At 40.4% G+C, this 72,089-nt stretch overlaps 1 protein-coding gene across 1 annotated transcript; it reads left to right on the top strand.

The window, feature by feature from the left end:
• Nucleotides 1-23,579: 23,579 nt before the first annotated feature.
• On the top strand, nucleotides 23,580-71,569 carry ccdc172 (coiled-coil domain containing 172). Its single transcript, XM_087999258.1, has 3 exons — nucleotides 23,580-23,696; nucleotides 55,318-55,483; nucleotides 71,463-71,569. Exons 1-3 carry the CDS (start codon nucleotides 23,580-23,582, stop codon nucleotides 71,567-71,569), a joined length of 390 nt encoding a protein of 129 aa, XP_087855384.1.
• Nucleotides 71,570-72,089: the final 520 nt, after the last annotated feature.

Genomic DNA, 72,089 nt, shown 5'->3' with positions numbered 1-72,089 from the left:
TCTGTCTTGAGCCAAAATATTGACTTCATCTCTTCATCATTTGTAGATTTGGTTGACTTGTAGACATGGTTGATTGGAGGCTACTCAGTAATGAGACCAAACTTCATCTCTTGCTATCCAACATCTGTCAAACAGCATATGGCATACAGGAGGGCGTATGAATTCAGGACATGGCTTTTATACTGCTCTCTCCTTGTGTTGTGTGGCACAGTACCTGAAAATTTCTACCAGCACTACCACCTTCTGTACTAGCTGTCTGTATGCAAGGAATGGATCAAAATTGTTGAGCTTCTTCATTGTTGATGGATGATCATTCATTATTCTGCAACTTTTGGATCCTTGTATACCGATCAACTCCCCATGAATATAAATGTGCATTATTACTCCATTTTAGTTGATGTTCAGATTTTAGGACTTATTTAGGACTACAGCTATTTTCTTCCGAAGGACATATTGGAACATTGTTGAGGCTTATCCATAGTGTTAATAAGCCTATGAGTAGATTGCAAATGCTGTCTAGTCTATATGTCGAATTCTTATACTTGGCATGTGACTGCCTTCTGATTCCAAAATAGTCATCTTCTGTAATCAACTGAAATGTCAAGCATCAAAGTGATACTGCCATTGCATAGGATATCTATATAGTGGAGAAAATGGCATCAGTAAATGAGAAAAAATTGCAGGGTTGGCCTCAGATCCATTGTCTATTGTTGCCAAGATCCATGGATTAATTGTGTGTGGTCTTCAGTATTCTGTACTGAAAAGTAGGATTCTGTTAGTTGCTTTTTTGAGAAGATGGTCATTTTACCTGGGTGGAATTATTTTAAAAGGCACATGTGTCAGTATTGCCCAAAATTGTGACTGTGCACATATTACCGTGGTGAGGAGATTAGTTGTTCCATGACATATGGAAAATGGATTCTATAATGATCAGGAGCAGGAATTATTAATAAGCATTACACTTAAGGCAGATTGTATTCAATCTGATGCAAATTTGTTCAGCTCGCAGCAATCCGTACAACTCCATAAAACTTTTGTGTGTACATCAGTGTTGGCATAACCAGAGACAACTTGCCAGATCTTGAATTTCTAATTTGGCCCCCTAGAATTTTAATCAACTTCAAAACAATTATCAGTTTAGTTGGTTTCATTGATTTCTACCTAGCTGTCAAATGTCAAAGTTGTTGCCTTGAAGATGAGGATATATACATATACAAGGAGAAAGTGAGGAGAGCAGATGCCGAAGATCAGAGTTGAAAAGTGTAGAAGGGCTGATGCCTGAAACGTCGATTCTCCTGCTGCTTGGATGCTGCCCAACCTGGTCTGCTTCTCCAGCACCACACATTTTGACTCTGTATATGTGTACAAGACGAAGAAAGGTCAATCTATTTTGCTTTTTTAGCATACTTAATATTAATTTCACTTGTGTGATTTTCATGTAATGTAAGGTTTATTTGTATAGCATGTCTTTTTTTTGGAGCGTTTGGAGTGCTACTTACTATGTATTACCAATTTCTAAGTGGATACTACATTGAGCATTTACCCCTAGGTGAATTGAGTATTTTAATTATTCGATACATTATATCATAATATACCATAAGCAACTCTATAAAATAATCCAGATTGACTCAAACAATAACAGTTATTTAGCAATCAGCAAAAGGTTGTCTCATGCTGCTTGTCTCAAAAGCCCACAAATAAATAGAAATGTGCATGAATTCTTAAGACACAGCCTGCAGCAGCTTAGAAAGTAATATTTAAATAAAGGTTACATGTTGTAAATATCACATCTTTTATTTTATTTTTGATTGTAGACTGAATTGGGAAAAGGACTGTCTCACAAAGGACTAAGGAAGAAATTGTTATACTTTTAAAAAATCAAGTTATTGAAACTCATTGTAAATTATGTTTACACATTGCAAACGGTGGAGCAAGGTACAAATGGACAGCATAGCTCCAGAGTGTGTGTACAAAATGAGATTCGTTCGGTCACAAGTAGCTGATTGGCATCTATGATTGGTCATGGTTGCTGATTTTTCATTATTTCTATTTTGTTCTTTTATTTTTGCAACTATGATCTGGGAATTCAAAAGATGACTTTTGAACTGTGGCTAATAGCTTGTGTAAAGGAAAGAAAGCCCAACAACTTTTATTGATTTATGAGGCCAAATCTGAATTACAGGTTAGGTCCTGACCAAGGTTTTGCAGATGCTTCATCACCGGGGATTTAAACACCTGGGATTAATAGCATAAATTGGCTATTAATGAGGTCAGAACCTGGAAATTAGTTCCAGCAAGTTTGTAAAAGATGTTATGCTCTGGGATGAATGGGCAGGGAACAGAGCCCATGTTCAGGCAGATGGGATTAGATGAGAATGGCATCATGGTTAGTGCAGACCTGGTGGGCTGAAAGGCTTGTTTCTCTGCTGCACTGTTCAATGTTCAAACAGCAGATGTTGAATGGTAGCTGGGACCTCACAGAAGAGATGCTGATTCTGTCAGTGATCAGATTTTGTATTGGGTTTTGGACTTTTTTTTCAGTGAGAAAGGAATCTGCCTGTTTATGCTAGAGCATGAAGATTTAAAAAGCTCCTGCCTAACCTCCCAGAGCAGCTTTTGAAAACTCAGAACAGAAAGCTAGAGTATGATATTACTCCCTTTCTCTGAGTGAACTGTAAAAGTGACCCTTGAAGTAACTTCACAGAGGCCAGTGTCCAGTCACCAAGTCACCTTTTGTTTTCACATGCATAGTACTTGACACTGGTCTGGGTTCCTCAGAACCAGTCCTCAGGGTGAACAGAACCTCTGGCACTACTGTTTTTTTTTTTATTTTTCCAGGGTGTTGGTCGACACCGCATGCTCCTTCTCCAAGGACACCCGGGCTCTAACGTAACCGCGGAAACTGTCCAGGTATTTTTTTTCAAAGGGCAGTGCTGTGAGATCGACACTCCTTTTTTTTTTAAACCCCCCACACTACCAAGTGCGGTAGTGCTTATTTTTTTCCCCAACACCCATGGTGTGTGTGTGTGCAGGCGTGAGACACAGTGAAAGACACAAGGTGCACAAATCTTTATTCAAGTTCCACCACCAGGAAGATAGGAAAACACCCAGGTGGCCAGTGACAAACACTGCCCTTCACATCAAAGGGCAGTGCTGTGTGATCAAAACAGTGAAGGGGAGGGTAGGGACTAAATCAAAATAGAGTTGGAGGGAGAAATGATGCACTCCACTCCCTGCGGCACCCACCTGTTCCTGAACAACTCCAGGCACTTCTGTTTATTTTTTTTTTCTTTTTTAAAATTCACACACGGAAAATTAATGTACTTGTAAAGTTTGGGGAGTGAAGAAACCGTACCAAGGCCACTATCCCGTCACCAAGTCACCCTTTATTTACTTATGCAAAGTACACTGGCTAAGGCCAGGCAGCTCAGAGTCAGTCCTTGGACTAAGGAGATTTTAAATCTCCTGTTTATGTATGTTTTCTTCACAGAGGCAACCCTCAGAGGCAGCTCTCAGAGTGAACAGAGCCTCTGACACTCCTGTTTATTTTTTTCTTTTTTTAAAAAAATTACCCCCACACTACCCCCTGCCTAACTGCGGTAGTGCTTAATTTTTCCCCAGCACCCATGGTGTGTGTGTGCAGGTGTGAGACACAGTGAGAGACACAAAGTGCATGAATCTTTATTCAATTTCCATCACCAGGAAGATAGGAGCACTTCTGTTTATATCTGTCTGCCAGGGTTCCCTGATTGGATCAGCTTAACAGCTCCAGTGAAGGAACTCATATGCTATGAAGTCCACCTGGCCAACCTTGTTACAGTCACTACATACCTCCCGCTCTAAGTCTAGGGACATTGGCCTGTTCCTTTGCTTGTTGCCACTCCTGGGGTGTTTTCACACTCGGTTTGCTACCTCCAACTCAGCCTCAGATACAGGTGGATTGTACGAGACTGTCACCCTCCTTTGCATCCACAGCATAGAGTCATAGAGATGTACAGCATGGAAATAGACCCTTTGGTCCAACCCGTCCATGCCGACCAGATATCCCAACCCAATCTAGTCCCACCTATCAGCACCCGGCTCATATCCCTCCAAACACTTCCTATTCATATACCCATCCAAATGCGTCTTAAATGTTGCAATTGTACCAGCCTCCACCACATCCTCTGGCAGCTCATTCCATACACTTACTCTGTATGAAACGTTGCCCCTTAGGTCTCTTTTATATCTTTCCCCTCTCACCCTAAACCTATGCCCTCTAGTTCTGGAGTCCCCGACCCCAGGGAAAGGACTTTGCCTATTTATCCTATCCATGCCCGTCATAATTTTGTAAACCTCTATAAGGTCACCCCTCAGCCTCCGACGCTCCAGGGAAAACAGCCCCAGCCTGTTCAGCCTCTCCCTGTAGCTCAGATCCTCCAACCCTGGCAACATCCTTGTAAATCTTTTCTGAGCCCTTTCAAATTTCACAATATCTTTCCGATAGGAAGGAGACCAGAATTGCAATATTCCAACAGTGACCTAACCAATGTCCTGTACAGCTGCAACATGACCTCCCAACTCCTATACTCAATACTCTGACCAATAAATCTCAGAAAGATTTATCCTGTTCTTCAGACGTTAAAAGAGTCGAGGCTGCGACATCCCTATGTCCATCTCAGACTCTGAGGTTCCTTTGACATTAGACAGAAGAGCAGAACCCATGGGTTCCAACAGTTTTTATGGCTGTTCTGAGGGGCAGGAAATTTTCTCTCCTCCTCGTTTGCAAGTTTGCAGCTTTCATGTCATCCATGTGCTTGTTCAGGACCGCTTCACCTACCTGAACTTTGTATGTTACGAGACCTGACCTCACATCAACCATGCCCTTTGATCATGCAGGGCCATTTCCGTGGTTTCAGCACCAGACATGTGACCCCTGAAATAAACTGTCTGTCTCACTTAGCGGCGTCTTGTATCTGACTTTGGCGTTCTTGATGCCATTTCGAAACTAGCCCCCGTGCCCCAATATCCAGGAAGATCAGATTTCACCTGTTGCAGAATCTTCTCCCCATTAGCAACTCTGCTGGAGCTATCCTTAGAGTTGCAGAAAGGGTGATCTGATTATCAAATAGGAACCAGGACAGTTTGATATTGAGTGAAGCGTAGCGTATTTCTTTAAGCTTGCCTTCAAAGTTTTGACTGCTCTTTTTACCAGTCTATTGGATGGAATGGAGCTGTTCTTATATGCCAAATACCATTTGACTTTAGGAATAAGTCAAATGCCCTACTGGTAAATGATGGCCCATTATCTGTGACTTAACATTTCCAAAGCCTGTGTATTGGAAAAGATGCTTGCAACCTTCCTACCATCATTTCTCTGTTTGACAAGTGAACTCTATGCATGTCAAACCACTTTGAATAGGTGTCCACAATGACTAAGAACGTTGAGCCCATGGTAGAGCCAACACAGTAGACATGTAACCGAGTCCAGAGTTTACCTGTGGGGAGCTCTTAGCAGTAACTTTTATCCTTGTTGACACACTCGGCACTGCCCCACCAATGCGGCTATGTCTGCATCCAATTCTGGCCACCATAAATAAATTCTCACCAACGTCTTCATTTTGGATACCCCTGGATGACCGTGCTGGAGTTCAGCCAATATCTGGCAGCAATATTTGCTTGGGGCAATCATTTTTGCTGCCCATAATAAAATACTGTGAGGTGGTCTCACTGGGTTCAGAAAGGTTTCAATTCCAATTGTGATGGCCCTTTACTTCCCCCATCACCACCAGCTGTTTTAGTTTTGACAAGACTGGATCATTTTGCGCCCACAGTCTGATATTGTCAAGAGTGACCAGAAGAGTGTCTGGAAATTTAAAGCCAGAATGGTCTGTTCCAGTGGTGGCACAACCAGTGGTGTATCTGTCAGCAGGAGGTGGCTCAAGGCTTCCACTTTTGCTACTTGGCCTCCCAGATGTATTCCAACTTGTAGTTATATGCACTGAGAATAAGACTCCACCATTGAGTTTGATCTGAAGCTATTGATGGCACAACTTTGTCCTCTTTAAGTCAACCAGCAGGGGTTTATGGTCTGCTAATATTACAAATTTACATCCGTAAAGATATTGATGGAATTTTCTCACACTAAAGGTGACCACTAAACCTTCCTTCTCTATCTGGGTGTATTTGAACTCTGTATCAGCTAAAGTCCAGGAAGCATACACTATTGAGCATTCCTCTCCATTGGGCCATCTGTGGGCCAACACTACCCCGATACCATAAGGGGAGATATTGCATGTCAATATCTGATCTCGCTTGGGATCATAGTGTGCCAACAACTTCGATGATGACAGCTGCTGTTTCATTTCCATAAATGCTAGGTTTTGGCTATGAGACCATTCCAAGTCTGATGCTTTTTCAATAGCAGATTTAAAGATAGCAGCATGGAGACCAGGTTACGTTTGAGCATTCTGTAATAATTCACCAGCCCAAGGTAAGAACTAAGCTCCGGTATAAACATGGGAGCCGGGGCACCTTGGATCACCCTCACTTTATCTTCCAACAGTGTAACCCGGCCTAGTTGACTCTGTAGCCCAAGTAGTCATTTGGGCTGCCTGGAACACACATTCTTTCCTTCGAAGATACAAACCAGTGTCTGGAATTTTTTATTCACAGTGTCTGGATTGGTTACTCAAAAGTCTGGTTACCAACCTTTGGTGTCAATATTGGGGGCCTTTGAAGGTTTTAATTTTGCTGTATTGCAAATATCAAGGAAGGAAGGCTGATTTGGTTTGGGTGTCTGTCTTCTGTTTTAACAGTTGCAGAAACCAAAGGTCATGATGAAAACTGAGTAACTGTACACCTTGTTAGTATGAATAATACAAAGAGAAGCCTTGTATCTCAGGAAGGGGGGATAGCATGTTTCTCTGTACTGCATTTTTCCTCTACCGTAAAACCAATGGGTTTATTTCCCTGTAACTTTCTGTGTGTTCACATAGGGTTTTAGAAGAGGATTAGAGTTTTAACCAGTAGAGGCATATGTTGACAGTTCATAGCTCTTTTTTTTCTCAGTTCCATCCATATAGGTTCATTAGACAATCCTTAGAAATATGTTGAGTACAGCTGTCATGTTGCCCTAATCAAAAATGCCACCCCCCTCTCTCTTTCCTCCTTTTCTATCCTTCCTTTAACACCTATACTCCAGAACATTAAGCTGCCAGTCCTGTCTCGTTCTCAGCCATGTTTCTGTAATAGCTATAAAATCCCTGTGCCAAGTTCCCATCCATGCTCTGAGTTAATCTGCCTTACCTAACAGGCCTCTTGCACTGAAATAAATGCAGTTTAATTCATCAGTCTTACCTCGATTTCCATCATACTGTTCTGTTTAACTTGCTTCCCTTAACTACTGTACCAGCATCAATCTTATATCTTTTCTCACTGGTATTTTGATTCCCCTCCTCATAGTACTAGTTTAAAGCCTCCCAAGTAGCACAAGCAAATCTCCCCACCAGGATATTGCTCCACTTCCAGTTCAGTTCCAACCCGATCCCTCTTATAAAGGTCACTTCTGCCCCAAAAGAGATTCCAATAATCCAAAAATTTGAATCACTGCCTCTGCACCAGCTCCTCAGCCATGCATTTATCTGCCCTGTCAGTTAGCACCAAAGACTTAACGCAAGGCTACTGAGGTAGGTATTGCTGAGCAACGTAAACGTAAGATGCTTTGTTCAAGAATTTTAATGCAATATATGCTAATTAGCTATTTTTCACCCAGCATACAGTTTGAATTGTAAAATGGTTCATACAAAATTATTAAATACCATAGAATGATTACTGACTAATATGTAAATACAACAGACTAAAGTAGTAAACAGGACACACCAGGACGTCCCGTCGAATCAGGCATTGGGACCCTGTGTGACCTTGTCTGGCTATTTCAAAGACATCTTGAAACCCATTGTACAGGGGACCCCCAGCATCTGTCGTGACACTACAGATTTCGTACAGAAACTCAGAACCCACAGACCACTTGAACCTGAAACATTCCTCGTCACAATGGACGTTTCAGCACTCTGCACCAGCATCCCCCACAATGACAGCATTGTGGCAACAGCCTCAGTACTCAACACCAAAAACTGCCAATCTCTGAGCACCTTCCTCAACCACAATATTTTCATCTTTGACAACCAGTTCTTCATCTAGTCACACAGAACAGCCATGGGGACCAAATTTGCACCCCAATATACCAACATTTTCATGCACAGGTTCGAACAAGACTTCTTCTCTATGCAGAACCTCCAACCAACACTATACACCAGGTATATTGACGACATTTTCTTCCTCTGGATCCATGGCGAGGAGTCACTGAAACCACTACACAGTGATAACAACGAGTCTCATCCCACCATCAAACTCACCATGGACAACTCTTTAGTATCTGTCTCATTCTTGGACATATGGATCTCCATCAAGGATGAGCACCTCAGTACTTCACTCTACACAAATCTACGATAACCTCACAATGCTACACTTCTCCAGCTTCCATCCGAAACACACTAAAACAGCCATCCCCTACAGACAAGCTCTATGCATACACAGGATCAGTTCAGTTGAGGAGGAATGTGACAGGCACTTGGAAATACTCAAGGATGCTTCATAAGAATGGGGTACGATGCTCAACTCATCGACTGCCAGTTCCGATGTGCAACAACGAAAAACCGTAATGACCTCCTCAGGAGACACACATGAGCTGCAACCAAAAGGGTACTCTTCGTTGTCCAGTATTTCCCAGGAGCCGAAAAACTATGCCATGTTCTTCACAGCCTGCAGCACATTATCAATGAGGATGAGCACTTCGCCAAGACCTTCCCCATGTTTCTACTTCTTGCCTTTAAACAACCACCAAACCTCAAACAGATCATTGTTTGCTGCAAACTGCCTGGCTTTCAGGACAACACCATACAATTTTGTCACTATTGACGCCGCAAGACATGTCAGAGTGTCAACACGGATATTACCATGACACATGGGGACACCTCCCACCATGTACGTGGCAGGTACTCATGTAACTCAGTCAATGTTTCTATCTCATACACTGCAGGCAAGGATGCCTTGAGGCATGGTACATTGGTGAGATCGAGCAGAGGCTATGGCAACAGATGAATGGGCCCCAATAAACTGACAGGAGTGTTCCCTCCCAGTCAGAGAACACTTCAGTGGTCCGGGACATTAGACCTCAGACCTTGGGTGACCATCCTCCAAGGCGGACTTCAGAACTGGCAACAGCGCAAAGTGGCCTGGCAGAGGCCGATAGCCAACTTCGATACCCATGGGGATGGCCTCAACTGGGTTCTTGGGTCCATGTCATACTACACGTGACCCCACTGCAGTACACAAAGACACACAGACACTCCTATACACACACACACACACATTCCTACAGACCTATACACTCACGCAGACCCTCTCTCATACAAAAGCTCTTTCGTACGCTCACACATACACTCCCACACTCTCATGCACCCTCTCACAGACTTATATCCCTTTACACACAAACACACACAACTTGGTAGCATGAATTTGTATTTGCATAATTACAGTTTATTTTCCTCAAAGACTGCATGAATCCATGTAATATTATGTAAATCCCTTTTTTAGATGGGAATTAGTCTGAGCATTGGGGCACAGATAGCCTCACACAGGGCACCTCACACCTTCAATGCATTATCTGGGCCAACATGGCACCACTTGAGAATGTAACTTTAAGAAAGTTTTGGGATTTACATATGAAAGAACTGAAACTAACATGCCCATTCTAAAAGATGAGAGACTTAACAAACAATCCAGGTCTTTTTCAATATATAATTTCAGTTACATCACACTGTAAACTTTTGCTATAAAGTCTGAGTCCTACAATCTTATACTTCACAACCACCTGATGGAGGAGCAGCACTCAGAAAGCTAGTGCTTCCAAATAAACTTGTTGGACTATAACCTGGTGTTGTGTGATTTTTAACTTTATACACCCCAGTTCAACACTGACATCTCCAAATCAAAAGTAGAAATCAACAGTAATTTATAAATTGAAAAAGCTAAAGTCACCATAGTCTGAGCAGATCATGAACTGCTCTCTCATTAGAGACTGAAAGATATCTGGTGGTGGTATTACCTGAGGGCCATTATACTTCAGGTAAGGGTATGGTTGAGAAGGAAGGCTCTTCATAGTAACAAAACCAGAAATTGCTGGAAAGGCTCAGGAGGTCTGGCAGCATCTGTGAAGAGAAATCACTGGTAACATTCAGGTTCATTGACCGTTCCTCAGAATTGATGGTAGCTAGCAAAAAAGTTATTTTTTATGCGGACGGTAGGATGAGGGGAGAGGGTAAGGAGAAAATTGTAGGTGAAGATACAGCCCAAAGAGAGAGAAGAATAGTGGGACAGACAAAAGACGTTTTGTTTTATTTATTAACCTATTTTTCTAATCAACCTTCTCAGGTTATGACACACCTCTGGAGCAAGTGGGACTTTAACCCAGGCCATCTGTTCCAGGGGTGGGGACATTACCACTGCACCACAGAGGGCCTACAAAGGGGTAGGTAACAGTCAGCCTGGAAGAATGAATAACTATTAGTGGACAATTAGTGGTTAATAATAGGTTGTGTGTAATAGCAGACTATGTGACATCAAAGCCTGTGTTTGGAGGCTGGGGTAAGTACATGTGGGAAGGGACATCAAAGCCTAAAATTGTTGAACTCGATATTGAGTCCAGAAGGTTGTACAGTTTCTAAACAGAAAATGAGGTGCTGTTCTTCCAGCTTCATGGTAACTTGGAGCAGGAACTGAATGCATGCTGCTGATGTTACTATGCATTATAAACCAGCTGTCCAGCCAATTAAGCTAACTGATTTATCGATACATCTCAATACTCAATACAACACTGCTTGGCCTTTTGTTTATACTCATTAGGATCTTGCTGAAACATTATGTCAGCCTCAGTCAGTTGATACACCTCAGCGTTATGAGCTATCTTACCCTAAACAGATATGTAAAAAAAAAATTGTATTTCTTTAATTTGAGAAAAACACGTTAGGTGGTTTGGAGGAATTTACACACTTACACCCATGTATAGAATAGAGAAATTTAATCAGCATTGTTTCAAAAGCAATTGAATTTTACAATTACAACTTGACATTAACCAACTCTGATCATTACATATCCTCAGACAAGATCTTCACTTCAAAGATATAAAATTTTCATTTACTATTTAAAATGAAAAAAACTTCCAAAAACTCAACAGACTCTGGCTTATCACATTAAATCATTGAGGTGATTGTAATGTTGCTCGGTAAACAATGGGGCAGTATTGTTATCACTCAACCTCTGCAACCTGCTTCTAAACCAGGATGCAAGTATTCCAAACTCACTACCATTGCCATGACAGTGACAATTCATCTCCACATCATTGAGGAAAATATTGAGATCTTGCTTAGTAAAGCATGGAATTTGCTAATATTCCTTTTGGCTGAAGATTAACCTTAATATTTTTTTCTCATTAATTTCAATGGGATTGTGTTCAGATTGCTGTTCATTGCAAGGTCTCTCTTTCTACCATCGTCTCAAGCTACAGCAAAAAGCTAAAAATCTCTCATTAGTGATTGGATTATATAGGTGCAAATTTTTGTCACAAAATGGCTAATTGTTTTAATGATGACCACAAATCCAAGCCAGTGTCAATATTGATGGACTGCAATGCTATCACTGGCTTTTGAATTTAAATTTAATTTATAATATTGTTACTGTTGCACTTGTTATCTGAGCAAAATATGAGGTTAATGAGAACTGCAAGAAAAGATTACTCATCAAACATGTTTGGTATCGGGATATAAAAGAATGTTTTAACTATGAAGAGAAAATGATAGGAATAGATGGAATATTGTATAAACATTTGCGTGAAACATAGGAAGAGCTAGTGAATGCTTGGTGACTACCATTCAACTTACCTTGAAGTATGTGCAACACACAATATTAGTGGAATATCAGTAGTAACTCAGGGAAAAAGCTTTATTTCAGATATAGAATTCCTGAAAATCTGTAGCTATTCTTGTGCATTTATGCTGTAAATCAGGCTAGGTCTGTCAAGAAGTGTCATGACGTTGACTATGTTCCAGATACAGTGGGCCAAAGTCATAAGTGAAGGATTCCACAATGGTGAAATAGAAGTAATTTCTGTATCTGCCACAGTCAAGGGGATTGCATGTATTGAAACCTGGTGATCCTACCCTACAGTCGCTGTTTACTCTAAAGTTTCTTTTTTTTTGTGAAGTCTTTACTTTTTTTTGCACTGTTGTGCACATTCAGCACTTTGGTAGAGAAAGCTTTTAGGTAATCTTTGCTATAATGTCTGGGTTGATGGACATGCATGCATTTTACACTAATCAGCCCTTTATCAGGAACTGGTAATAGCATCATTGGTGAAGACTAGATCTACTTCAGCAACTTATGGTAAACGTGGTCAACAGAGGGATTGAGATGGAATTGTAAAAACAGGAAGAACCAGGTTTTGTTTTAAAAATGAAATAATTTACTTTGCAAAAGAAACTATGCCACATTTTCATGGCTCAATTTCAGTTTGGAATGGAGGTGGGCAAGTGTTCAGACATTCCACTTCCAGGCATCAACAATATTTGGGAGAATGGGTGAATGGAAGCATACGGACTCACTCATTGGACTGGCATGACTCAAACCAACTGAAAGTAGATGACAGCTATTTTGGGGTAGTTTGCGGAAGCTGTAACTAGTTCAAAAGTGTACATATTTATCGTAGGTTAAAGGGATTATACCTTTGAAAATAAATATACAGCAGTCTATCACAGGCCAGAATGGACACCCCCATGCATGATGAAGATTTCAGCTAAAAATAGGTGTTCTGCCCTCAGAAATCAAGGCCTTCTGGAGTGGAGCAATATCAGCCAAAATGAAGATCAGAGCATTGGGCATCAATAGGCCAGAGCAGAATGACAAATAACATGAAAGTGAAGAAAATATTGCATTTAACACAGGATCAACAGGCAGAGTCGAAGATGAACTAAAGATGGCGGCAGAGTAGGAGTTCCTCTGCTCTCTGTTATTTTCTTTTTCTTTTTTTTCCCTTTACTGGAGATATTTTTTCAAACTTTTAAGTCTAGGGAATGGAGGTGGCAATTCCCGAACTGGAGGCTATCAAAAGCAAGTTCTAGAGCACACTGGCATGGGAGGTAAGTCCTAGAGGTGAGTCCCAGACCAGAGGCTGGCCATGGGAGCGAGTCCTAGACTGGAGCTCGGTGCGGGAGGCGAGTGCTGGACCAGAGGCTGGCATGAGAGACAAGTCCCAGAAGAAATTCCCGAGCTAGAGGCCACTGTGTGGAGGTGAGTCCTGGACTGGAGGCCACCGTGGGTAGATGAGGCCTTTGCAGATAGAAGGCTAGGTGCTGACACGGACTTCGGTGAAAAGGACTGTAAATTAGAGTACTTTTCCTTTTTAGTCTTATGCTGAACTTTTATTTATTATTCTTGCAATTTTGTACCCAAATACCTTGTATCTAAGATGGTGCCATTAGTGACGACATTGCACATTTCTCCCTGCAATCATTTGAGTGCATGTGACAAAAAATCTAATTCTATTCAATTTAAGAGACATGGACTGAGGACCAATGCTGAAAAAGATTAAACAGTATCAGCAGATATTCATGGAACTGTCATGTTATCATCATGGATTTTTGAGACCACTTGCAAGTTGCTGCACATTGCTGTTTCACTAAGGTGACAGGTTCATCAAGGATAGACAATCCATCATCTTTAAAATAATTGTAGCATTGCAGTCAGGACGACACTGGATCCTGTGCCTGGATTAGGCAACAATGCCTTTCACTATCATCTAATAAGGATCTTAGTCATTATGCTCTCCAAAACATGACTCTATAGTGATGTGGACTTTGAAAAGGATCAGATATCCTGGAAGAGGATAGCACATCAGGTGTGGAGTAGAAAGTAATAGAAAGAAGGAAGTGGAATTGGAAGCAGACTGAGAAGACACTGAAGAGAGCTGCCTTTCTGCAAGGTAAACTGGCTTCTTTTAGCCATCTGTGGGAAAAAAAATTCTTTCACTCAACATGCATAGATTAGAATTAGAAACAGGAGCAGGCCGTAAGCACCTATTGCAATTCAATAGGATTATAGCTGTTCATACTCTCACGATTTAGATGATAATTTTTTTTGTATTCATCTGATCATATTGAACAATTTCGCATTTTCTACATCATTTTCTACATTTAGTAGATACTTGTCCACTTACTTAACCTACTCATATCTCTTTTAGCCTCATTATGTCATCTTCACAATATAGTTTCATGCCTAGTTTTGTGTCATCAACGAATTTGGCAGCTATATCTTTGGTTCCTTCATTCAAATCCTTTATATAGATTGAGGACCAATACTTTCCAGTGGCATGCAATTTGTTTAACCTTGCCAAACAGAAAAAAAATCCTATTGTCTGTTTCCTGTTAGCTAGCCAATCCATGCCAATATGTTATTCCTAAAATCATGAACTTGTATTTCCTGCAATAACCTTTGATGTGTCACTTTATCAAGTGTCTTCAGGAAATGTAAGTGCAATACATCTATTGTTTCCCTTTGTCCACAGAAAATGTTACATTTTCAGAGAACTCCAATAAATTTGTTAAACACGATTTCCATTCTCAAAGCCACGTTGACTATCAGATCACCTTGAATTAGATGCTGTGCTGTAAGACCTTCAATAATAGCTTCTAACATCTTCTCTCTGACAGATGTTGCGTTTCCTGCTTTCTGTCTCATTTATTTTTTAATAACACAACTTTTTAAATAAAGTTGTGTTCACTATTTTCCAACCTAATGGAAACTTACATGAATATAGGGCATTTTTGAAAATTGCAATTAACTCATTGACCATCCTACTGTTCACTTCTTTCATAACCCAAAGATAAGATCCATCAGGACCCAGGAACTAGTCAGCATGAAGCTCCAATAGTACCACTTGCCTGGTAATTGCAATTTTTTTCCTCTCTCCCTTCCATTTCCTGATATGCTGCAATGTTTGGGATGTGAAGTATATAACCTTGCCAATGAAGATCGATACAATGTACCTGTTCAGACTTTCTTGCCAATTCCCTATTTTCCATTATTAATTCCAGAGACCCATTTCTCAAGGGCCTATGCCCACTTTGTTAACTCCTTTGATTTTAATAAAAATCCACAGAAGCCCTTACTACCTGTTTTATATTTCTATGTAGCTGTCTTTTGTACTCGAAATTTTCTCACCTTTGGAATCTTTAGTCAGTTTTTGCTTTTTGTAATGTCTTATTCTGTCTTCTGACCTATCTTTGCAATACTTCATATTTTTTCTTTAAGTTTGGTACTATCTTTAACATTTAGTTAACCAAGGATCATGGGCCCTCCCCATTGGGTTCATTTTCATTAGAATATATCTATTCTGTATTCTGAAATATCTCCCTAAGTGTCTGCCACTGCACCTCTATTGACTTATCATTTAACCTATTTTGACAATTCACATTAGCTGGCAGGGCTTTCATGCTATCATAATTGTTCCTATTGAAGTTTAAAATGCTCGTCTTGAATGCACTCCATTTACCTTGGTGAATTCCTAGTTTAAGTGCCAGTTCAAAAGCTGTACTAAGGTATTTAAAGCCACAGATATTTACTCCAACTGTGATATTCCACGACTTGATGTCCCAAATTTCTTATGGAATTCGACCTCTGTACAAAGTGTGCATTGCTGTTTCTGTTTTTTTATATGTAACAATTACTTGAGATCTAGATTATACTTCGTTACACTGTGATGAGTTTGTCAATGCCTTTTCTTAATTCAAGAAATATGTTTATGAAAGCATGCTTTCTTGAAAAAAGCTGCACAACTGAACCTTCTGATCCAGCAAAACGTTGTTATTTGTTTTCTTACAAATTTTCCTAACGTATTCCTTTCTAGGCAGCTCAGAATGATAAATGTGTCCTATAACAATGTGATTTTGTAAAAAAAAATTAACTGATCTTTATAATCAACCTGTTCAGAGATGTTATTTCACATCTCTGAAGAGGTAGAACTTGAACCTGGGCCTCCTGGCCCAGGGACAGGGACACTACCATTGTGCACAAGCGGTCTCCCAATAACAGTATGATTAAATTATTTCCAAAAGTGTTTTCAGAAATGTATTTGCAATTTATTTATTAACTAATAAAATCATGATTATAATGGAGCCAGTGAGTTTCTCTTGAAATTTGGTTAATAAACATGAATTGTTGAATCTTCAGATACACAGCTTGCGATTTTAGCTGATACAATGGTTAGATTACAGTAAAATGTCCACCAACAGAAGGTGAGTTTTTTTATTTTCATTTTAAAAATTCAATAAAAGTTTCACCTTTTGCTATGATGTGTTATGTCAGATATGTTTTCATACACTTATTCAATGCTGCAATGAAGTGGATTTGGGTACTTGCTCCAGCCTTCAGTTTCAAATGTTCCAAAGATTTGATATTCGTGGACATTTTAGGTGGTGTTTACAAAGCAGAATATCATGTCTGCACAGAGAAATAGTGGAAGTCAAGTAGAATTGTTTCATTCAAATACCAAAGCTTTATTTTAGAAAATGATATTTTGGATGTAGCATATAAGTAAGTTGAAAAATGTCTATTAAGGGCAATAAGCCTGTGAGAAACAGGTGACGCTGGACCTATGGTTCCCAAAGTTTTGTGCTGTTCGTGGTTTTCACTCACACATGTCCAGATTTGCTGAACACTGATTAGTCAACAGCTGCATTGTCATATATTACAATTGCTGGCTTGACAGAGGACAACAAAACCTTTTCTTGCCCAGCAATTCATAAATCAATGGATAAAATGTAATTACATAGGTAATGACCTGCTAAGTGAAACGAGAACAGCTGTGGAGGAGTGCTATAACTTGGCACACGGCACCAGGTTGGTCAACAAGTACATCATTGGGATCTTAAAGACGCACATTTGCTGCATGAACATATTTTCACTCTTCATTGAAGTCAGAAACTTTGACACTTCTGGTAGTCCATTGGTGTGTTTGAAACTAATACCACTGGAGGACAGTGTCATGTCATAGAGTCATATAGCACGGAATCAGACACTTAGGTCATCCTTGCCAACCAAGTTTCCCAACTAAACTAGTCCCACTTGCCTGCATTTGACTCATATCCCTCTAAACCCTTCCTATCCAAGCATCTTTAAATGTTGCAACTGTACCTACACCTACCATTTCCTCTGGCAGTTCATTCCACACACGAACCATCCTCCCTGTGAAAAAATTACCCCTGGGGTCCTTTCTAAATCTTTCTCCTCTTACCTTAAAAATGTACCCCCTAGTTTTGAGCTCACCAACCCCAGGAAAAAGATCTTTGCTACTCACTTTATCTATACTGCTCATGATTTTATAAACTTCTAAAAGACCACCCCTCAACTCCTACGATCCAGTGAAATAGGTCCCAGCCTATACTTTATACTTCCAATCTCCACTCCTGGCAATATCCTGATAACTCTTTTCTGAACATCCTCCAATTTACTAATATCCTTCCAATATCAGAGCAACTGAAAGTCTACGCAGTACTCCAAAAGTGGCCACACTAATTCTCTATACAACCTCAACATGACGTCTGACACACAGATACTTCTACAATGGCTGGAAAGGGCAATAATCTCACTTAAAAATTGTCCTTTGCAAACAATGCCTAGCTTTGATATAATCAACTTACTCTTTTTAAAGAAAGAAATATTGAATCAATTAATTCTGCAGTAATATGACAACATCAGCTGTATCTGTCCCTATATGTGGGTACCATTAAAATTGCACGATTTTCTGTATGACTCTGAGATCTGTTGAAAATCAACAGCACATATCAGTGTTTATTTGCTTTTAATGACCTTTTACAAAAATTCTGAAATGTTAATAAAAGTTTTATATTCTTATCTGGGAAGACCTTAGAGTTTTTGTAGGGTTGAGAATAGTGATAACCCTTACCATTGTATGTAGGTTTGCTCGCTGAACTGAAAGGTTCATTTTCAGACGTTTCATCACCATTCTAGGTAACATCATCAGTGAGGTACCCATGGGATCTCCAATATCAGGGTTCTTAGCAGAGGCAATAATGCAGAGACTCGAACAAACAGCTCTGCCAACCAACCAACCCAAACTTTGGGTCTGCTATGTGGATGACACCTTTGTTATCACTAAACGAAACAAATTAGAGGAAACTTTCAAGACCATCAATAATACCCTTACTGGCATAAATTTCACAAAAGAGGAGGAAAACAATGACAAACTGCCATTCCCAAATGTTGCAGTAGAGCAAACAGCCAATGGGGAACTTCAAACCAGCGTCTATAGGAAAGCAACACCTACCGACCAAATACTAAACTACAGAAGCAATCATCCCAACATCTACAAACGAAGCTGCATTAGAACATTATTTCAACGTTCCACCACACACTGCAGCACAGAAGATCTATGACAAGCAGAGGAAAATCACCTATATGTGTATTCAAAAAGAACGAGTACCCAATGAACACAATCTGCCGATTTCTCAGCAACAGATCCAAACAAGCAGACAAAACATGTCCAGAAACCCTAGCCACTCTCCCGTATATCAAAAACACCTCGGAAATGACTGACCAACTACTCAGACCTCTTGGCATCATGGTAGTCAACAAACTCACCAACACACTAAAACAGTAGCTAATGAACTTTAAAGACCCGATACAGACATCAAGCAAAACTAATGTAATTTCCAAAATACCTTGCAAGAACTGTAACAAACACTACATTGGACGAACAGGCAGAAAGCTAGCCACCAGGATACATGATATCAACTATCCATAAAAAGATATGACCCACTCTCACTCGTATCCTTACATACAGATGAAGAAGGACACCACTTCGACTGGGACAACAGACCCATCCTAGAACAAGCCAAACAGAGACACATAGAGTCATAGGGATGTACAGCATGGAAACAGACCCTTCGGTCCAACCCGTCCGTGCCGACCAGATATCCCAACCCAATATAGTCCCACCTGCCAGCACCCGGCCCACATCCTCTGGCAGCTCATTCCATACACGTACCACCCTCTGCATGAAAAAGTTGCCCCTTAGATCTCTTTTATATCTTTCCCCTCTCACCCTAAACCTATGCCCTCTAGTTCTGGACTCCCCAACCACAGGGAAAAGACTTTGCCTATTTATCCTATCCATGCCCGTCATAATTTTGTAAACCTCTATAAAGTCACCCCTCAGCCTCCGACGCTCCAGGGAAAACAGCCCCAGCCTGTTCAGCCTCTCCCTGTAGCTCAGATCCTCCAACCCTGGCAACATCCTTGTAAATCTTTTCTGAACCCTTTCAAGTTTCACAACATCTTTCTGATAGGAAGGAGACCAGAATTGCATGCAATATTCCAATAGTGGCCTAACCAATGTCCTGTACAGCTGCAACATGACCTCCCAACTCCTGTACTCAATACTCTGACCAATAAAGGAAAGCATACCAAATGCCTTCTTCACTATCCTATCTATCTGCGACTCCACTTTCAAGGAGCTATGAACCTGCACTCCAAGGTCTCTTTGTTCAGCAACAGTCCCTTGGACCTTATCGTTAAGTGTATAAGTCCTGCTAAGATTTGCTTTCCCAAACTGCAGCACCTCGCATTTAGCTGAATTAAACTGCATCTGCCACTTCTCAGCCCATTGGCCCATCTGGTCCACTACACCTCCAGTTTTGGTGTCATCTGCAAACTTACTAACTGTACCTTTTATGCTCGCATCCAAATCATTTATGTAAATGACAAAAAGTAGAGGGCCCAGCACCGATCCTTGTGGCACTCCACTGGTCACAGGCCTCCAGTCTGAAAAACAACTCTCCCTCTGTATTCTACCTTTGAGCCAGTTCTGTATCCAAATGGCTAGTTCTCCCTGTATTCCATAAGATCTAACCTTGCTAATCAGTCTCCCCTGGGGAACCTTGTCAAATGCCTTACTGAAGTCCATATAGATCACTTCTACTGCTCTGCCCTCATCAATCCTCTTTGTTACTTCATCAAAAAACTCAATTAAGTTTGTGAGACATGATTTCCCACGCTCAAAGCCATGTTGACTATCCCGAATCAGTCCTTGCCTTTCCAAATACATGGACATCCTATCCCTCAGGATTCCCTCCAAAAACTTGCCCACCACCGAGATCAGGCTCACTGGTCTATAGTTTCCTGTCTTGTCCTTACCACACTTCTTAAACAGTGGCACCACGTTTGCCAAACTCCAGTCTTCCAGCACTTCACCTGTGACTATCAATGATACAGATATCTCAGCAAGAGGCCCAACAATCACTTCTCTAGCTTCCCACAGAGTTCTCGGGTACACCTGATCAGGTGCTGGGGATTTATCCACCTTTAACCGTTTCAAGACATCCATCACTTCCTCCTCTGTAATCTGGACATTTTGCAAGATGTCACCATCTATTTCCCTACATTCTATATCTTCCATATCCTTTTCCACAGTAAATACAGATGCAAAATATTCATTTAGTATCTTCCCCATTTTCTGTGGCTCCACACAAAGGCCGCCTTGCTGATCTTTGAAAGGCCCTATTCTCTCCCTAGTTACCCTTTTGTCCTTAATATATTTATAAAAACCCTTTGGATTCTCCTTAATTCTATTTGCCAAAGCTATCTCATGTCCCGTTTTGCCCTCCTGATTTTCCTCTTAAGTATACACCTACTTTCTTTATACTCTTCTAAGGATTCACTCGATCTATCCTGTCTGTACCTGACATATGCTTCCTTCTTTTTCTTAACCAAACCCTCAATTTCTTTAGTCATCCAGCATTCCCTATACCTACCAGCCTTCCCTTTCACCCTGACAGGAACATACTTTCTCTGGATTCTTGCTATCTCATTTCTGAAGGCTTCCCATTTTCCAGCCGTCCCTTTACCTGTGAACATCTGCCTCCAATCAGCTTTCGAAAGTTCTTGCCTAATACCGTCAAAATTGGCCTTTCTCCAATTTAGAACTTCAACTTTTAGATCTGGTCTAACCTTTTCCATCACTATTTTAAAATGAATAGAATTATGGTCGCTGGCCCCAAAGTATTCCCCCACTGACACCTCAGTCACCTGCCCTGTCTTATTTCCCAAGAGTAGGTCAAGTTTTGCACCTTCTCTAGTAGGTACATCTACATACTGAATCAGAAAATTGTCTTGTACACACTTAAGAAATTCCTCTCCATCTAAACCTTTCACACTATGGCAGTCCCAGTTGATGTTTGGAAAGTTAAAATCCCCTACCATAACCACCATATTATTCTTACAGATAGCTGAGATCTCCTTACAAGTTTGTTTCTCAATTTCCCTCTGACTATTTGGGGGTCTTTAATACAATCCCAGTAAGGTGATCATCCCTTTCTTATTTCTCAGTTCCACCTAAATAACTTCCCTCGATGTATTTCCAGGAATATCCTCCCTTAGCACAGCTGTAATGTTATTCCTTATCAAAAATGCCACTCCCCCTCCTCTTTTGCCTCCCTTTCTATCCTTCCTGTAGCATTTGTATCCTGGAACATTCAGCTGCCAGTCCTGCCCATTCCTGAGCCATGTTTCCATAATTGCTATGATATCCCAGTCCCATGTTCCTAACCATGCCCTGAGTTCATCTGCCTTCCCTGTTAGGCCCCTTGCATTGAAATAAATGCAGTGTAATTTATTTGTCCTACCTTGCCCCTGCCTGACTTGACTGTTTGACTCACGTCTGTTCTCAGCTGTACCCGTCTCAGATCGATCTCTTTCCTCACTATCTCCCTGGATCCCACACCCCCACCCCCCCCCACCCCCCCCCCCCCCCGCCCCCCCACCTTACTAGTTTAAATCCTCCCACGCAGTTCTAGCAAATTTCCCTGCCAGTATATTAGTCCCCTTCCAATTTAGGTGCAATCTGTCCTTCTTGTACAGGTCACTTCTACCCCAAAAGAGATTCCAATGGTCCAAAAATGTGAATCCTTCTCCCATACACCAGCTCCTCAGCCCTGCATTCATCTGCTCTATCCTCCTATTCCTGCCCTCACTAGCTTGTAACACTGGGAGTAATCCAGATATTACTACCCTTGAGGACCTCCTTTTTAAATTCCTGCCTAACTCTCTGAAATCTCCCTTCAGAATCTCAACCTTTTCCCTTCCTGTATCATTGGTTCCAATGTGGACAATGACCTTCTGCCGGCCCCTCTCCCCCATGAGAACATTCTGCACCCTCTCTGAGACATCCTTGATCCTGGCACCAGGGAAACAACACACCATTCTGCTTTTTCTCTGCTGGCCACAGAAAAGTCTGTCTGTACCTCTGACTACAGAATCCCCTAACACAGTTGATCTCTTGGAAGCCGATGTACCCCTCGTTGCATCGAAGCCAGTCTCCATACCAGAAACTTGGCTGTTTGTGCTATGTTCCCCTGAGAATCCATCACCCCCTACATTTTCCAAAACAGCATACCTGTTTGAAATGGGTATATCCACAAAAGACTTCTGCTCTAGTTGCCTACCTCTCTTACCCTTCCTGGAGTTAACCCATCTATGTGACTGTATCTGAGACTTTCCCCTCTTCCTATAACTGCCATCCATCACATACTGTTGCAGTTGCAAATTCCTCATTGCTTCTATTTGTCTCTCCAACCGATCCACTTGATCTGATAAGATTTGCATCCAACAGCATTTATGGCAGATATAATCCGCAGTAACCCTTAAACTCTCTTTAAACTCCCACATCTGACAAGAAGTACATATCACTGTAAAGGCCATTTTTGCTCCTTCACAATCTACAGACCCAGAAAATAACACTGTCTTATTCCTCTACAAACACTGCCACAGGTTAAATTAATAGCTATGGCTTATATTTTAAGTTTAATCAAGAGACTTATCTCCAAAAAACATATAATCACGAAAGAATCCACTGTACCCACTACTGCAGCCTTTCTCTTGGACAGACTTAAACAACAATTAACTTATCTGATTCTGTGCTGTGAACTTCGCCCAACAGTTCCTCCAAGATTAGTTCGCAACTCTATCAACAAACACATTGACTTGGATCCCATTTATCACCCTTTGAGAAAAAGAACAGGAAATAACATCAGCACAGGAAATTATAATCACAATAGGAAATGACATCACCAACCAAGGAAACCTAAACACATAAATAGAAAGCGGGTCATGCCACCAGTGCTTCATCCGAAGGCTCACTGATGATGTTACCTAGTATGGTGATGAAATATCTGAAAATGAACCTTGCAGCTCAGCGAGCAAACCTACATCCAGAACCTCAACCTGAGCTACAAATGTTCTTAAAACTCATTAACTCTTACCATTAGTGGGGTGCAAATTCAGAACTTAATATTCAAACAATGTCCTCATGAGCCAGGTCCTTAATTCATTAATTGGTCACACAAAATCTCTGTAGTTTTATCGATGATGTTAATTCTTCATCTAACCCATTGAACATTATATTTACTGAAAAGATGAAAAATCTTTCAGAAGAACTCTTCCATTGGAATTTGCTGAAGAAGCAAGAAGAAACCCTTACGAAGCAAAGAGAGGAAATGACCAAGGAAAATAATCTCTTGTATGAAACTCTGGTAAGAGTCTTTAATCCTTGCACTTGTATCTCATCTTTGTTAAAAGTTAGAATGTTATAGATTATGATAAAACAGAATTTTACTTTAGCCAGTCTCATCAGTCGGGAGAGCAGATTAAAGCATGACGTCGGCATTCACAATTGTATTTTTCCCATTCTCCTTACTGTAGTGCAGCTGTCTGTTTTGAAAAAGGTTCCCCCTGGACATGTGTGCCTGAATCTACAGGTACACATTGTCCTGCTATGTGTGTCCAGCAAACTGTTTTTGTATATTTGGTTCTCCATATACAAGTTTAGTTCGTGCCTTTAATGCAAGCTGTTGTAATTCTGTAAAACCAGAAATCCTTTCAAAGTAGAAATTCAGAAGTAGTTTACTGAGGAATGCTAAACATTGTGCACTTTCAGAAATCCAAAGGCTCACTTTATTCTTCACACCAGTTGCCTTTGTGAAAGTGGTAGTGGGCCTTCTAATTGAATGGTTGCTGTCTGTGAGGTTGGTGAATATGTTCCCACAACATGTAAAACATTCCAAAATTTTGATCATGGTAACGAAAGCAGAAAGAGACATAACCACTTGTACTTCTCCAGAAAGCCAATTTATGGACAAACACAACTATAGGTAATCTTTTACATATTTTTATATTTATTTTCAGAGTGATTAATTAGAAACATTTACTACCTAAACCAAATCATGGCTTGTGTGAATCCATTTAAAGAGATTGAAGTGGATCTCCAGTTCAGGCCTTCTATCTGCATACAAATAAAATATAATTAAGAGATCAGATTTTCACTTTAAAATGAAGACTTTGATATATATCAAATTAAAATTTCAAAGCAAATTAATCAAGACCTCTATATTCTGTGAAAGTAGGATCCCTTGCAATCACATCTTTATAAAATTTGAGGACGCGCATCCTACCCATTTAGTTTAGGAATTCCTTTTTCTCTGCAATCAAGCCAGCAAAGACAATCTCTAATCTTTTACCACTCATTTTCATAGCATGTTTTTATCCCACAAAACATCTATGTAACATAAAATGTGTATGACATTCAATGAGCATTTGGTTGAGTGTGGCGGGTTTAAAAACAAGTATTGTGAGTTGTATATACAATGTCACCTGTATCAAGTGGGGGAGAATTATGTGTGTGCGAGTGTGCTGAGTGTTGGGATGAGGGCTTATCTATTCAGAATCATTTTTTTTAAAAACTCACCTTTTAATCAACTAGTCATGTTCAGTAAAGTTTAGCATCACTACACCTTCGGATTTGTTCCTGGGCGGGTGACTACAGCCTTATCGGGTAAAACAGAAGCTTTAATCTGCCAAAAAAGCATCTCTCTCGCGCGTGCTTTCCTTTTCTCTTCCTCTCTAACTTATGAAAAGTTAATATTTATTGAAATACAAAAGTATAAAATCCATCTTCAGAAGCATGGAGAGGATGGGTCAATCAGTGAATGAAAGACTGAGATTTTGTGTAAACAAAACCTTGCATCTTTACCAAAGAATTGGAAAGAGTCGAAAGAAAACAAATTGTTGATGTCTGTCTTTCAGACTGGTACCCTTTATTTTTCATTCGCTACCCATAATGTTTGTTAATTGTCCTGTCTCTTTGTTTGTCTCTTCATATGTGTATGGAAATTATAAAAATGTCTAAAGTTCAAATCATGCAATTATAGGCTAACAATTCATGGTTCTTTCTTACAGTCAGTAGCCATAGCAGTCCTGAGTTGATGTTCAGTCAAAGATCAAGCAAACATTCATTGGTGAGCAAGGAGGAAAACTAAAGTTATTCTGTACACCATGCAATGTGGCTTCAATAAGGGTATTTAAGGGTCACAGAATTGTATAATGAGGTTGCAGCACCTGGAATTTTGCAAAATCTGGATAATGGCAATAGTGGGAAAATTTTAAAGCCTAAGCAATCAAACAGAAGAAGAAAGTTAGACTATTAAGGTTGCAGAAGAAGGCAGAAGATTCATTAATTAAACTGCAGTAAAGACAGGAAAATGTATTAAATCTGCAGGCAGCTGGACTTATTCAGGAAAAAGCTGTAAGGCAGTAAGTATTATTAGTAGCTCTGCAGACAGCATGAATAATCATGGGGAATTTATAAAAGAGAATGGGGTTCATCATATAGATTCGCAAAAAGCAGGATTTATTCAGTAAAGATATTAAGAGAATGGAATTGTCTTTAAAGCTGCAGGGTGTGGGATTTATTTGGTAAAGTCATTAAAAAGAATGTAAATTGCTTATTTGTTTGTGGAAGGGCAGGAACAATCCATTGTACTTAATCAATAGGTGTGAGACTGGGAAAGCGCAACAGGTCAGACAGCATCCGAGGAGTCATAAAGTCAATATTTCGGGCCAAAACCCTTCATTGGGTCTGGGGAGGGTGAGGGGAGGCCAGACATATAATAGATGGAGGGGATCGGGGTTATGGGAAGGGTTGATGGGATGTTGATAGATGGATGCAGGATATTGAGGTTGGGTCAGTGGGAAGGGTCGAGCGGATAGGTGAGTAGGAAGATGGACTGGTAAGGTCAGGGACACAAGGGGGGTGGGGGCTGGAGATGGAATAAGGCCATGAGTGGAGGAATTTTGAAGCTGATGAAGTCAATATCGAGGCCGCGTCTGTTTCTAGGATGAGGCGTTCTACTCCAGGTCATCCCAGAAATCCTCTACCATAGTTTCCCCTCCTCTATAATTATGGATGCCCTCAACTGCATTTCCTCCCGCACTTATGCCCTCAACCCCCTCCTCCCAACAACAATAAGGGGACAGTCCCCTTAGCCCTACGTACCACCCCATCAACCTCCAAATCCAACACATCACCCACCAACATTTCCATCATCTACAATCAGACTCTACCACAAAAAATATATTTTCTTCCCTACCTCTGTCTGCTGTCCATAGGGACTGTTCATTCCATGATTCCCTTGTCAACTCTATACTCTCCACCAACTCCAACACACTCGGTATCTTTCCCCGCAACCGCAAGAGGTGCAACACCTGCCCTGATCTCTCCCCTCTCACCTCCATCCAAGACCCCAAAAAATCCTTCCAGATCTGGCAGAGTTTCACTTGCACTTCATTCAACCTGATCTATTGTATCCATTGCTCTTGATGTGGTCTCCTCGATATCAGGGAGACCAAATGCAGACTTGGGGACCAGTTCGCAGAGCATCTGCACTCTGTACACATCAACCAACATGACTTTCTGGTTCCCATCCATTTTAATTCTCCCTCCCACTACCCTGGTGACGTGTTCATCCTTGACTTCCTCTACTGTCAGAGTGAGCCAAACATAAACTGGAGGAACACCACCTGATATTTCGCCTGGGAATCTTACAGCCCAATGGCTTCAATATTGACTTCACCAGCTTAAAAATCCCTCGACCCCCCGGCCTTATCCCATGTTCAACCCTCCCCCTCCTCCTCGCTTCCCTGACCTGACCTTACCTGTCCATCTGCCTACTCACCTATCTGCTCCACCCTTATTACTGACCAATCACAATAGCCCCCTACCTGGATCCACCTATCACCATCCCACTTGCCCCACCCTGAAACATTGACTATCCTGCTACTCGGATGATGTCTGACCTGCTGTGCATTTCCAGTCCCACATCTATTGACTCTGACTTCCAGCATATGCAGTCCTTATTGTCTCCATTGTACTTAATCCTCCATTTTACTTGCAGAAAACAAAAATCCCTTCTTCAACTATGTTACAACATGGGGTTAAACCCCTCTGCTAACTTAAAACCAGCAACACAGAAAAGATTTATCCTGTGTAGTAATCTGTGAAAATTTGATAGGCCAAGAACTAGTTAAAGTAAAAATTAACAACTTTATTTCTTAAAGTAAACAGAGAATAATTAACTAACAACTATTTGCAACACCTTCCTCTAACCTATCTTTTACCTTCCCCTTCCCCTTCCTCTAACCTATCTTTTACAATCCCCTTCCACAATACTAGTCCGATAAAACTGCCAATTGAAATTTACAAAACAAAACTTCTTATCTCAAAACCAGGCAGCGTTCGGTTCTCCTCCATATTCCTGTCTTCTTTTCTTCTTGGGGATTCTGTTTCACGGGTTGCTGATTAATAAAAGTACCTCTAAGAGAGCTATTTTTCAGGCAGTCTTTACATGCTGGTAGCTTGGCAGTTCTTCTCTCAACTGTTCAATTTTCCCCTGTCTTATACCCCCAGAGCATCAGATTGTATCATTGGCTTTTAAGATTGTCGATCTACTCAATTTAAACTTGATTGGAGATGGGTATTTTGGGGTATAATTTAAACTGATTGGCCGAATTTAAATTTGTTTTTGTCTCTAGGCAACCAGCTAATCGAGTTGTTCGACTAAATGTTATACACTTGGCACTGCCAGGTGGTTTTTGCTAGCTTTTAACTCTCTTAAAGGTACAGTACACCCACATCTTCATAACGCCTCCCCCCTTAGGAAAAAATGAACCATTATAATAAAAAAATGACTTCATTTTTTTAAACACATTACCCGAACATATAGATAACTTTTGTATACGTTCACTTTAACTTCTTCCCATATACCTGTATATGTATAACATTAAATAAAGACAAATCTCATCTAAACTCTATCAATTAAAGCCGCGATAGCACATTTGCGATTACATTCTTCCAAACTGCAACATGTATGATTTTTAAATTAAAAGTCTGTAAATAGTGTCATATTCTTGTCTTTAAAACGTTCTAAGAATATAAGCGGATTGTGATCCGTGTACACAACCATCTCCGACACATTGTTTGTGACATACACATTAAAATGTTGTAAGGCCAGTACCAAACTCAATAGTCCCTTTTCGATTGTGGAATATTTCCTCTGATGGATGTTGATCTTCTTCAAAAAGTAAGTAATTGGCAGTTCAATCCCATCCTCATTTTCCTGTAGGAGTACAGCTCCAACTCCTATGTCATTAGCATCGATGGCGACTTTAAAAGGTTTTAAAAAGTTTGGTGTAGCTAAAACCTCATTTTTACAGAGCGCGAGGAGAGAAGGTGGAGAGAAGCGAGGTCTGCCGGGAAGGGTAAGTTTTTCCACCTAAAAAAAGCACTTACCTCGGGAGTCGGGCCTCTATTTTTGCAGAGCGGTGAGGCAAGAAGGTGGAGAAAAGCTAAGACTGCCGGGAAGGGTAAGTTTCCCACTTTTTCCTGTCCAGGAGCAGCGGGTGACACAGCGGAGGTGGAGACCGGGAGAATGCCGGGAAAGTTGGGACATAGTATATATTTGGGCAGCGGCTAAATCCGAGATACTACACATGTAGTATCTCCCTTTCCGCCCCCTCCTCTAACCAGAAGAAAAAGTCTTTAATAGGTAAGGCTTTTATTTTTTCTTTATCTCTCTTTTTCATATATTTAAGTGCACTGTTTGGTTTTAGTTAGTTGATATAAAGCTAAGCTTACAGTGGCAGGGGACCTCAGACCTGTGGCATGTACCTCTTGTTTGATGTGGGAGCTCAGGAATGTGGCTGACATCCCTGACTCTTGGACTTGTTAGAAGTGTTTCTAGCTGCAGTTCTTATTTGACCGCATGATAGCTCTGGAGCTGTGGATGGACTCACTGTGGAGCATCTGCGATGCTGAGAAGGTCGTAGTTAGCACGTTTAGTGAACCGGTCACACCACAGGTTAGAATTGCTGAGGGAGACAGTGAATGGGTGACCAAAAGGCAGAAAAAGAGTAGGAAGGCAATGCAGGTATCCCCTGCAGACATCTCCCTCCAAAACAGGTATGCAGTTTTGGATACGGTTAGGGGAAATGGCTCATCAGGGAACTGCAACAGTTGCCAAGATCATGGCACTGTGGCAGGCTTTGCTGTTCAGAATGGTGGGAAAAGACTCGTAGGGCCATAGTCATAGGGGATTCTATTGTAAGGGGAGTAGATAGGCAGTTCTGTGGCCAAACACGGGACTCCCAGATGGTATGTTGCCTCCCAGGTGCTCGGGTCAGGGATGTCACCGATCAGTTGCAGAGCATTCTAAAAGGGGAGGGTGAGCAGCCAGATGTCTTGGTGCATATAGGCACCAACGATACAAGTAAAAAATGAGATGACGTCCTGAAAGAAAAATTCAGGGAGCTGGGGAAGAGTTAAAGAGGAGGACCTCAAAGGTAGTGATCTCGGGATTACTACGAGTGCCACGTGCTAGCCAGCATGGAAATGAAAAAATAGGCAGGATGAACACGTGGCTTGAGGGATGGTGTAGGAGGGATGGGTTCAGATTTGTTGGATATTCGGACCGGTTCTAGAGAAGGTGGGACTATCACAAAATGGACGGTCTACATCTGAACCAGACTGGAGCCAATGTCCTTGGGGGAGGTTTTGCTACTGCTGTTGGGGAGGTTTTAAACTAATGTGGCAGGGGGTTGGGAACCAGAAAAGAAGACAAGTAGACAGTGAGGTGGAAATTGGAGACTGTAAGAATCATGAGGATAGCATTAATAAGGGGAAGAGTAGGCAGAGAGCAGATGAACGCAAGAGAACTGGTGGCCTGAAATGCATCTACTTTAATGCAAGGAGTAAAGTGTGTAAGGCAGATGAACGTAGGGCTTGGATTGGTGCCTGGAAGTATGACGTTATTGCAATCACAGAGACTTGGTTGAAGGAAGGGCGTGATTGGCAACTATATGTTCCAGAATATAGATGCTTCAGGCAGGACAGGGAGGGAAGTAAAAGGAGGGGGGTGGAGTCACATTGCTGATCAGGGATGATATCATGGCTGTGCTAAAGGAGGACACTATGGAGGGCTTGGGTAGTGAGGCATTATGGGTGGAGCTGAGAAATAAGAAGCGTGCAGTTACATTGTTGGGACTGTATTACAGGCCTCCCAACAGTGAGTGTGATATAGAAGAACAAATAGGTAAACAGATTATGGAAAGATGTAGAGGCAATAGGGTAGTGGTGATGGGAGATTTTAATTTTCCCAACATTGACTGGGATACACTTAATGTCAGAGGTCTTGATTGGGTAGAATTTTGAAGAAGCGTCCAGAAGAGTTTTCTATATGTCAGTATGTCAATAGTCCGATGAGGGAAGGGGCTATATTGGACCTGGTATTGGGGAATGAGCCAGGACAGGTTGTAGGAGTTGCGGTGGGGGATTTCTTTGGGAACAGTGACCATAATTCTGTAAGTTTTAGAATACTCGTAGACAAAGGTGAGAGTGGTCCTAAGGGAAGAGTACTAAACTGGGTCAAGGCCAATTATATCAAAATTAAGCAGAAGCTGGGAAATGTGAATTGGACACAGCTATTTGAAGGGAAGTCCACATTTGATATGTGGGAGGCTTTCAAAGATAGGTTAAAGATAGTGTAGGATAGGCATGTCCCATTGAAGGCAAAGGATAGGAAAGGCAGAATTCATGAACTGTGGATGACAGGAGAAATCGTACAACTAGCCAAGAGGAAAAGGGAAGCATACATAAGGTCCAGACAGCTAAGAACAGAATGGGCCCTGGAGGAATATCGGAAGAGTAGGACCAGTCGTCAATGAGGAATCAAGCGGGCTAAAAGGGGTCATGAAATAGCTTTAGTGAGCAGAATTAAGGAGAATCCCGAAGCATTTTATTCTTATATAAGAAGCAAGAGGGTAACTAGAGAAAGGATTGGTCCACTAAAGGATAATGAAGGAAGGAAGTGTCTCGAACTTGAGAGAATGTATGAGATTCTGAATGATTACTTTGCATCAGTGATCACTAAGGAAATGAACATAATGAATATTGAGATTAGAGATGGAAGTTTGATTCATCTGGATCATGTTGACATAATTAGGGAAGATGTGTTGGGTAGGCTAGCGGTTATTAAGGTAGACAAATCTCCAGGACCGGATGGGATCTATCCCAGGTTGCTGAGGGATGCAAGAGAGGAAATAGCTGGGGCCCTGACAAATATTTTTGAGGCATCCTTAAACACAGGTGAGGTGCCGGAAGACTGGAGGCTTGTCATCCACAGTTATCTCCCTGTTCAAGAAGGTAGTAGGGATATTCCGGGTAACTACAGACCAATGAGCCTGATATCAGTGGTGGGAATGTTGCTGGAGAAGGTACTGAAGGATAGAATCTATTTATATTTAGAAAAGAATGGGCTTATCAGTGATAGGCAACGTGGTTTTGTACAGGGGAGATCGTGTCTTACCAACTTAATACTGTTCTTTGAGGAAGTGATCAAGTTGATAGATGGAGGAAGGGCTGTTGATGTCATATACATGGACTTTAGTTTGATAATGTTCCCCATGGTAAACTAATAGAGAAAGTGAAGTCACATGGTGTGCAGGGTGTTTTAGCTAGGTGGATAAAGAACTGGTTGAGCAACAGGAGACAGAGAGTAGTAGTTGAAGGGAGTTTCTCGAATGGAGAAAGGTGATCAGTGGTGTTCCACAAGGATCAGTGCTGGGGCCACTGTTGTTTGTGATATACATAAACAATCTGGAGGAGGGCACTGCTGGTATGATCAGCAAGTTTGCGGATGACACGAAGATTAGTGGAGTAGCAGAAAGCATAAGGGACTGTCAAAGAATACAGGAGAATATAGATAGACTGGAGAGTTGGGCGGAAAAGTGGCAGATGGAGTTCAATCCAGACAAATGTGAGGTGATGTATTTAGGCAAGTCTAATTCTAGAGCGAATTATAAAATGAAAGGAAGAGCCCTGGGAAAAGCAGAGAGATCTTGTCCATTGTACCCTGAAGGTTGCTGCATAAATGGATAGAGTGGTCAAGAAGGCATATGGTATGCTTGCCTTCATCAGACAGGGTATTGAGTATAAGAGCTGGCTGTTCATGTTAAAATTGTATAAGACTTTGGTTCGGCTGCATTTAGAATACTGTGTACAGTACTGGTCGCCACATTTCCAAAAGAATGTGGATGCTTTGGAGAGGGTGCAGAGAAGGTTTACGAGGATGTTGCCTGGTATGGAAGGTGTTAGCTATGAAGAGAGGTTGCGTAGGTTAGGTTTGTTTCCATTAGAAAAAAGGAGATTGAGGGGGGACCTGATTGAGGTTTACAAAATCATGAAGGGTATAGACGGTGGATAGAGATACGCTTTTTCCCAAGGTGAGGGATTCAATAATGAGAAATCATGCTTTCAAGGTGAGAAGTGAAAAGTTTAAGGGGAATACACGTGGCAAGTACTTTACACAGAGGGTGGTGGGTGTCTGGAACATGTTGCCAGCAGAGGTGGTAGAGGCAGGCACGGTAGATTCATTTAAGATGCGTCTGGACAGATGCATGAGTAGGTGGGGAGCAGAGCTGAGTCCTAATAATCGAAGCACCTCTTTCTTCGAGGTTTGTCGTGGGAATTTCTCGATGACCTTTTTCTTTGCATTCCGTGGGGTCAACCTTCTGTGACCGATGTTATGTCCCAAGAACGTCACTTCTGCTTTCGTGAATTCAGTTTTATTTACGTTTATCACCAATTTTGCTTCTCGTAGTCGTTGAAAGAACTCTGCCAACTGTACCATGTGATCTTTCCAAGAATTACTAAAAATCACTACGTCGTCTAAATAGACTGCATAGTTTGTTAACCCAGCCAGAACTCTGTTCATGAGTCTTTGGAATGTGGTAGGTTCGCTCTTCATTCCAAAGGACATCACTTTAAACTGATATAGCCCATTTGGTGTTTCAAACACAGAAATCTCTTGCACCGTCCCTGATAAAGGTACTTGCCAGTAACCACGCATTAAGTCCAACTTGGTGTTGTAACTGGCTTGTCCGACTTTCTCGATACAGTCCTTCAATCTAGGAATTGTATATGTGTCCGATTTTGTAATGGCGTTGACCTTCTGATAATCTACACAGGATCATTGAGTCCCATTTGGTTTGGGAACTAAGACAATCGGCGAACTCCACTTGCTTTGGTTTGATTTGATGATGTTCGCGTGGAGCATGGGCACCACCTCCATCTGGACCTGTCTGCCTTTGAAAAGCTTAAGTCGATATGTGTGTTGTTTTATCAGAGCAGTATTCCCTATGTCTACTTCATGTACAATAGCAGTAGTCCTCCCCATCTGATTCTTACATATGTCCTTATACTGCAGTAACAACTCTTTCAACTGTGTTCTCTGCTCCTGAGACAGTTAGCTTACTAACCCATCCCACTCCTCAAGGACTTCTTCGTTTTTTAATCTGTTTAATCTATCAAAATCCACATCCTCTGGATTTGATTCCTCACCCTGTGGGGCAGTAGCTAACATCTGTTTCTCCAGTTCTTTCTCTCTAGTATAATACGGTTTCAACATGTTCACGAGACATACCCGATACTTTTTATTTTCTATCTGGCATTTTTACTTGATAGTTCACCTGAATCAACTTTTTCTCAATTTGAACGGGACCACCAAACCTGGCTTTGAAGGGATCTCCTATCACTGGTAACAATATTAACACATCATCCCCTTGGGAAAATGTCTGAGTTTCAGAGCTTTTATCTGCCACCTGTTTCATTCTATATTGTGCCTCCTTTAGGTGCTGTTTAGCTAACTCACTTACTCTAGTTAATCGCTCCTTCACCTCCGATACATAATCCAAGTATGAGATCTCCGACTTTGGTCCTGTCAATTTTTCTTTAATTAATTTCAAAGGGCCTCTCACTTCATGACCAAATATTTACTCAAAGGGAGCGAACTGAGTAGATTTGTTTGGGGCATCTCTAATGGCCAACAAAATGAATAGGGTTCCTTTATCCCAATCATTCAGGTAGTCCTGACAGTATGCTGTCAACATGGTCTTCAAGGTCTGATGCCACCTTTCTAATACTCCCTGGGATTCAGGATGATATACACTGGATTTAAAGTGCTGTATACCTAACCTATCCATAACCTCCTTAAACAGCCTCGCAATAAAATTTGACCCGAATGAATCTCTCTGGGTAGCCCATACCATGTGAAGGAAGCTACTAACACCTCTACTATCCTTTTTGCTTTGATACTCTATAATGGAATTGCCTCCAGAAATCTGGTAGACACATCCATTATGGTTAACAAGTACTGGTTCCCACTTTTAGTTCTTGGGAAGGGACCGACACAATCAATTATACCCGCGTGAAAGGTTCTTCAAATACGGGAATTGGCAACAAAGATACTGGTCTTATTACCGCCTGTGGCTTACCTACCATTTGGCATGTATGACACATACGGCAAAGGTTAACCACATCCTTGTGTATTCCAGGCCAATAAAAATGTTTTTGTATCTTAGCCTGAGTCTTTCGTACCCCTAGGTGACCTCCCACAGGTAGTTCATGTGCTACCCGTAACACCTCCTGTCTGTGTGCTACCGACAACACAATCTGGTGCACTTCAGCCCATTTCTCCTCTGCACTAACCTGCTGTGGTCTCCATTTCCGTCTTAGGATTCTATCTTTCAGATAATGACCTCTGGAATATTCTCTGCCTACTTTTCAGAGTACACATCCACATATATATATATATCTTTTATTGTCTTGTCTTGCTGCTGCAAGTCTCTTAGCCTTTCAGGAGTAAACACTTCTGTCTGACCCTCTGCCTGTTCAGGACTTTCCTGCAGGAGAAAGTGAGGTCTGCAGATGCTGGAGATCAAAGTTGAAACTTTATTGCTGGAACAGCACAGCAGGTAAGGCAGCATCCAGGGAACAGGACTTTCCTGCACCATTACGTCAAGCAGGGTATCCATTAACTGAACCTCAACTCTTTCATCTTTCTCTTTACTTTTTGCTTCATGCAGTGACTTATGATAGTGGGATCTGATTACCACACAGTCTGGAAAAATACCGGGATATTTCTGTTTTAACTCCTCAGTTTCTTGGTCTTCCTTAGGCTTCCCCACAACAAGGGGTGCCACTACCACCTTGGATCCTGCTAAATCATTCCCAAGAAAAAACTGAACTCCTGGAACTGACACTCTGTAAATCACTCCCACTATAACTTCCTGTCTTAAGTTGGCACTCCAACCTGATCTTACATAGGGGAACATTAAATTTCTGTCCATCTATCCCACAAAATTGCCACACTCTCAGGTATCAGATCAGAAAGAGTACATATTCACTCATCCCTTACTATCAGTGACTGGTTAGATCCTGAATCTCTCAAAATTATAACTTCTTATCCTTCTCGCCCTGTTCTTTCTGAGCAAGTTTTACCCACAGAGGCGAATTATTGTAGCGATCTGGTACTAACTCTATACCCAGCCCTGGCCAGGCTGTGCATGCACCTGCAGCTCCTCGGCTCTTCTTGGAGTCTCCTCTACTACCTTCACTAACGCCACTCGCTTAGCTTCTTTTACCACATATTTTCCCACAGCGCCTTTCTTTAATGACCAGCACTGTGTCTTTACGTGTCCCACCTTCTGGCAGTGAAGACACCTTTTCCTAGTGCTCTTCTGAAACCACTGGCATTATAATTTTCTGTGTTCCACTCCATTACAGTGAAAACACCTGAAACCTTTCACCTCCTGTCCACCCTCTTGGACTTCTTTAATCTGTGGTAATATCTTACCAGTGCATTCGACTCTTGGTTTTGTAGTGTAGGATCTCCCTTTCTATCCCTCACAAGATGAAATTCTGGCCGGAAACTTGTCCTGCTACCCTTCTCTTTTCTGAACTTTCTGTTCCTCTACATGAATTCTTACCATCTCTGGAAGTGAGTTTTTAAACTCCTCCAGCAGAATAATCTCTCTTAGAACCTCAAAGGTCCTATCTATTTTCAAAGCATGCACTCATTGATCAAAATAACTATGTTTAATTCTTTCAAACTCAACATAAGTCTGTCCTGGTTCCTTCTTTGTGTTTCTGAACTGCTGTCTATATGCCTCTGGTACTAGCTCATAAGCACTTAAAATAGCCTCTTTAACCTCTTCATAATCCCTTGACACCTCATCTGACAACGCGAGGCAAATACCTCACTAGCCTTGCCTACCAGTTTAGTCTGAACTAGCATTACCCATAAATCCTTGATCCACTCCACCTGCCTAGCCAATTTTTCAAATGAAATAAAGAAGGTTTCAACAGCTTTCTCATCGAAATGCGGCGTTTTTGACATATTTAAATATATTAATACCTTCTCTAAAATTTTAATTTGCATTCTGTTAACTTGACTTTGCTGAAGAAGTCACAACTTCTCAAGTTCAAATTCTCTTTCTTTTTGTCTCTCCCTTTCTTCTCTCTCTTTGCTCAGCTAAGAACCTTCTCTCTCTCTTTTCTCTCTCTTCTCTCTCATCTCTCTCTCTCTTCTCTCTCCCCTCCCTTTCTCTCTCCCTTTCTTCTCTCTCTCTTTCTCTTTCTTTCTCTCTTTCCTCAATCTCTCTTTGTTTATCTTCTCACTCCATTTTCCTCAATTGTAATTTAAGTTTTTTTACCTCCTGCACTTGTCTTTTTCCCTGACACACCTAAGTGTTTGAGTAACCCCTTTACAATTTCAGCTTTACTTTTATCCTTGGTTAAACTCAAATCTAACTTAATTGCTAATTCTAAAAGTATGGCCTTTTCCTTTTCTAAACTTTCTTGGCAAATTTGAGAATCATCTTCAAATCTCTGAACCACTTCAGCAATTTTAAGAGCCATTTCTCTTACTTTTAATTTAATCAACCACATGTCACCGAAATTAAACAAATTGTCTCACCTACGTTAACCTGCACATGTTTAAATCTGCTGGGATTTTTTTGTACCCCCAGATCTATTAAAATCTGTCTAAACCAGTTCAAATCACGGACCTGAGCCCCCAGACTGTTATGACATGGGGTAAACCCCTCTGCTAATTTAAAACCAGCAACATAGAAAAGATTTATCCCATGTGGTAATCTGTGAAAGTTCAATAGGCCAAGAACTAGTTAAAGTAAAAATACAAACTTTATTTCTTAAAGTATAACAGAGAATAATTAACTACAACTATTTACAACTCCTTCCTCTAACCTATCTTTTACCTTCCCCTTCCACAATACTAGTCCAATAAAACTCCCAATTAAAATTTACAAAACAAAACTCTCAAAAATATCAAAAGCAGGTACCTTTCGGTTCTCCTCTATATTCCTGCCATCTTTTCTTCTTGGGGATTCTGCTTCACATGTTACTGATTGATAAAGGTATCTTTTAGAGAGCTATTTTTCAGGCAGTCTTTACATGCTGGTAGCTTGGCAATTCTCCTCTCAATTGTTTAATTTTCTCCAGTCTTATACCCCCCAGTGCATCGGATTGTGTCATTGGCTTTTAAGATTATCAATGTACTCAGTTCAAACTTGATTGGAGGTGGCAATTATGGTGTATAATTTAAACTGATTGGCTGAATTCAAATTTGTTTTTGTCTCCAGTCAACCAACTAATCGGGTTGTTCGACCAAATGTTACATTATATTTTTTGTTCAGAACACTTAGTGCTGTCAGATGGTTTTTGCTAGCTTTTAACTCTCTTAAAGGTACAGTACACCCACATCTTCACAACAACTAACAGTAGGCAGGAATCCTTCATTTTCTTGTTGCTATATTGCAAAATTAATTCCTTCAAAGCAAAGTGAGGTGGCAGCATGGAACACCCTCTTCCATATAGCTGTTTCTTGGACCAACAGCGTCAAAGCTGCTTGAGCTGCCAGAGGATGTGGTGGGGGCTGGTATAATTGCAACATTTAAGAGGCAGTTGGATGGGTATATGAACAGGAAGGGTTTGGAGGGATATGGGCCGGGTGCTTATAGGTGGGACTAGATTGGGTTTGGATATCTGGTCGGCATGGACGGGTTGGACCGAAGGGTCTGTTTTCCTGCTATATACCTCTATGACTCTATGACTGCTTTCAGTGAATAACCAGACTGCCAATACCAAATCAAACCAGAGAAAAGTTGAACTGGGAGAACTGGCCACTCCCACTTTGTTGTACAAGTGTTTTTTTTTAAACTTGAAAACCTTTTTTCCTGAGGGAGTATCTGTTAGCCATAATCAAATTGGTCTAAAAACCCATTGAAACCTAGACATTTTAGAGCCTATGTCTTTATGACATCCTGAAAAAAAACAAGGACAACATAACCTTGCTAAAGGCTAGCATCACACCTCTCCACTTAAAAAAAAAATAAATATCCAAAGATGGCTTCATTTTAAAATCCCTTAATCCTAAATTGTTAGTACACTACAATACCCATATACATTACAGTGACAATGATCATGCAAACGCGTACTACTACATTTTGTTTAGCCTGTTTTACTTCTGCCACCAAATGCCTCCATTTCTCATGTAATTCTTGACAATGCGTTGGCAATCATGTTTTCTTGTTCTGCCACATGCACAGTTTCCAAATTGAATGATTGTAACAACAACAAGCTCCATCTAAACAGTCGAGCGTCTTGTCCTTAAATGTCTCCACAAACTTCAATGGGTTATGATCAGTGTATATGATTACCTCAGATGTGTTACTGGTTACATAAACATTGAAATGTTGTAACACCAACACCAAGCTCCAAGTCTCCTTCTCAACTGTTGAATATTTCTGCTGATAAATTTTCAATTTCCTGGAAAAATTCCGATAGATCTTTCTATTTTCTCAACATCTTCTTGGAAGAGCACAGCACCAATATCCACATCATTTGCATCAATAACCATTTTGAGTGGCTTTGCATAATTAGGTGTGACTAATACTGGGGCATTGGTTAGCACAGTTTTCAGGCTGTTGCATGCCTTCTAACAGTCCACTGTCGACTGAAACATATTGCCTTTCCTTCGCAATTCAATGAGTGGAGCAGCCGCACTGTTAACATTTGGCACTAATATTTGATAAGATCCACTCAAACCCAGGATTCATAGGTAAAACCATCCGCCATGACCAGGGCCTCCAAGCCCTCCGTTTCTTCCTCTCCCGACGTCCCCAACAGTACCCTTCCACCGACACTCTCGTTCGTTTGGCCAAACTGGTCCTCACCCTGAACAATTTCTCCTTCGAATCCTCCCACTCCCTCCAGTATAAAGGGGTAGCCATGGGCACCCGAATGGACCCCAGCTATGCCTGTCTCTTTGTTGACTACGTAGAACAGTCCATCTTCTGTAATTACACCAGCACCACTCCCCACCTCTTCCTCCGCTACATTGATGACTGCATTGGCGCTACCTCGTGCTCCCGCGAGGAGGTTGAGCAATTCATCAACTTCATCAACACATTCCACCCTGACCTTAAATTTACCTGGACCATCTCTGACACCTCCCTCCCCGTCCTGGACCTCTCCATCTCCATTAATGACGACCAACTTGACACCTTTTTTACAAACCCATTGACTCCCATAGCTACCTGGATTACACCTCTTCCCACCCTACCTCCTTCAAAAATCCCACCCCGTATTCCCAATTCCTCCGCCTTCGTCGTATCTGCTCCCAGGAGGACCAGTTCCACCACAGAACACACCAGATGGCCTCCTCCTTTAGAGACCGCAATTTCCCTTCCCACGTGGTTAAAGATGCCCTCCAACGCATCTCGTCCACATCCCGCACCTCCGCCCTCAGACCCCACCCCTCCAACCGTAACAAGGACAGAACGCCCCTGGTGCTCACCTTCCACCCTACCAACCTTCGCATAAACCAAATCATCCGCCGACATTTCTGCCACCTCCAAACGGACCCCACCACCAGGGATATATTTCCCTCACCACCCCTTTCCACCTTCCGCAAAGACCGTTCCCTCCATGACTACCTGGTCAGGTCCATGCCTCCCCCCCCCCACCCCCCCCCTACAACCCACCCTCCCGTCCTGGCACCTTCCCCTGCCACCGCAGGAATTGCAAAACCTGTGCCCACACCTCCTCTCTTACCTCCATCCAAGGCCCTAAAGGAGCCTTCCACATCCATCAAAGTTTTACCTGCACATTCACTAATATCATTTATTGTATCCGTTGCTCCCGATGTGGTCTCCTCTACATTGGAGAGACTGGATGCCTCCTAGCAGAGTGCTTTAGGGAACATCTCTGGGACACCCGCACCAATCAACCACACCGCCCTGTGGCCCAACATTTCAACTCCCCCTCCCACTCTGCCGAGGACATCGAGGTCCTGGGCCTCCTTCACCGCCGCTCCCTCACCACCCGACGCCTGGAGGAAGAACGCCTCATCTTCCGCCTTGGAACACTTCAACCCCAGGGCATCAATGTGGACTTCAACAGTTTCCTCATTTCCCCTTCCCCCACCTCGCCCCAGTTCCAAACTTCCAGCTCAGCACTGTTCCCATTACTTGTCCTACCTGCCTATCTTCTTTTCCACCTATTCACTCCACCCTCCTCCCTGACCTATCACCTTCATCCCCTCCCCCACTCACCTATTGTACTCTATGCTACTTTCTCCCCACTCCCACCCTCCTCTCATTTATCTCTCCAACCTTCAGGCACTCTGCCTGTATTCCTGATGAAGGGCTTTTGCCCGAAACATCGATTTTACTGCTACTCGGATGCTGCTGAACTGCTGTGCTTTTCCAGCACCACTAATCCAGAACCAGGATTCATAGAACTACTCTTTTTGTCGATGTTATGGGAAACTCCCCAATTACCATTGTTTTTGCATTCTGTGGGGCCATTTGTCCATGTCCAATAACATGGTGACTTGGCTTTGGCAAATTCATTTTTATCTAGATTTATCAGGAAGCCTGCCATCGAAAGTCGATCGAAAAAGTCTGGTAAATGTTGCAACGTTCTTTCCATGTGTGATTAAACATCACCAGGTCATCAATATATACGACACAATTGGGAAATCTGGCAATGACCTTACAGATTAGTCTCTGAATGTGGCTGGCACATTTTTCTTACCAAATGGCATGATTTTAAACCGATACAGTCAATTCAGCGTTACGAATGCCGAAATTGCCTTCGGTTTTTCTGACAAAGGTACTTGCCAGTATCCTCTGAGCAAGTCCAACTTAGAAACATAAGTCGCTTGTACCATCTTTTCAACCCAGTCTGCCAAACGCAGAATTGGATATATTCAGTCTTTGTAACTGTATTGACTTTGCGATAGTCCACACATAACCATTGGATACAATCTGGTTTTGGCACCATTACTATAGGTGAGCTCCAATCACTGTAACTCACTTCAATTATGTCATCTTCAAGCATGTGTTCAATTTCCTTTTGAACCTATGCCAACTTTAGAGGGTTATACCTAGAAGGATGTTGCTTAATCGGAACAGCATCTCCTATGTCTACATCATGCGTAATTATGTTATAGTACTTCCCAGCTTATTTCCACATATCTCCCATGCGATAGTAATAACTCTTTCAGGACATTTTTATTTTCCTCTGGAAGGTAACTCAATAATTTTCCCAATTTTTGATAACTTCCCTATGATCCAATTTAAGTTCAGAATCCTCTGAATTTGATTTTTCCCTCTGTGTTGTAACCTATGACACAGTCTCCTTTGGCTTTCCTTCCCTGTCAAAATACCTTTTGTGCATATTTTCGTGACAAACTGTGAGATTTCTTTCTGTCTGGAGTCCTTATCAAATAGTTCAATTTCCTTTCGACTTGATAAGGTCCACTAAACCTTGCTTTCAAATGTTCACCTATCACTGGAAGTAATATTAACACCTCATCTCCGATAGCAAAATTTCGAGCTTTTGATTTCTTGTCTGTTTCCTGTTTCATTGTATGCTGTGATACTTTTAAATGCTGTCCAGCCAACTTTCCTGCTCTATTAATTGTTCCTGAAAATTTGACACATAGTCAATATATGTGGTCTCTGAATTATGACTTACCAATTTCTCCTTAATCATTTTAGTGGTCCTCTCACTTCATGCCCAAAAACTAATTCCAATGTACTGAATTTGGTTGATTCATTTGGTGCATCACTGATTGCAAAAAGTACAAATGGAATTCCCTTATCCCAATCATCTGGATAGTCTTGACTGGACGCCCTCAACATGGCCTTTAATGTCTGATACCACCTTTTTAGTACTCCCTGCGACTCTAAATGGTACGCAGTAGATTTGAATTATTTTATTCCTAAGCTCTCCATAACATCCTTGAATAACTTTGATGTAAAGTTTGACCCTTGATCTGATTGTGTGGCTGTGGCAAGTCCATATCTCATGAAAAGTTTGAGTAATTCCTCTACAATCCTTTTAGCTGTGATATTGTGCAATGGAACTGCCTCTGGAAATCTAGTGGACACATCCATTACTGTTAACAAATATTGATTCCCACTTCTTATTTTAGGTAGGGTCCTACACAATCAAGTAAGGTTCCTCAAATACAGGAATAGATATTAAAGGTGTGGGTTTTATTACTGCCTGTGGTTTTCCAATTACCTGACATGTATGATATGTCTGGTAAAATGCACCTATATCCTTTTGCAGTCCAGGCCAAAAAAAATGTTTTTGTATTTTAGCTTGAGTTTTTCTCACTCCTAAGTGACCCCCTCGAGTAGCTCATGTGCCACTCACAACACTGCCTTTCTGTAACCCATTGGCAATACGACTTGATGAATGCTGCCCAATTCTCATCTGCCTGAATATGTGATGGTCTCCATTTCCTCATTAAGACATCATTTTTAAGATAATAACATTCAGGGATACATTCAGATTCTTTTTCTGTGTATGCCTTTTGATACAATTGCTTTAAATTTTCATCCATCTGCTGTAACTCAGTTAATTTATCTGAGCTAACATGTCTGCTTTGTCATCTATCTGCTCTTGGTTTGTGTCAACTATCTAATCAAACAGGGTCTCTGCTAATTCCACTTCAACTTTCTTAACTGTACTCTTCAATCTCTTCCATTTAAACTGGTGACTTGGTGACTTCATTACCACACAGTCAGGAAAAATCCCAGGATATGTGACCAGCAATAATTCAGTTGCCTGAAGTTCCACTGGCTTTTCAACCACAGTAGGCAGCACACCTACCTGTGAATCAGCTATATCATTAGCAAGGACAAATTGTATTCCTAGAGCTGAGAGTTTGTCCAGACCCCCTACCATGACTTCTCCATTCTTCACTCGACACTCTAACGTCACTTTACATAACTGAGCACTTCTTGTCTCACCGTGAATTCCCATTACTTGAAACTTTTCTGGCAATAGTCCTACCGAGGTTCCTATCTCCTCATCTTTCAACATCAAAGATTGAGAGGACCTTAACCTGCTGCTTCTGGCCTATGTGAATAAACTTTACCTTCGCAGGTATGTGGTTTAAGAAGATCTAATATTTCCTCCTTAACCAACTTCCAACCAGCTTGTTCATTCTGGTGCAGCTTTCTAGCCTCCACTGTGCTTTCCATTACCACTCCAGCAAAATTCACTGGCTTATCCTGTTTTCCTACATCTGGCTTCCCAGTGCTTTTCCTAATCCACCAACACTGTGATTTCATGTAGCCTACTTTATTGCAATGAAAATCCCTTTCAAGGGTTTCCTTTTTACCCTGTGATAAGTTATCCTTATAATCTTCACCAAGATCTACCTTTCCCTTTCCACATGACGATTTCTCTTTTCCCCAATTTCTATCCCTCACGGATTGAAATGGATTTTGGAAGCTAACCTTTGATTTATGATCCAACTCATAATCATCAGCCACTTCAGATGCTAATCTTGCCATTTTAACTTTCTGTTATTTCACATGAGTTCTCACTAATTCAGGAAGTGAATTTTTTACTCCTCCAAAACAATCATCTCTAAGAGTGTCATAAGTTTGCTGTATTTTTAGTACCCTTATCTACCTATCAAATCCTTTCAAATTCAATGTCAACTTGACCAGGGTCCCTCCTTAAATTCCACCCTTCAGGCTCTCTGCCTGTATTCCTGATGAAGGGCTTTTGCCCGAAACGTCAATTTTACTGCTTCTCGGATGCTGCCTGAACTGCTGTACTTTTCCAGCACCACTCTAATCTAGAATTTCCCTCCTTAAATTCCTGAAACGCGACCTGTAGGCTTCTGGCGCAAGCTCATATGCATTTCAGATGGCTTTCTTCATCTCATCATATACCCCAGATACTTACTCTGATACTGAGGCGAATACCTCACTAGATCTACCTTCATGTTTTGTTTGGAACAACAAAACCCACATGGTCACTGGCCACCGCATTTGTTTAGCCACCTTTTCAAATGGGATGAAAAAGGCTTCCACATCTTTCTCATCAAACTTTCGCAATGCTTGAATATATTTAAACGGTTTCTCACCAGGCCTTTGGCTAGATTAGATTAGATTAGATTAGATTAGATTAGATTACTTACAGTGTGGCAACAGGCTCTTCGGCCCAACAAGTTCACACTGACCCTCCAAAGAGCAACACACCCAGACCTATTCCCCTACATTTACCCCTTCACCTAACACTATGGGAAACTTAGCATGGCCAATTCACCAAACCTGCACATTTTTGGACAGTGGGAGGAAACTGGAGCACCCGGAGGAAACCCACACAGGCACAGGGAGAATGTGCAAACTCCACACAAACAGTTGCCTGAGGCGGGAATTGAACCCAGGTCTCTGGTGCTGTGAGGCAGCAGTGCTAATCACTACCATGGGTTTGCTCAACCTCACTCTGTTCCTCACTAAGCTTACCTTCAGCCTTCATCTCCATCCTTTTAAGCTGACTTCCCTTTCTAAATGCCAATTTCTGAATTTCAAACTCCCTTTCTTCTTTTCCTCTCCTTTTCTCTCTCTCCTCTCCTCTCTCTCTTTCCATCTCTCCTTTTTTATCATTTTTCTCTTTCCTCTGCTTTTAATCATAATTCACACTGTTTCATTTCTGTTGCCCTTCCCTTGTCTTTTACCTCTAACGCAAGCTGCTTCATTTTTAATTGAACTTTAGCCATCTCTAAAGATTTTGATGGCATTTCCAGCACATTTAAATGCTGAGCTATTGCTGTAATTATTTCTCCTTTAATCATAGTAGGAGGCAGCTCCAGCTCCAGCTTGTCTGCTAATTCCAGCAGTTTGGCCTTAATCACCTTTTGTAAAACCCCCAAAGTCACTTCTTCCGCACCCAGAAAACTCTTTGTGACTAAATGAGCCATTGCTATCCCAAACACTGTTTAATCCAACCGAACTCAACAACCAGAACAAAAGACACTCACACCTACCACTTGCTGCCTTCGAGTCCAACAACCCTAATCCCAATTTGGAACTATAGAACAAATCCTGCAAAGTGCCCCTAATCTGTAATGGACCAGGCCAGACCTCCTCAAAACATTTCAAGAAAGTAGCCCTGACCCTAACTTTGCTAGTTGTTTAAAGCAGGTGCAAAGTGGATATTCCAGGTCAAACCAAAAGAAACACTGAAAAAAGAGAACTGAATACAAAAGACGTTAACCTATTCGAAAACCCAACAGATCATCACAATTTAAAGATGCTGTTCCCACTACTTGCACCAATCTCCATAAACATCCTTGGCACACAAGGTAAAATCAAACACACGGTCTTAGAGCAGAGTGTCAGAGGAGAGTTGGCAGCATGGAACACCCTCTTCCATTTGGCTGTTTCTTGGACCAGCAACCTCAAAACTTCCTGATTGTTTTCAGTGTATAGCCAGACTGCCAAAACCAAATCAAGCCAGAGAAAAACTGAGCTGGGAGAACCGGCCACTCCCCTTTTATTGTACAAGTTTCTTTTAAACTTGAAAGCCTTTTGCCTGAGGCAGTATCTGTTAGCTAAACTCAAATTGTCCCTAAAACCCGTCAAAACCTAGACATTTCAGAGCCTGTGTATTTACGACCTTCTGAAAAAAAGGCAAGGACAATATAACCTAGTTAAAGGAGCAGCATCATCACAATCGTTCCTTGAAAATGGAATCGCAGGTCGACAGGATAGTGAAGAAACCATTTGGTATGCTTTCCTTTATTGGTCAGTGCATTGAGTACAGTAGTTGAGATGTCATGCTGCATTGTACACGTCATTGTTTCAGCCACTTTTGACATACTGTGTTTGATTTTGGTCTCCTTGCTGTAGAAAAAATATTGTTAAACTTGAAAGGGTTCATATAAAAGACTCACAATGATGTTGCCAGGGTCAGAGGTTCTGAGCTTTAGGGAGAGGTTGAATAGGCTGGGACTGTTTTCTTTGGAGCACCGGAAACTGTCGGGTGACCTTATAGAGGTTTATCAAATCATGAGGGGCATGGATAGGGTGAATAGACAAGGTGTTTTCCCCGGGATGAGGGAGTCAAAAACTAGAGGGCCTTGGTTTAAGGTAAAGGGGAAAGACTTAAAAGGGACCTAAGGGGGAACTTTTTCATGCAGAGGGCGATGTGTTTTTAGAGTCAGTTTGTCAGAGGAATTGGTGGAGGCTGGTACAAGTATAACATTTAAAAGGCATCTGGATGGGTTTATGAATAAGAAATGTTTAGAGGGATACAGGGCAAATGCTGGCAAATGGGAGTAGATTAATTTAGGGTATCTGATCAGCATGATGAGTTGGTTCGAAAGATCTGTTTCCATGCTGTATACCTCCATGACTCTATGTCCTGCTCAGCAGTAAAGCTATTTCACTTGACATTAATTTGTGTTGATAAAATAGTTTACCCCAGCAACGATGCAGTGATAACCACTTTTTTTTTTTAGCAATTTCAGCATTTTGTCATCTCCAAACGTGATGTGAGTAGAACTTTCAAATCCCTTAACCTAACTTTGATCCTTGTTATTTAAAGAATCTAGATAACATTTTAACCAATTCCCCCTGCATACTTTGGACAGGTATCCACTGTTCAGCTGTTATGGACCACACCAAACCCCCTCAAAATATATTAAAAGATTGTCTAGCGCCTAATTTTTTCTGATTTTAATGTAAGTATAGGCATTGCATTCCAGATACAATTTGATTGGTGAAGCTATTGACTTTAAGTGAAACATACTTTATTATTACACTACAGACAAAATAAAAACAAAATAATTGGCTTAACTGTAACCAATGGAATGCTTCACAAAATAACAAGTATATTAACTGTTACTGATTAACTGTTCTAATGTAGTAACGTTCCCCACAAACACATCCTTGGCAAAGGCAAATTTAGTAAAATAGATTATCTCACATGTAATTCTAGCAGCAGGAAGAGAACCTCTGATTGTAGCTGTAATAGAGAGATTTAAAACAGCGTCCACATCCAGCTTTAAGATCCCAGCAAGTGCTGAAAGTTAAATTGAAAATAGTGGTTCTGTGGGAGCTTGACCTCATCCATTCAGGCTGCTTCTATTATTGCAACTTTAAAAAAGAAACCCCAAGGCCACACCAGCTATTTACACTATTGACTTTGAGCAGACTGCTGGTCACCTCCATCTCAATAATATTCACACCAGGGTTGCTGTACCTAACACTTTGGTAGATGTAAGTCACTTGTGACTTCAACTTTTAAACTGGAATTGCTGATAGCTTCTTTCTGGAGCTTTCATACACTTGATCTTTCAATACACTCAGTTTAAATTCTGGGTTTTTATCTCAACACTCCTGATCTCGAGATAACACTAACTCAAAACTGGAAATCAAAGCTCATAGCAACATTAAAAATTATATATATAAATCTATATATCTAAATAAACTAAGTTCTGAAGAAAGGCTACCAGAATCGAAATGTTAACTCTGATTTCTCTCCATGGATATTGCCAGACCTGCTGAGATTTCCCAACAATTTCAGTTAATAATCCTTATATGTCATATAGTCTTTAGCAAATATACTATCAATAAAGCATTCACTATGACGTTTTATTTTCCATGTATGTGAATGATTTTAAAATTATAAGGTTGAGGAATCAGCTCAATTTAAATATTGTAAGTTCATATGTTGCAATTTTTCCAAGAGAATCAAAGGATTGGCGTCAGTATATAACAGTTTCATCTGCATTATTGGTGATGCATATATCAAAATGGTGTAAAGCCAGCTCAAGTTGAATGTCTCTTTATCGATGGTAGAATATATTTGCTGATATGCAGTCGGTTTTTTTAAAAAATCTGATGGGCCATTCAATCCCCAACTTGTCATCTTGCAGTAAAACAGCCCCCACACTATGTCATAGGCATCAACAACCAGTTTCAATTGCTTTGCATGATTTGGCGAGGCTAAAATTGAAGCCAGTCATCATATAACTTTTAAATTTTTCAAGACAATTTGACAGTGTTGCACCTATTCAAATTTTCTGCCTTTTTTTCAACAAATTTGTTAAAGGTGTTAAACCAGTGCTAAAGTTCAGAACAAACTTGAGAAAGAAACCACTCATGCCAGTGTGGTGTAATATTTCAAGTTTTGGCTTAGGCACAGGGAATTTCAAAATAGTCTGCACGTTTGCTTTTGTAAATGCACCCTGGCTTCTCCAACAACATGGCCCAAATAAATTGCCTTGGTCTTGTCAAATTCACTCTTACACTAATTTATAACCAGATTACCTTTCGGGAGCCCGGCAACCATTTGCTGCTGTCTGAGTCCAGCAATTACCAGCTGCAGCTGCTGGTGTGTGCAGAGAGGAGAAGAGTCAATTCTTATAACTTCACAAGTTACTGTAGCTGATCAAACAGTTTAGTTGAATTGTGGAGATGATCTTCCCAGGTTTGGCTAAAAACAACCAAATCGTTTATGTAAACAGCAAAGTTAAAATGTTCTTCAATTGGTCAACTATTGAAATGTTACTGGTGTATTTTTCATTCCATATTTTGTACTGATAACTCCATCTGGTATCACAAAAGCTGAGATTCATTTAGTTATCTTGTTTAAAAGAGTTTGCTAATACCCTTTACCACATTAGTTTTTGTGACAAACCAGGCATGTCTGATACATTTAATATAGTTCTCAATCATGCTATAGAATATGTCTTTGCTGCCTATAAATTGTACCCTGTGAAGTTAAGAAATGCTGGTCAATTTGGAGGTCCATAGTACCAAGGAGTGAGCTGGAGCCAGCAGGAACCTGCTTAAAGTTTTGTATCAGGAATTGTTACCGTCTAGGTTTTCACCATTCCTTGGCAACATAGCAAATTGTTTATAATTGAGGTGAGATTAGGTAACAATGAGATGTTAATGCATACAAATATACCACTCGCTAGTTTTTATTGAGATTCTCATCTTGCTATTTAAATTTTGAGTACAAAATTAGACTTCTTTTTCTTGATAATAGGAATCTCATTTTTCTAAACTCATGTTTTTTTTCCACCTAGCACATCAATACCCATGTTGTTCAGCACTGAAATGATTCCCTTGTTAGTTTCCAAACTTCACCTTTAGATAACCATACTCTGCTAAAACTTTCAGGCTGCATCTAAGCCAATTCACAAGAAAGAAACCTACACAGCTTTCTTCACAGATAGAGTTTATTGATTTTTCACACTTAGCACCTTCCACTCCAGTGTTACAGTAAGACTCATAGAATCATAGAATTTTACAGTACAGAAAGAGATCTTTCAATCCACCATGTCTTTACTGATCTAGCTAGTTTCACTCTTCAGCCCTACCCCCATAGCCCTCTAACTTCATCACCGAAATGTGTATCAGCTCTCTTTTGAAACCTCCTATGGGATCTACTTCTGCCACTTTTCCAAATCCTAACAACTCTGAGTAAAGAAGATTTTCCTCATCTCAGTCTTAGCTCTCTTACTGACAATCTTGAAATTGTGACCCCTAATTACTGATGTATCAACTTGTGGAAACACTGTGTTGTTTGAGCCCGGTAACCACTAGCTGCTGTCTTGAGTTCAGCAAATGCCAGCTGCAGCTGCTGGTGTGTGCAGAGAGGAGAAGAGTCAATTCTTATAACTTCACAAGTTACTTAATTAATATAGTAAACCATGCACTTATCTCTTATGTGTTCTCTTACAAACTAGACCTTATATATTTTACCACAAACTGAATTAAAAACCTATTTATATACCCACTCGAGTCTCCTGACACTCCCTAAGCAGTCAGAGAACTCAAAGAATAATACCCAATCTGGATAATTGTTTTGCTGCTGCTGAGGAGGGCTGTGTTGGCCACACACTGGTCTCTCTCCACATCCCTGACATAAGGTTTTACTGCTATGAGGATCAGTTTCCAGGGTTGTTGCTGCCTATATGCCTAGAGGGTCTTCTTTTATCCTCTTTCTTTATCTTTCTCGAGTCGTGGAGTCTTTTCCCCGTTGGCTGTGGCTCATCTGTTAATCATTTGTCTGTACGTTATTGGCTCCAGACAAAGGAGCTAGGTAGCATTACCTCATTGCCCTTTGTCCAAATAAGGCTTCTGCATTACCTCGTCTTTCTTACTTTTTTCTGAAGAATATGGTGGTACCAAGCAGTACCTGGACTCCGGTCATTTTCCATTCACAAGCTGATTTCTCTTGCTAGTCAGCAGTTTTTTTTTATATACTGAGCATTCCTAGCCCCTGTCAGTGACTGGTACCTCTGCATCTCTGCAGCCTTCTGGCTAACATCTCATTTTCAGGAGCATGTCTCCAACAGACCCCCTTGTCTCTCTCTATGCTGCAGCCTGGCTAATAAGAGTATCGTCCTTTACCCTGTCAAAATTGTTCATAATTTTGAATACCTCAGTAAGGTCGCCTCCAAGGAGAATAATCCCAATTTCTCTAATCTTTCTATGTATCTCATATCCTTCGTTTCCGTATCATTCTGGTAAAGCTTCTGTGAACTCTCACCAGGGCTTTAATATTCTTCCTTATATGAAGTACACAGAACTGAACAAAATACTCCAAATGTGGTTAGACCAATGATTGAAAGAGACATTACATTACCTCCTTACTTTTATACTCTGTGCCTTTATTTATAAACTCAAGGATCCCATTTGCCTTCTTAACAACTTGCTTGGCCACCTTTAGAGAATCGTCACCTGAACCCTGAGGTCTCTTTACTCCTGTAAACCCTTCAGAGTTGTACAATTGAGTCTATTTGTTTCTCTGTGTTTCTGCTACCAAAATGCATTACCGCATATTTCTCTGCATTGAAATTCATTTGGCAGATGTCTGCCCATTTGACCAACTTGTCAATATCCCTCTAAAGTCACTTAAAATTCACTTAAAATTCACTTTTCTCCCTAGCTTGGTATTACCTGCAAATTTCACAATTTTGCTTTCAACACCCATCTTCACAAGATTTATATAAATCAGAAAAAGCATATGTCCCAACACTAATTCCTGGGGAACCCTACTTCCAAATCATCTCCAATCTGAGAAATGTCCATCTATACCTTCCCTCTGTTTCCTATCTTTTAGCTAACTTCTAATCCACGCTGCCATGGATCCATCAATCCCAAATGTTTATAATTTACTAACCAATCTGCCATGTGACACCATGTCAAATGATTTCTAAAAAGGTACCTTATAATCTATACAGTGTGGAAACAGGCCCTTCAGCCTAACAAATCCAAACCAACCCTCCGAAGAGTAACCCACCCAGACCCATTCCCCTACCCTAGTATCCCATATTTACCCCTAATACACCTAACCTACACATGCCTGAACACTATGGGCAATTTAGCATGGCCAATTTACCTAACCTGCACATCTTTGGACTGTGAGAAGAAACCAGAGCACCCGGAGGAAACCCACACAGACACAGGGAGATTGTGCAAAGTCCACACAGACAATCGCCCAGGGCTGGAATTGAACCTTGGTGCCGTGAGGTAGCAGTGCTGACCACCGAGCCATGTGCCGCCTCTACAGTACTACTCTCATCTACTACCTGTGTCACCTCGTCAAAGAACTCAATTAAATTTGTCAGACATAACTTGTGTTCTCTATATATACATATATATGCTCATACCCTGAAATAAAGACATTGGTTAATCAATTTGTTAAGTTTGTTAGACATTAATAGACCACAAAGATTCAAGTAGGCAGCTTACCGTGATCTTCTCCACAGAAATTGCAGTTGGGCAATAAATGCTGGCTTAGCCAGTGACATTCATGTTCTGTGTATTAATTTTAATTATTGTAATTATCATAGGGGGTTAGTAGCTTCTCAAACCCAGTTTTCCTCACCTTATATTCAAAAAATTCAATTCCCAAAATTAAAAACAAAGCCTTAATTAAATACATATGGACTACAAAATTAGATATTCATCATAACCCTCAAATCTAACAATCATTATAATCAAATTAATAACATTTCTCAAATTCTATTCTACAAGAAATCATTAACATGAATCCTGAAAATACCTTAAAGTTTCCCTTTCTGTTATCAATAAAATGTTGACAGATCTGCTTTTAGTTGAACACAAACTATTCTCAATAAAACAGATCTCAGCAAAAATACCAAACCACAGAAGTATCATTCAGGCCATAGGTACATTGTTTAGTTTTCATAGCTTTCCCTTTGCATTTTGTTCCTCTTTGGGCGATTTCAGAAATATTTCTCTCACAAAAGCATTACCCCACAGAAATGTGGCTTTTCTGTCAATTCATCTGTATTTCTATGAGTATTTGGCTAAAAGACCTAAAAGTATTTTCAAGATTGTTTTTTATGGTAAGGGAGAAGCCTATGCAAACTATTTTCCTACAATTACAAAGCTGTTCACCCCTTATCTGGTACTTAAGAATAAACTCCACAGCCACTCTATTTAATTCATTTTATGCTCAAATTATTATTCATTTATCCTCAAGTTTAATGGCAGCCCTAAACTTTATGAGCGCAAAGACTTCTTCTAGCTCTGTCCTGAGACTATACGGTGGTCTTTGCTGCACTGTGTAATCTATGTAAGCTATAGCTTGCACTTGCACTGTCAGAAGTCTTACTTGAGTAGATGGTTGTTTTCTGCTGGAAAAGTTACTTCTGGTCCTGCTAAAAGTTATACTACTCTGCTCTGTTGGCCCCCACTCTTTCATCTCATTTTTTCTAGTGAACATTAACTGTATTTCAACTTGCTGGAAGCTTTTTCTGCACGTTCATTAGTTGTAGCATCCCTCCAATCACTGAACTTATCTGAGGTATGTATCAACATCATTCCTGTATTCTAGGAAATTGAGCTTTAGATGTGGTAGCTATATCTGTTGTAGGATAATGATGCATATTATGGAAAATCAGTTGGATAATAGTAATGTGCTTCCAAGAATTTTGTCATGTTGAAGTACAGGTTGCCTCACTTACTTCTATTAGTTGCTCACAGTTTGGTATTTTGTAATTAATTCTAATTAATAATGTGGAAATAACGTTAGCACTTAATAAGTTTAGACTGACAATCATGATGTATTATTCTGACATTCACTATCAACACCCCTTTAATAGTACAATAAATTTCCCAAATTAAATATTGCATGGTCTGATGTAATGCCTCATTTTCCTACAGACCTCAGACCTTAATGAGACTCCATCTCCGTGTGTATAATGTATTAAAATATGCAGGGAAAGGAACTTAGTTGTAGCTTATAAAGCAAGAGGATATTGTATAATGTGGAAAGCAATTTCGGATTTTGTCCATAAACTAATTATAGGGAGTTAACGTTCAAATATTAGGAGTTTTACTAGGTGGTGTGAATTCTTTGCTTGATCTGTCCATGCTGGGTTATCAATTTATAATCTAGCCACTTGGTAGAACAGAATATGTATATTGTGATAAAACACATATTTTGTCAAAATAGGTTCAGATCTCAGAGCAATCCCTTTAACAGGAGTCATTCTATTAGTTTTAAAATGGAAACAAAGCTTGACAGCTAACTGTCAATCAACATGGCTAGGGCATTCTTCATAGTAGCAAGTCTACCCAAAGCATCCATTTGCCAAACAAGCAACATACTTATGCAGTATAAATGTTGGTTTTCCCTTTAAAATGGTAATCTTGCAAATTGTACAGATGAGATTTTTAAAAAGCTACAAAAATGTGTCTTTTCTCAGCAATACTCAAATTTAGTCTGGGGATCAGCAAAAATATTCCATCATATTTAATTGATTATTGTAGGATTCAGTTCACAAAGTCCATTATTAATTAAAAGCTCTAGTTGTGACCACAATGTTGATGTTTTCATTAGCAAATTTCCCTCCAGTCATTACTTTGCTGCCTCCTAAAGTACAAATCAATTTTTCTATTACTTAACATATGGTTTTGAGGGAAACCAGTGGTAATGTTTTCTTGTCCCTTTGTAATTTTGTATTTAGACATCAAGTACTTCAGAGGAGCCATGTATTGTGATGTCAGGAAATTAATTTTCAATATGAAAACATTGATACAATGCATGTTCATTCCTGCAGAATATTACGTGAAATTTTGCTCTCCACTAAATTGTCAAATTAAGTTATATATTGGGGTCAAGGTATTGGCTGATTTGGTTGGGGTGAGAATCAAAGGGTGTCACCTTTTTGAGGTCTTCTATGCCTCCAAGCATATAATCAAAAAGCAGGTGGGAGCATGTTAATTTCTCTGTCAAAATGTTACATATATTAGAGTATTTAGACAGATGGAGAATTATTCCAATAAAATAATAATTGTGGCTATATGGTGCAAAATGTGCTTGAAGTTGATTAATGAAATTTCAATATTTAAATTATGAGTTGCATTGCCTGAAGTCCAGAACAGTATTTTCAGTACTTTTGATTTTGAACTGTTATTTTAATACTTGGGAAGAACAGAAGAGCATAGCAAAGAAAAATAATTATCTCCCATTTTATTCCAAGAATCTTGCACAGCAAAACAGTTATTTAAAATCAGTAAAATCATGATGAATTGGCGATAGTGGTAAATTGTTATTCTTCTTTCTTAAAAGTTTCTGGCTTCACGTTTTCTCTTGTGTAGGAGGAGAAGAAAAAGAAAATTGTTGAGGAAAGGGAAAAATTTGTTCAAGAGATTTCAGAATTCAATACTGAATACGACTTACTAAGTAACAGAATCATTACAATTGAAAGCAAAGCAAAATCAAAAGTATTTGATTTGGATACAGAAGCTACACACCTGAAAAATGGTTAGTAAGTTTCTTATATTTTTATAATATTGAGTTCAATTTATGAAATAGATTTTACATTAATATTCCTTAGATGACAATTTGGAAGTTTATTAAATATTATGAGATGCCAGAGGAAGTGGTGGAGGCTGGTACAATTGCAACATTTAAGAGGCATTTGGATGGGTATATGAGTAGGAAGGGTTTGGAGAGATATGGGCCGGGTGCTGGCAGGTGGGAGTAGATTGGGTTGGGATATCTGGTCGGCATGGATGGGTTGGACCGAAGGGTCTGTTTCCATCCTGTACATCTCTGTGACTCTATGTTATTCTACTTGATATTTACAACTGAATTCCATGAAATTACATTAGAAACTGATGCCAGCTGCAGATATGCTTATTGTAGCTAGCTTACTGATGAATTAACAAACATTACACATCTGATCATTTCCAGGTCCATTGCTTAATTTACCATTTTACAATTGCTATGTGGAGTGTGCTTTTGACCTGTTAAGTGTTGTGAAATTCAACATATCAGTGCAGGTTCTCTTTGTACTAGCAGTGATCTATAAAACTTCTGTGATTAATTTAGTTGCATTACTGCAATAATTCTCCTTTAAATTACATTCTCATGCTATTCCTTCCTCCACAGTCCAGCTCTCTTATGAAATATCCATGCCATTCATTTCATGCCTCCCATGTCATTCCCATCCTCTTGCACGTTCTGTTTCTCCTGTCATCTGCATACATTATTCCATCCTGAAGTATCTCCACAGAGGCCAGTATTTGCACATGGTGAGTCCTTGACACAGATTCAGCTTCCTCAGAGCTAACTCTCAGAGTGAACAGAACCTCTGACACTCCTGTTTATATCTGTCAGGTAGGGCTTCTAATTGGACCAGATTAACAATCTCAATCAGGAAACTCACATTCTATGAGGTCTGCCTGGCTGACCTCATTAAAATCACTTCATCCCTCTCCCTCTGAATCCAAGGACATAGGCTGTTTTGTTTTTGTAGCTACTGCAGGGGCATTTTGCACCAGCTCAGGTTCCTCTAATTCTGTATCTGATACAGGCAGTGTGTAATGCACAGTAACTCGTCTCTTGTGCTCTGAACATCTTGGAAGAAATTAATTCTCTTCTTCAGGGGGCAAAGGCATCGAAGCGGCAACATCCCTCATGTCTATCTCAAATTTCAAGGAAACTTCAATGCTTGACAGAGAGGGAAAATCCATGGTTCCGGAACATTCGGAAAAGTAGTCGAGAAGCCAGGCACAATTTGCTCCCACACCATTTGCAACATTCATACAGTCCATGTGCTTGTTCAGGACTGTCACACCTCACCGAACTTAATACAGCACTGGACGTGACCTGGCATCAACCATACATGTTACCTATGCAGGGCTATTCCTGTGGTTCATACACCACACTTTGTCACCTGAAGTAAACTCTCTCTCTCTTGCTTCGCAGAGAATTGTGGCCTACATCGGCGTTCCTGATGCCATTCCCCCCCCCAGGATGATCAGATTTGACCTGGAGTGGAGTCTTCCCATAGGTAGCTCTGCTGGTATCCCTGTATTTGCATCAGTGGTTGTCCTGTAATCAAATAGGAATTGGGGCAGTTTGGTATCTAGTGAAGGTATAGGCTGTTTCTTTAAACCTGCCTTCAAAGTTTGGATTGCTCTTTCTGCCAGACCATTGGTTGATGGATAGTATGGAGCTGTCCTTATATGACAAATACCATTTGACTTTAGGAAATACTCAAATTCCCTGACAGTAAACAACAAGTGACAAGTAACCAACACTTTCAGGAATTCCTGTATTGCGTAAGAGGCACACAGTTTTTTCTGTCGTTGTCCCTGGATTTGATGAATGAACTCTAAGCACTTTTAATGGGCATCCACAATGACTCAGCACATTGAACGCACGGAGGAACCTGTGTGGTCGATGTGTAACTGAGTCCAGGGTTTATCCAGCATGTGGGGGAGCTACTAGTGATAATTTATGTCCTTGTTGGTATTCTGGGCACTGCCCCAACAACATGGCTATGTGTGCATCCAATCCTAGCCATCAAACATTACTTCTTTCCAACATCTTCATTTTAGAAACCCCTGGAAGATGCTGGTGGAGTTCAGCCAGTATCTGGCGTCAATCTTTGCTGCAGAAAATTGCTCTTGTTCCCCATAACAATATGCCATCCTTTACTGTGCTTTGGTCTCTCCGGATCCAAAATTTTGGCTGTGATGGTCCTTTGGTTTCCTGCACCACCATCAGCTGTTTTAATTTTGCCAGAACCGGATCTTTCTGTGTCCAAGTCTGATACTGTCAGCGGAAACTGGAAGGGTGTCCAGAAAATTTAAAACCATTATGGACTGTTCCATGGCAGTACCATTGATGGCCTACCTGTCAGCAGGAGATAAATCTATACATCTTTATTTGCTACTAGACCTCTTGGATAGTATTCCAATTTGTAATTATACTCGTTTAGTATGTGGACCCTCTGCTAAATTCGGCCTGAAGCTGTAATTGACACTGCCTTGTCCAATTTATATAGATCTATCAGTCTAGAGGTTTGTGTCCATTATTATTACAAATATAAATCCATAAATGTATTGGTGGAACTTCCTTACTCCAAATATTACAACCAAACCTCCCTTCTCTATTTGGGCATATTTACTTTCTGCATTAGCCAAAGCTCTGAATGCATACGCTATTGGGTGTTGCTTTCCATTGGGCTAATGAGCTAATAATACTCCAATATTGTATGGAGCGGATGATATGTAAATACCAGATCTTTCTTGGGTTCATAGTGTGCCAATACCTTAGAGCTGTTTCTTCACTTCCTTGAAAGCTACCATTTCCAAGACTGAACCTTTTTTGAAGAGTTGCTGCAAAGGTGTCAGGATGGTGACAGGTTATATATATGAACTTTCTGTAATATTCACCAGTGCAAGGGAACACCTGAGCTTTGGTACAGACGTGGAAGCTGGGGCAGCTTTTGATTGCTCTCACTTTAACTTTCAATATGTGTAATCCAGTCTTGTCAACTCTGTAGCCCAAGCAGATCACTTGGGTACCCGGAACACACAGTTTTCCCTTCCAAGGCGTATTTCCACCTGGGAGAAACATCCAAGTTCTCCTAGTGTCCCTTATTCGTCTTTACTGTTATTAGCATATCATGCTGATCTGGGTAGACCTTGTAAAATGTCTTCCATTATCCTCTGAAAAATTGCACAGGCTGGTGATGCCCCAAAATCGCAGTCTTGTATATTGGTACACACTCTTATGGTTATTAATTGCAGCATACTTCTGGGAATCCTCATCTAACTGCAGTTGCAAGTAAGTGTGTCTCTTGTCCAGCTTCATGAAGGACAGCACCTCTGCCGCTGTGCATATAAATCTTCTATGAAAGGGATCAGATATTTAACCAGCTGCAAAAAGCAGTTCACCATTTGTTTAAACTCCCCACAAACGCAAAATCGACTGAGTCAAGCAACCCAAATAAAGCCTTGATGCCAGAAATGCTTATCCGACTCAAAGATGACTGTTGCATGTGAACTTCTTCAGCAGTATGCTCTTCTTTCATCACGATTGAAATAACTCCACTGAGGCTGCTATCCAGTCACCAAGTCAGCCTTTATTTATACATGAAGAGTCCTTTACACTGATTCAGCTTCCTCAGAGCCAGCTCTCAGAATGAACAGAACTTCTGTCACTCCTGTTTATATCTGTCATAATCTGATATAAACAGATTAAAAGCACCAATCAGGGAACTCATATTCTACGAGGTTCACCTAGCTGATCTCATTACAATCACTACACATCCCTCCAAGATATCCCATTCCCATCTTCCAATCCAAACTATTATGCCATGTCTTCCCTCACATTATCCCCTGCTTTTCCCCAGTGTTACCTGCCCCCTCCATGCATATTGTCTTCTTTTGCCAATGCTGTCCATGCCCTGTCTGCCATAAATGCAGGTACCCTTCTCACCAGTCTCTCCAGCCAGGGTTATTTTGTTGTAGGTTTCTACTTATCTTTAATGTTTTTTTTCTCTCTACAAATCCCATCTTATCCCACTGCTATTAAGAGAGAAAGAGTCAGCAGTTCAGTTGGTTATATCTATGGAAAAGACCCTGCTGATCCTCCTACCTTGAGAAAGAAAGAGTTGCTACCTGACCTGAAAGTATCCTTGGAAAAAATGCTTGCACTTTGCCTGAGTGCACCCCAAACAATTAGAGACTTGGCTCCTCATTTGATCATACCTTAGGAAGCTTACATTCAATGTTTTTCCTATCATTTGGCTAAAATTTCTCAAAACAACATCATTACAACCATTATGCATCTCACCCTGCTACAAAATGGATTAATTGCTATTGGTCACCTCAATAGATGGATGTTTAATGACTAGTGCCAGCATGATGGGCTAAAGGACCACTTTGCACTCTAAAAAGTCTGCAACCCAATCCCTGTTGAAGATGTGTCGGTAAATGTTTTTTTATGGGAACCACATTCAGTTTCATTCATTTGCAATTGAATTAGATTTTTTTTAATGTAGTTATCAACCACTTTCCTGTAATAACATTTTTACAATCCCTTAAATGAACTTTCAGAACAGCCTGGATAAGTAAAAGCTTGGAGCTAAATTTTATGGAGTGAGTATACTGCTTAGCACTCTGGGTAGTTTTCATGAGGTTAAGGAGGGGCTTTTTCATCTTATCTCCTGATGCACACAGGGCACCCCATAATCCATCAGAGGGTACGTCAATTTCTTCCCACCTTCTAATCAATGAGATTTAAAAAATGGAATACTTTTCCTACCACTCACCTGCCCAGGCCAATCATACTATGGTGTGGGTAGTGGAAATTCAGCTCAATTGGTCTGTTAATGAGTTGAATTGGCTAATTTATTATATTTTAACAAATGACTGCTTAGCTGGTGATTTCACCATTCACCTCAGGTTGGATCAAGTTTGCACAGTAAAACAGTGGGCTCATGGGCAGTGGGTGTTTCATGGGTTCCTTGCTGCCAAAAGAATACGCCAAAAGCTGTGTTATTATTATGGGTTGATTTAAAAAGAATATATGATTGATATAGAATCCATTCAAATTAACCTTGCAATGTACATTATGTAAGTTTGCTTCTCAAAAAAGACACCTAACTGTTGTGATGCCAGTATGTCCTATCACTGTTTCAGTGTTGTATGATTTACTGGTAATTTGTAAACATTTAGCTATGAAAGTGGTTTTCTAAATCAAAGTTCTTTCTCATCCTCAAATAAGGTGCCTCTACCCTTCTCAAGAATTAAGTCACCCAATGGTAAATCACTTACTTTCTTCATCATAAATAATATTGTGCACCAGGAGTCAGCATTGGATCATTATTCTTCCTAATATAGATAAAATAAGCACTTATTTGTGAGGTGTCAGTGTCAAACTTCTCATATAACATAAGGTAACCAGAAGGCTGCATCTGATTGGCTTTTGTAGGGCTGAGTACTTAGTCCCTTGCTTTTGTGACACATATATATCAGCGATTTAGACTTAAATGTATGTGGCATTGTTAAGAATTACAGGTGATATAAAAATTGTGCTGTCGATGATGAGGAATCTACATGATTCAAACTTAATAAAGGAAGCTACTGAAAACAAAAAATGCAGAAAATCACAGTGGGTCAGGCAGCATTCGTGGACAGAGAGAGCAAGCTAATGTTTCAAGTCTGGATGACTTTTCATCAGAGCTGACATAAAGTCATCCAGCTCGAAACGTTAGCTTGCTCTCCCTCTATGAATACTGCCTGACTTGCTGTGATTTTCAGCATTTTTTGTTTTCAGTAGCTTCCTTTATTAGATTTGAATCATGTAGAAAGACTAGTTGGGCCTCCAATTGAGTAGTATGCACATTACCACATGTTATTACCACATTACAAGAAGGATGTGACTGCACTACAGTGGTGGATTTTGGTGGGCATTATAAATAGGAAAGGAGAATTTAGCTATGAGAAACTATTGGGTAGTGAGGAGTTCTTTTCTTTGGAACTTTGGAAGATGTTTAGAGAAGCTGAGGAGATATTTAAGTAAAGTATCATAAACTGATAAGTCTAGATAAAGTGAATAAGAATGATTTATTTCCCTAAAATGAGTGATTATTAACTAAGGACTAAGATATTAGCAAAAGGACTAGCAGGAAGTTAAGGGATGTTGTCAGACAAATGGAATCTGGAACCTAGAGGGGTAAAATTCTTGTTGCATTTAAATAAGGACTTAGATTTGAACTTGAAATGTCAAAACCTACAGGACTACTGATCAGAATCTGAAAAGTAGGATTTGGCTAGAAACCAGCTTGTTAGCTCAAATGGCTTCCTTCTGTGCCTTGAAGCTTTGATTTTTTTCTGTTGAGCTATACGTGAATGGGCTTATTATTTTTCTCTGGGCAATATAAATGTTTGGAACTGATAGCCCTTGAGCTCTTGGACTGTGGGCACAACCTATTTGATTCCTGGGTGGTGAAGAGTATGTGATTTACATATGTATTTTTTAAAGTTTGGATTTCAAACCAAAAGCATTGGTATTTGTAGTGATTGGAACGAGCTGGATTTGTTGACTACAAAATCCTTGATTGGGATTGTTAACCTGGGCCAATCAGGAAAGCTCTGGCTGACCAATATAAACAGGAGACCGGTAGTGTGGGGGTTAAATTTAAAAAAAAATAAACAGGAGAGGCTCCTCCTCCTTAAAAAGAGAAAAAATATATAACCAGGAGACCACTGTGTATCACACTTGCACACACACCATGGGTGCTGGGGAAAAAGAAAATAAAAAGAAAAAAAAGAAAAAAATATATATAACCAGGAGACAGGTGGTAGAAATCGAATAAAGATTTGTACACCTGTTGTCTTTCACTGTGTCTCACACCTGCACACACACACCATGGGTGCTGGGGGAAAAATAAGCACTACCGAACTTAGGGGGTAGTGTGGGGGTTAAAAAAGAAAGAAAAAAAAGAAATAACCAAAAGTTAAGGGCAGTGTTTGTCACTGGCCACCCGGGTGTTTGCCTATTGTGAGTGAAAAAAAAAATCCAGCTTCCTCACCTGGAGAGGATTTCTCCTTTTGTGCAGGATTTATGGGGAAAGGAGAAGTAAAAGCACATGGAACTTTTTCCTATTTTTCTTGAATCTATGACAATCACAGTAAAAAAAAAAGAAAAAAAATATAAACAGGAGACCGGTAGTGTGGGGGTTAAATTTAAAAAAAAAAAAACAGGAGAGGCTCCTCCTCCAGAAAAAGAGAAAAAATATATAACCAGGAGACCACTGTGTATCACACTTGCACACACACACCATGGGTGCTGGGGAAAAAGAAAATAAAAAGAAAAAAAAGAAAAAATATATATAACCAGGAGACAGGTGGTAGAAATCGAATAAAGATTTGTACACCTGTTGTCTTTTACTGTGTCTCACACCTGCACACACACACCATGGGTGCTGGGGGAAAAATAAGCACTACCGAACTTAGGTGGTAGTGTGGGGGTTAAATAAAAAAAATTTAAAAAAAGAAAAAAGAAAATATAAACAGGAGATCACGCCTGCACACACACACACACACACACCATGGGTGCTGGGGAAAAAATAAGCACTACTGCACTTAGGTGGTAGTGTGGGGGTTAATGAAAAAAAGAGAAAAGAAAAAAAGAAAAAGAAAAGAAAAAAAATATAACCAGGAGACTGGTAGTGTGGGGGTTAAATTTTAAAAAAATAAACAGGAGAGGCTCCTACTCCAGAAAAAGAGAGAGAGAAAAAATAACCAAGAGACCACTATGTATCACACCTGCACACACACACCATGGGTGCTGGGGAAAAAAAATATATATAACCAGGAGACAGGTGGTGGAAATCGAATAAAGATTTGTACACCTGTTGTCTTTCACTGTGTCTCACACCTGCCAACACAACATGGGTGCTGGAGAAAGAAAAAGAGAAAAAACATAACCAGGAGACAAATATAAACACTACTGCTGTTAGGCGGTAGTGTGGGGAATTAAAAATAAGAAATATAACCGTGAGATTTCGAGTCGCCTCAGTTCAGGGAAAGGATGAAAAGAAAAGAAAGGAAGAGAAAAAAATATAACAAGGAGACTTAGAATCTCCTCATTTTAGGGACTGACTCGAAACTGACTAGCCACAGCCAGTGTACTGTGCACAAGTAAATAAAAGTTAACTTGGTGACAGGATTCTCACTCTGTAGTTGTTTCAGTGTTGGTCTATTTTTGTGAAAGCATTTTAAAATTAGCTAAGTCAGTCTTTTTGGAATCATGATTTTAAACCAATATGTGCACCTGGAATTTTAATGGAAGTTTACATTTACTGTGGGGTTTCTGACAAGGGAAAGAAAATGTTAAGCCATTAGCTTAGCAGAAGCTAATATAAAAAAAGAATTAGTTTTAAAACTTTTGCATAGTTCAAAGTACATCTGACTAAGATCAGACACAAGTATAGTCTCTCCTGGATACACAGATTGTTCAAAGCAGTTAAGGAAATAAAGTTATTTCAGTGAAAATGTGCAGTTTGTGAAACTTTCTGAGAGTATTTTGTGAGAATTCTGCAGATTATTGAAAGATCAAAGAAGTTAGTTGGATGAGTGCTCAAGAGACTGAGCTTTACAGCTCATAAGACTAGAGTTGAGAACATTTAAGTCAAACCTACTGATTTGAAAGGGAAGAAAAATCTGGATTTTGATTAACTGTAAATTGTAGTGTTGGTGAGTTTTCTTACTTGTTTTTAAATATCTCCACAGTGTTGTATTTTTGATATCTTCGTTTATTTTAGGGTTTTTTGTAATGGGTGACTGTTATATTATTTAAACCCAATTAGCAGCCTTGTATATTTATGTTTCAGTAAATGTTTGATGCATTAATAAAATAAAAATATGATCTATCAACCCAGATTTCATTTTGGGATCTGATCTGTCCATTAGGATTATCATGACAAATGAGAGTTCTTGTTGGGATTGTGTTCATTGAATTTAAAAATGATTTGTATCTCTTTAAAAGAAGTGGGTAAGTGGAGGTGCAGGGCATAAAATACTGATGTTGTGGTGAAGTTTATTGCAGGGATGTTTAAAATGCCTTTGAATGATTCTAAGCGCTTTGTTTGAATAGAAGACATTGCAGTGAAATTATTTGAAATCTTTGAGGGCAAACAGAGAGTTAACAGTCATGAAGATATCTTCACATATCGAGTTGTAGAGATGTACAGCATGGAAACAGACCCTTTGGTCCAACTCGTCCACGCCGACCAGATATCCTAAACTAATCTAGTCACATTTGCCAGCACTTGACCCATATCCGATAGGAGGGAGACCAGAATTGTACACAATATTCCAAAAGTGGCCAACCAATGTCCTGTTGAGCCGCCATATGACCTCCCAACTCTTATACTCTATGCTCTCACCAATAAAGGAAAGCATACCAAACACCGCCTTCATTATCCTATCTACCTGTGACTCCACTTTCAAGGAACTATGAATCTGCAATCCAAGGTCTCTTTGTTAAGCAACGCTCTCCCAGGACCTTACCACTATGTGTATAAGTCCTGCCCTGATTTGCCTTTCCAAATGCAGCACCTCACATTTTATTTAAATTGAACTCTATCTACATGTAGAGTCATAGAGATATACAGCAATCCAACTCATCCATGCTGACCAGGTATCCCAACCTAATCTAGTCTCATTTGCCAGCGCTTGGCCCATATCCCTAAACCCTTCCTTTTTGTATAACCATTCAGATGCCTTTTAAATGTTGCAATTGTACCAGCCTCTACCACTTCCTCTCATTCCATACATGCACCACCCTGTGTATTAAAAAGCTGCCCCTTAGGTCTCTTTTATATTTTTCCCCTCTAATTCTGAACCTATGCCCTCCAGTTCTGGACTCCTCCACAACATGGAAAAGACTTACCCTATTTACCCTATCCATGCCCCTCATGATTTTATACACCTCTATAAGATCATACCTCAGCATCCGACGCTCCAGGGAAAACAGTTCCAGCCTAATCAGTGTCTTCCTACGGCTCAAATCCTCCAAACTTGGCAACATCCTTGTAAATCTTCTGAACCTATTCAGGTTTCACAACATCCTTCCGATAGGAAGAAGATCAGAATTGCACATAATATTCCAAAAGTGGCCTAACCAACATCCTGTACAGCCACAACATGACCTCCCAACTCCTATACTCAAACCAATAAAGGAAAGCATACCAAAAGCCTTCTTCACTATCCTATCTACCTGCGACTTTATTTTCAAGGAGCTATGAGCCTGCACTCTTTGTTCAGCAACACTCCCTCGGGACCTTGATTAGATTAGATTTCCTACAGTGTGGAAACAGGCCCTTCGGCCCAACCAGTCCACACCAACTCTCCGAAGAGTAACCCACACAGACCCATTTCTGACTAATGCACCTAACACTGTGAGCAATTTAGCATGGCCAATTCACCTGACCTGCACATCTTTGGATTGTGGGAGGAAACCGGAGCACCCAGAGGAATCCCACGCAGCAACAGGGAGAATGTGCAAACTCCACACAGACGGTCGCCCCGAAGCTGGAATCGAACCTGGGACCCTGTTGCTGTGAGGCAGCAGTGCTAACCACTGAGCCACTGTGCCGCCCAGGACCTTATCATAGGTCTGCTCTGATTTGCTTTCCTCAAATGCAGCACTTCACATTTATCTAAATTAAATTCCATCTGCCACTCCTCAGCCTTTTGGCCTATCTGATCAAGATCCTATTGTAATCTGAAGTAATCTTCTTCGCTGTCCACTACACATCTAATTCAGTGTCATCTGCAAACTTACTAACTATACCTCCTATGTTCACATCCAAACCATTTATATAAATGATGAAAAGTCATGGACCAAGCACTGATCCTTGTGGCACTCCACTGGTCATAGGAGTCCAGTCTGAAAAACAACCCTCTATCACCACCCTCTATCAAAGGTCTTCTATCTTTGAGCCGGTTCTGTATCCAAATGGCTAATTCTCCCTGTATTCCATGAGATTTAACCTTGCTCACCAGTTTCCCATGGGGAACCTTGTCCAAAGCCTTATTGAAGTACATATAGATCACGTCCACTGCTCTGCCCTCGTCAATCCTCTTTGTTACTTCTTCAAAAACCTCAATCAAGTTCATGTATGCACAAAACCATGTTGACCATCCCTAATCAGTCCTTGCTTTTCCAAATATTTGTAAATCCTGCCGCTTAGGACTCCCTCCAATAACTTGTCCACTATCTACATAAGGCTCACCAGTCTACAATTCCCTGCGCTAGTCCTTACCGTCTTTCTTAAATAGAGTTGCTCTCTCATTAGAGACTGATGCTGGCTTAAACTGAAAGTTTTCACACCTAAGGCAAGGGGAAAAAGTTGAGAAGGAGAGCCCTTCATGGTATCCTCAACTAGTGCAGGAATTGAACCCATGCTGTTGGTATCATTTTGCATCACAAAAAACATATCCAGCAACTGAGCTGACTGACCTCCAGTGACGTACTAATGAGAAAATGGACACCACCTGAAAAATATTAAGCAATATTAAAGGAAGGTAAGATGAGCAAGATTTTTTTTAAATTCAAAGGCTTTTGAGCAGTTCAAAGGAAACTTTACTGGGGTCAGAAGCAAGTATGATTTCTCCAAAAAAGATTGATCAGAGCAGTTAAGGAAATAAGTTATTTCAGTGAAAGGGTGTAGTTTCCGAAACTTCCAGACCAAGATTGTTTCATTAAAACTCTGCAGTTTATTAAAAGACTGGAAGCTTGAACTCAGTTGGTGAATGATTAAGGGAGACACTTCACAGCTTATGGGCCTGGAATTAAGACGAAACTGTTATGTCAAACCTACAAGTTTGAATTTTCTCAATTTTGATTCCCTGTGAAGTGATGGCATTGGAGAGTAGATGGAACTTTGTTTTACCATGTGTTTTGAAATATTTATAACTGTATTATATTTGGATAGTTTGGTTTATATCTTTTTATTTCCTTTGTATAAGTTTCATTCTGGGATCTGACTTGTCCAGTAATAACATCAACTGGGGCTACAACATCAGTAAACACATTGCTGAAAGTGGCACATAATTCCTAGAAAATGGCGTTTAGCTCAGCAGATTCATGTTGATAATTTAAAATCTTGGAACTTTAATGAATTATTATTGATGTTGTTAAATTCAGGCCAAAAGACAACACCTATTAAAATAAAACTGCAACATGTTATTATTTTTATTTTTGTGTGTTTTGTGATTCTAGAAATGAAATGTCTTGAACAAAAAAATGTTCATTTGAATGCTCTCGAAAAACAGAAAAATGAATTAAAAGAAGAAATTCATCAACTTCAGAGAAAATTTCAAGGTTATTGATCTCCTGCCTAATATTATCAGCTATGATCTATGGTGAATTATAAATTCTAATTAACATGTGTGCTCAGAAATTACCTGACTGCCATATATAGATATAAATTTCCCATAGTGTTCACAGTAACTCAGATAATAGGGTAGACAGGAAGTAATGTTTGAGACTTTTTATGGGTCTGAAGGGATCTAAAAAGGTTTAATGCTGCTGAGTGTCATAAGAACCACGCTCATTCTAATGATGTCACATAGACATTGGCAGAACAACAGCTCATACTCTCTGTAACCATGTCTATTGTGTCAGTGTGACCCTAAACTCAACATAAAATAAATTAATTCTTGTTCAATACAACAGCTCTTCTGGTTAGACCAGTAAGTGTTTTTTTCTTGACCACACTGGACCAAGCAGGCCTGTATATTCCTACCAGGAAAGATTATGGTGGCAGCAAACCTACCACATTAAGCTCTTGGCGTGGTTTGGCTGCACATATGACAGACATACTATTTTACATAATCTGAGGCTTAAAATGGGAAGATGAACAGTGCATTTTTGGGGTACTAAGAGGGGTGACAGATTATTTCTTTTCCTGTCTCAATGTAATAAGGAGTGATGAGGTGGAGAGGTGTGGGAGAGGAAGGGGGGACTCAGGGAGTGGGGGTGGGGGCAAGGGGTGGCAGGGCTGCTGGAACAAAGGATGTCTGCAGTGGATTACACCTGGACTGAAGTGGTTAGGCTGAGTTTGGTGTTTTGATGAGGAGTGGGTAGACAGGACGGAGTTTGGGACTCGAAATTGTAACAGTTGTAAGTAAGAATTGAGGTTACAAAATAGGCTGTGTAAAGGTTAAAAGTTAAAAATAATTGTTACTGGTTGAGCTGGTAATTGAAACAAAATAATTAGTTGCAGCAGTGAAGCGTTGGACTGAAAGTACCTTGGAAAAGGAAGGGAGAGAAAAGAAAAAATACTAGTTAAGACTAAAAAGTGTGAAGTGGATTCTTTAAAAAATGTTAAGATCTTGTTAATTGTGTTCTGTGTGTCTACAAAAAGGACAGGTAATTTCAGAAATGTGTATGGCTGGGGAGCACGTAGGAAGAATCAATTATGAGAAAATTTGTGTAAGAAGGTTGGAAGTGCATGCGTAAAATATCCCGTTCCGTAAAAGGGCCATTGAGTTATTCCTGACATTCTGGCTGATCATTGTTCTTTGATTAACACACAAAAGGTTGTCATTAACAGATCATTATCAAATTGCTGTTTGTGGGAGACTCCTTTGCATAAATTGGCTGCTTTTTTCCTGTATAGCAATAGTGACTGTTCTTTCAAAAAAATATATTGACAACAAAGTTTTAAAATGTCCTGAGGTGGTGAAGAGCAGTATATTAAATGTTCTGAGGAAGAGTCACCAGACTCAAAACGTTAACTTTGAATAAAATCCCTACAGTGTGAAAACATGCCATTTGGCCCAACAAGTCCACACCAACCCAGACCCATTCCCCTACCCTATTATCCTATATTTACCCCTGACAAATGCAGCCAATCTTCACATCCCTGAACACTATGGGCAATTTAGCATGGCCAATTCACCTAACCTGCACATCTTTGGATTGTGGGAGGAAACCAGAGCATCTGGAGGAAACCCACACAGACACTGGGAGAATGTGCAAACTCCACATCGACAGTTACCCAAAGCTGGAATCAAACCCAGGTCCCTGCACTATGAGGCAACAGTGCTAGCCACTGTGCGTCCAAATTTGATTTCTCCTTACAGAATCTGCTAGACCTGCTGAGCTTTTCCAGCTACTTCTGTTTTTGTTACTATATTAAATGTATTTTTACTTTCAATTTTTGTGATAAATAGGATGGGGAGAATCACAGAGCAACATGTAATGAACTATATATTTCTAAATCAGGATCATCCATGACTTAGATGGAAACTTTAAGTGATGGTGTTCCCTCATTTCTTGTGCTGCTGCTCTTTTAGACAATAGAAGGAAGTGGCATTTCTAAGAAGCCTTTTTGAGTTGCTGCATTGCATCTTGTACATGTTGGGCTGTGTGACATAAGATAACATCAAAAGACTATGAATTGGTGAGGATAAGGGTTGCTCATGCAAGTGCCTTTTCCTAATGGAATATTGCAAGAGATATACAAGAAAATCTGGCAGCTTCTCACTCCCTATTAACATCCTGGGGCTTGCCATTGACTACAAGTTAGACTGAACTAATCAGATAAATATGGAGTAGGTCAATGGCTTGGATTCTTGCAACTAGTGATTCACCTCCTGTCGCCATTATAAGGCAGAAGTAAGGAGTGTGATGGAATACTCCTCAATACTTAGGAAACTGGACACCATCCAAGACAAAGCAACCTCCTTGATTCACACCACTTCCACAAACTTCTCTGCACTGTTATTATTGAGTAACGGCAATGCTATCATCTACAAGGTGCACTACAGAAATTCATCTCCTTGGAGAGTATCTTGCATACTAATGGCCACTACCATCTAGGAGGAAGGGCAGCAGTTACGTGGGAAAGCCATCATCCTGACTTGGAAATGTATTGCCGTTCCTTCAGTTGTTGGGTCAAAATCCTGGAACTGCTTCCCAATAGCATTGTGCGGATACCCACACCAAATGGACTTCAGTGGTTCAAAAAGACAACTTGCCATTATCTTCTCAAGGGCAATGAGACAGGGGCGATAAACGTTGAACCAGTCAGTGACCCTACAACCCATGAATGAATAACAAAAAGCAGTGACACCATTCCATTATAGCGAAGTGCTTGTTCGGGGATTGTCAAAGATTGAAGAGATAATAAAGCAAATAATTAAGTGTCAGCAGGTATATGATTGAGATATCATTGAGCTATTTTAAATCAGTCAGCATAAATTTGAATATAATAACATAATCCCCAATTATAAGAGATGGGGGTGCACAGTAAAAGTCCAGAAAAGTTCAGATTTAACCTCAGCTAGAGTAATTGTGATTTAATCGGTTTAATTTATAAATGAAGCTAACAAAAATTATGAAAGACCAGGACATTATGGAGTTTAACTTTAACAGATGTGATCAGTTTTAATTGATTTTGGATTAGATTAGATTACATAACAGTGTGGAAACAGGCCCTTCGGCCCAACAAGTCCACACCGACCCGCCGAAGCGCAACCCACCCATATCCCTACATTTACCCCTTACCTAACACTACGGGCAATTTAGCATGGCAAATTCACCTGGCCTGCGGGAGGAAACCGGAGCACCCGGAGGAAACCCACGCAGACACGGGGAGAAAGTACAAACTCCACACAGTCAGTCGCCTGAGGCGGGAATTGAACCCCGGGTCTCTGGTGCTGTGAGGCAGCAGTGCTAACCACTGTGCCACCGTGCCACCCACAATTGGGTCTTGGTTAAGTTTGAAATAAGGTACTGCTGCCTCCTGTTTGAATTTGCACAGCACTATCTGTTACACTCAAATGCACAGTGAGCACTGAATTCCTTTCTCTTCGACTTCAGGATTTCTGCAGGGAATATTGAGTTATTGTATATGGATTATTTCTGACTGGTAGATTACTGTGTTCTTTGTGAAGGTAGAATTACCATCATTATTTTTCAGGTATTGAAGATGAACTGACTACAGTTATTTTTAACACAAAGGCTTTGGAAGAAGAAAAAGTAAAAATTTGTCAAAAACCACAAACAGACCCTGAGTTTTTACGGTAACCAAATTTAGGCTTAATTGCATTTTGTTTTTAGTTCTTTTCCTGCTTAAGGCATTTTTTAAAAAAAATTTGGACATTGTCTCAGTGGTATAAGAAGTTCCTATTTCTTGCAACAAATAACAGTTGTTTTAAATGTATTTTGAATTATCATTCTGATTTTGAAAAGAATAAGTATATCTAGTTTCCTTTCAGAAAATAGTGGTAGGCCTTCTTAAGTGTGCAGTCACTGAAAGTGACAAAATCACAATACTGTCAGATGTTCTGTGCATTTGACAAATGTCATTGAAACTTTTGGAATCCACAAAATTGAAAAAGAATGAGTATTCTGCAAAAAGTGACTCACCTGATTCCCTCAAGCCTTTCCAGCAACAACAAATCAGAGGAGAATGATGAGCTGCTGTGCACTGCCTGGATCTTCAACAATGTTCGAGAAACTCCACACCATTCAAGAAAATGCAGCCTGCTTGATCAGCATGCTGACCTGTATCTCTCACATTCCTTCCCTTCATCACTGGTGCACT

Source organism: Chiloscyllium plagiosum, unplaced genomic scaffold (assembly GCF_037043375.1).
Source record: "Chiloscyllium plagiosum isolate Xiang-an unplaced genomic scaffold, Cpla_swu_hap1 HiC_scaffold_22, whole genome shotgun sequence".
NCBI lineage: Eukaryota > Metazoa > Chordata > Chondrichthyes > Orectolobiformes > Hemiscylliidae > Chiloscyllium > Chiloscyllium plagiosum.
This window is presented reverse-complemented; position numbering and strand designations above follow the sequence as displayed.

Excerpts from the sequence above, each read along its gene's own strand:
- ccdc172 (XM_087999258.1), top strand. The coding sequence starts at position 23,580 with ATGAAAAATCTTTCAGAAGAACTCTTCCATTGGAATTTGCTGAAGAAG. Across the intron at positions 23,697-55,317 it reads ATCTCTTGTATGAAACTCTG|GAGGAGAAGAAAAAGAAAAT; the intron begins GTAAGAGTCTTT and ends TCTCTTGTGTAG. Across the intron at positions 55,484-71,462 it reads AGCTACACACCTGAAAAATG|GTATTGAAGATGAACTGACT; the intron begins GTTAGTAAGTTT and ends ATTATTTTTCAG.